Consider the following 72,089-nt stretch of genomic DNA (forward strand, 5'->3'; position numbering starts at 1 on the left):
ACGGCAGTAAATGGCGAGCAAGCGACGGAGATAAATGTAACTTAATTTACAGTATTTTGCGAACTTCAATCTAACAAAGAAGGCAGATTTTCTGCAGAGATCTCTCTCTAGTCGATTGGTGTGTTTAAAATAAACTGTAAATCTCAGATAAGTTATAGTCAAAAGAATCTGTGTAACGGTAATCTTGTTGGAATAGATGCAAACTTTTCATAAATCTTTGATGGGTGGGTAGCGAGAGCCGGACTTGGAAGCCCGTTTTTTGTAAAATATAGTGTTTAATGGTAAGGTTTGTTTGTACGGTATTGGAATATCGTGTGTGTGTTTGTGTAAAATTCGGTGAGGTTGTGTTTATGTGTTGGAGTGTGGGTGGACTCGGTAGTCTGTTTTATATTGTAGCAGTGGAGAACATGTGAGGCTCTTTTGTCTATTTGATAGACGCCATTTTTATGAGGGTGTTGCAGTGTACTGTCGGCGGAGTTTAGACGCCATTTGCATTTAGACGCCATTTGCAGTGTGTCAGAGAGTCCATTCGTAGACGCCATTTTTCTTTGTCCTTGGGGAAGGACACGCACAGAGGCCATCTTTGTGAGGGAAGCGTGAACGTAGAATATTTGAATGAGATAAATAGTGGTTTAACTGGATTGAAAGATATTGCTGTGTCGTGAAAAGTAGTTGTGTTAAAGAGATATAGTGAATTGATCTCGGGGTATTTTAAATAGTTTAGAGTTACGGTTAAAACATTCATAGCCTTGGCTAAGAGTTGGCGCATGCGCAATCGATGCGCGTTAGCCGGAGCACAGCTCCATCTGCTGGTCGAAATACGACAATACATTTTAAAACACTGAATCCTCAGGGAGATACAGCGGAGGTCGATGAAACAGTCCGATACATTAATAAATAGATGGTTAAATGATTGTTCTATATTAAATTACTTTAATTAATTTAATTAATTACTTATCAGTTGAATTAATTATTCAGATCATTCATTTTCTGTTTCCCAAAACAATTGATTGATTCCATAAGTTTTAAATCAATGTATATGATGATATAGTGAATAATTCTAACTAATCATTCATTCCTTTCACTTAACAAGTCGATTTCTGTACAGAGTGTAATTAATAATTAATCATTCATTCTTTTCCAAATAACAAGTCGATTTCTCTACAGGTTATAATTAATATTTGTAATTTACATCTTTTATTTTAGTTAGGTCATTTCCACAGTGTTTGATTAAGGAATAGCAGAATAGTACATATTTGATAATTAAGCAGTAAAAGGGTTTTTGTAAATCAGTGAATACTTAGGTGTTGACCAATCTTTGTGATTTAATAATTGTGTTGACCAGAACTGTAATTAGGATTGAATGAGTAATTAAGTGACACATTCATAAACAATTAGGAAACACATTTAAGTATAAAGTACTTACACAGAGATTAGATTTAAGTTAATACTGCACTGACATACACAAGAGGCAAGTCTGTTATTCTGGAGTTGCAGGGTTTTTGTGGGGATGGTTAATACAGTTATATTGGACTAGCATTTGTTTAGCAAACAAGACAGAATAAGGTGGGTTGTAAGAAGCGTACACCTTATCTAATATAGAATATTGTCAGCATATTGAACAAGTAGAATGGGGTCGAATTCCACGAAGTTGTTAAAAGATATTAGTGAACATCGTGGAATGTTGGCTACGTTATCCCCTATGGCTGTAGTGGAAAAAATGAATCCTCTTGTTAGGGAAATTAGCAAAATGTCTACGAAATGGAATAGCCGTTGGGCATACATTGAACAGCCGTGGCCGAAAGAGGGCAGCATTAATTTACAATTAATTGCAACATTGGAAATACTTATCAATGGGCACAAAGCACATCAAAGAGGAAAGATTAGATCAGAGAAACGCAAGTTAGAGTTAGCTATTTTAGATCTATTTAAGGTAGAGGGACAGAAAATAGCTCAGTGTCCTGCCCCCAGTCCCCCTCCCTATGCTAAGGCACTGGAGGATCATTCCCAGAAGAAGAAGAAGGAGCCAAGGGGAAAAGGGGACGACAGGAGTGACGAGGAAGATGACAGCGAAGATGGCAGTGCAGACTCAAGTGATGACGACAATGCAGATGGAGGCTACAACGCGCAGGTCAGGAAGATGATAGCCACAGCCGAAAGGAAAGGTGGGAGAAGACGCCCGGAGAAAGAGGGAGATTGTCACCGAATGTCATCAAATACATTAAAGAACTGTCCAGTGCTGATTCGGGGTAACAAGATGGAATATCATCCGTGGCATCATACAGATTTGTCTGAAGTGATCGAGAAACTCCCAGTTCTTCAAGAGGGAGGACATTCGTGGACGCGACAGGTCGACGTGATACTGATAGGAACGCAGGTCGCGATGGGAGACCTGAAAAGACTCTTAGCTTTTATTGCAGGATTGGATACAATGCAGGAAATATTGATGAAGGCAGGACTTCATAGATATATCAATACATCAGTTTATGATCCAGAGCTTTTCGCAGCAAACAGAGGCAAACTGTGGAAAGCAATCAGGGAGATCTACCCTACTCACATTCACCCAGACAATATCATTGTGAAGCCACTGGGGGGGGATGAGAATCCCAGGGGTTATATTGCCCGTATGCACTCTCAATGGAGAAGTGTGACAGGGAAAGACGCTGAAGATAACCCCTTAGAAAAATCCATAATCAGGGAAAAAATACAAGAAGGGCTTCCTACCCCAGTTAAGGATAAGCTAGCAGAAGTGGTGGGGCTACGACACATGAACAAAGCTGTTTATATGGACCACGTAGCCCATCAAGTTGAGTTATATCGAAAGAACATTCAGATACAGAAGGCACGAGACGAAGAATCCCTCAGAATATTGACTCATTTGCAATTGACTGAAAGCGAGAGGAACATAGAGGGAGTGCAGGCTTTAGCCCCACAGCAACAGCCACCTGGAGTGCAGACTGCTACTTACCAGTCCTACTCACAGGGGCCACAAGGGGGGTATCCTGCTACTTACCAGTCCTACCCACAGGGGCCACAAGGGGGGTATCCATACCCACAAGGGCCACCAGGGGTGCAAGCGGTTCCATACCAGATGTACACACAGCCTGGCCAAGGACCACCACCAGGGGGATGGACAGCAGCAGGGAAGGAGATGCTAGACCCATGCCAATGCGACCAGAATGGACATCTAGCCTGTGCCTGCTGCAACAGGCCCCAGGGGGGCGCAGGGGGGAGCCAAGGAGGAGGATATTGGCCCCCTACTACACCTGCTCCAGGAGTGATGAACCCTTACGGAGGCCCAGCAGCTGGCCTATAGGGGTGCCCGGAAGATCCGAGTGGGAGGTGCCAGCTGGTGGTGACACAGAAGCCTGAAGGCGCCACGCACCTCCCTATGTCTAGAGAATATGTGAAGACAATCGGATTTGAGGGAATTAAACAGCTGATTCCTACAACTGAGCTTGTAGACTTAGAGTACAAGGGACAGAGAGCAACTCTGTCAACACTTGTGTCAGAACACACGCCAACAGGGCTGCTAGGGAGAGATGCTCTATGCCAATTGAACTGTACAGTAAAATGCACACCTGACAGCGGTGCTCAGGTTCCATCGACAGCCAAAGTGATTAAGCATAGAACAGACCTACAAGCCTTGCCTTTAAAGGGAGCTGATATAGAATATTGGGTTGATGGGTCTTGTTACGGGGTAGGAGAAACGTTGTGCGCTGGGTATTCCTTAGTTAAAGCACAGAATTCAAAGTTTATTGTAGAACAGGCTGAGGCAGTTCCTCAGCCTTGCTCGGCTCAGTTGGCTGAATTGATTGCCCTCACGGAAGCATGCAACTTGGGAACCGGACGGAGAGTGACAGTGTACACCGACTCTGCCTATGCACATAATGTTTGTCATTTTAATGGAGCTGTATGGAGGGGGCGGGGTTTTAAGAGAACTGATGGTACGCCTATACAGCATCACGCACAGATCATGAAGCTGTTACAAGCCATGATGAAGCCAAAGGAATTAGCTATAGTGAAGTGTGCCACACACAGGTCTGACTCATCACATGTCACACAAGGTAACAGGGCTGCAGAAGATGCAGCCAAAGCCATTACAGGAGCAGACAAGGCAGGTAAAGGTCTTCTGGTCACACATGAAAAGCAATTACAGGGCATGGTCACACTTGAGGATTTATTGATGTTACAGAGTAGAGTAACTACGTTAGACAAGAGCGTTTGGATAGCAAGGGGGGCAAGTCAGGATGACACAGGTCTATGGAGGAATCATGAGGGGTTGGTTGTAGCACCCTCAGATTTATTAGGCATGTTAATACAGGAAGCCCATGGATTAGCACATGTGGCTAGGGGGGAGGTAAGACGCAAGATCACCAAGAAATATGGGTTTTGGAGTCCATATTTGATGGAACAGATTGACCATGCTTTAGGTCAATGTGGGGTCTGTTGGAGAAACAACATCAGAGTGGGTACACCAGTGGTGTCTGGGCATATCCCTACCCCAATAGGGCCACGGGTGGTGGACAGGGGGGTGGATGTACAGAGTAGGCAGGATGTTGTGCCAACAGGTGCCGAGGTCCCCAGAGAACCTGAGAAGGAGGAGCTACGAGGAGATGCTGTGGTGTTGCCAGAGCCAGTGGCAATGCCAGTGTTACAGCCAGTGACATTACCGGCAGTGCCTGAAACCGAGGGGACAGTGGAAAGCTGTCCAGATGCCAATGAACCAGAAACCAACGAAGCAGAGAGTGCTGACAGTCTGGAGGTCCAGCCTGGGAGTGTCCAAAGCCTGGACACCTGTGCTACTGGGGATGCTGGCGAGTGCCTGCACCATGCTTCAGATGATGCTGAGGGCGACTCCCCAGACCTTGATCAGCGTGGGAGGGGACCAGGCGGCTGCCTTAACCTCAATGACACTGACGGACGACGACCAGTTAGGAAAAGATTAAAGACTATGAATAGGGTAGTGAAGCAGCAGATCAAAGGGAACGACGGGAATGGACAGCAGATGATAGCATGGCTGGAAACGGTCTTAGGGGCATGGGAAACTTATTTTGCCAAGATAGGAGCACCTATTATAGCAGACATGATTTTTGACTTTCTTAGGAGGCAGGGCCTCATTGACTGTTTTTGGAAAATCAGTCACTCAGTCCACGTTAATGAACTTTTCAGAAGACTAGTCCTCACCTGAGGTGAAGATCTATGCATTAATGCATTCCCTTTGTCCTATGCTTACTGTTGGAGAATTATGTGTTATGATAACTGAATGTCATTATTTGTGTATTGTTTGTTTGTTTCTATATCGTGTGATTGAGGTCAGTTGAGAAGTGATGTGGTGGTTATACAAAGCTAGGAGAGAGGTTCTGTTCCTAGCGCAACGAAAATGGAAAGCTCCTGACTATGGAAGTGTTATCAATATGAGACAGCGGTAAAGGCTGTTCTCCAACTGGGTACAAGTGCTAGTAACCTCTGACCCCGACGCTTCAAGGACAAAGAAAACATCGGTCGTTGGAAGTTTCTGTATTGATTTGTGCATGATAAACTGTGTTTAGTTTAATTGTGATTGTTATTTTCAAAATTCTTTTTATTATTGGTTGTTTTCTATTTTTTGTTTATGATATCTTTGGTTCCTAATACTGGTCCTGGGTTGGTCTGTGTTATTGTGCTTCTTGTGTTGTGTGTTGGTGTAGTTTTTCTGTCTGTTGTTGTTTATTTTTTAATTTTTAATTTTATTTAAAAAAAAAAAAAAAAAAAAAAAAAAAAAAATTTGGGATGTTTTGTGGGGTTTTGTGTTTTTGTTTTTGTTTTATGGTAGTTTAGTTTCGGAACACCCTCTGGGTGGTCCGAGGGGGGATGTGTAGTATATTTCTGTAGTATGTATGATCTATGTATGAATATGTGGTATGTTTTAGACACACACACATGCCAGGGCATGCAGGGACACAGATGACCAGCAGGGACCTTTGGGGGTTGGGGAGGGACACACATGCACGCTGGCCCCTCCCCTCTGGAGGGGAAGGGGGAGAGAGACAGGACAAGCGCTCTCTTGCAGCCCAGGATCCACGGGGAACAGATGTAATGTATAAACCTGCCTGTAACTAATTAAATTATCTTAAACTAACTGTTCTTTGATTCATAATCAATAAGAATACACGGCAAAAAAAAAACGTTTTACTTTCACTTTCGCCGTCTGTCTGCCTGCCCGTTTCTGTCTGTCTGTCTGTCTGTCTGTCTGTCTGTCTGTCTGTCAATTAAGTTGTACGGTGGTTTAAGTTTTTGAATACAGGAATGAGAAATTTAATGTTAGCCAGCCAACTTCACGTGTCAGTGAAATTGGCCTCAATTTCGTCCAGAATTCATTTGAAACCACCAGAACTGCCACCATTTAGCAGCTGTCTCCCACCCCCCACCACCGAAGCCTGAGGCAGGCAACACTCTTGCTTTGGGATGTGTGTGTGTGTGTGTGTGTGTGTGTGTGTGTGTGTGTGTGTGTGTGTGTGTGTGTGTGTGTGTGTGTGTGTGTATGTGTGTATGTGTGTGTGTGTGTGTGTGTGTGTGTGTGCGTGTGTGTGTGTGTGTGCGTGTGTGTGTGTGTGTGTGTGTGTGTGTGCGCGTGCGTGCGTGCGTGTGTGTGTGTGTGTGTGTGTCTGTCTGTCTGTCTGACTGACTGTCTGTCTGTCTGTGTCTACTTCTCAATGAATGAGTTGATTATCAATCAGAATCAGAATCAGAATCAGAATGACTTTATTCGCCAAGTAGTTTTCACATACAAGGAATTTGCTGTGGTTGTTGGTGCATACAGACAACATAAGAATAATAAGAATAAGAATTAAAAAGCATGTAGTACAAAATATGTCAAGAAGCATAGATATAAAATAAAGTAAGATATAAATATGAATGATAAATCAATGACATCACATGTACTTCTTTTAGCAGGCGAGCTCAAGAAGGCTCGGTGTAAGTTTGTGGAGAGCGTGTCAAAGGTCATGATCCAGCAGCTCGTGGACCACATGCGGGAGGAAAAGGTGCTGAACGAGGAAGAGGCGGACATGGTTGCTGAGGAGAACAGCAGTCGGGCGGAACGGGCGCGGTGCCTCATTGCCATGGTGGTGAGGAAAGGAGACAAAGCCAGTGGAAAGCTGATTGGTTTTTTTGATTCAGAACTTCTCTCCGAACTGGGACTGTCCCCCGGGCAGCCTGACCACACAGGTGAGTGAAGCGGATACATCATTGTGTGATTAAAACGTAGAACATGAGGACCACTCCTTTGACTTATTATTATAATATATTTTTTTATCCACAATGATTTTGAATGTGTGTGTGTGTGTGTGTGTGTGTGTGTGTGTGTGTGTGTGTGTGTGTGTGTGTGTGTGTGTGTGTGTTGTTGTTGATCTCACCCTTGTGGAGCAACTTTATACTGTATGTATTTCAAGATTGTCAAATACAATCAATTAATTAATTCATTCATTCATTCAACAGTCTCAAAAGCTCCTTATCACTATTGACAATTCTGCACATCAACAGATTTAGTCTTGATCATAATACGGTTACTTGTAAATAATTCAAGTGAGAACACACTGACACCTAGTTTGGTTCACCACCACTAGTGTGGCCTTTAGTAAGGTAATTTAGTAATTTAGCCCTAAATTACTCCAGGGAGACTGTCCCCGTAATCTCTAATTTAGATAAAAACGTCTGCTAAATTGTTAAAATGTACAAATAAAATGTATTGTAAAACATTTTAAAACAATAATGCTTGGGTATTGACATGTTTATTTATTTTGTTCCACACAGAACTCCAAAAATGGACTGGACACAATTATTATATATTCAAATTCATCTTTAATTTGTATTTAAACTCACCCGTGGCAAGTTGGTTAACTTGCAACCAGTTATGTAAAATGGAGAAAAGTTGACTCAACCTTTGTGTTGTGTGTCTGTGTGTACCACACTGAGCATGGAGAAAAGGAAGAAGAGCAAAGAACTGTCTGACGATTTGACAACCAAAATTGTGGAAAAGCATGCAGAATGCAGTACAATATTTTTGTCCATACAGTATATAATCTGCAGGCCTCTTGAGTTACTGTAGGCAGTGAAAATCATTCCTCTTTGTGGTGGAGACTGGCAGATTTCTCCTGATGTATTTGAAACAGGTCACACAGCATTTCTGTTTTTCATGCAGGTCTTGGGTCGCTTTGAGGAGAATTTCAGTGCCCGCCTAAGACAGATGCCGACCAAAGACAGAGCTTCTCTGGACCTCTACCTCTTCCCAGGCCTCTGAATGGGAGCATCTTGACTTACAAATTAAGAATTAAAAAAAGGGACTTTTTCTACAGAAATTGTAGAATTGAACATTGAGCTAGAGGGAATGTGGGAACATTTTTTTAATTTTAATTTTAAATTTCTATGATAATTTGTTTAGCGCAATATAGATAACACTATGAAACATGATCATTTTAGAGTGTCTGGTATACTGTAAGCTCAAGTTATTAATGCATGTGGAGTTCCTTGGATTCATGGAAACTTGGATCTCCACTATCTAAATTGTCATACCTTTCTGTACTTTATCATATCAATCATTTTCTTACTTTCTATTTTACAATATACTTCATAATAAAATTGAGAACTAATTTTTGTGCGGATCTTTGCACCCTGTTTCCATTTGAAAGATAAGAACGAGATTGTGGGTATGTGGTTGACCATGCATTAACCTTGCTGAATGCCCTATTTGACTCATTTCCACCTAAGAACCAAACCCAAACTAAACTGCTTCTAACATTACAAATAATGATCAGATGCAAAAGCAGGATGCATTGCCATTTGATGGTTAACACCTTGGTATTTTGTGTGCATATGCTCAGATCATAGTTCAGAACATACATTCGTAACATACATGACAAGGAGATAAAGTAATCAATAATAAAATCAATAATCAAATTAAACCAGAATTTGGGACCAATTATCAGCCCGTCTGGTTTAAGAGGTTTGTGCATAATACGGCCAGTCGCTAAAGGAAAATCCAGGTTTATTTTCCCATTATCAAAATAAACCTGGATTTTTTTTAAAATTATAAATCTTGTGGTCTCTGTTAACCTGATATAGGCCATATGTGTAGCCTACTTAGCTATTGTTTCATTATAATTATTCAATGTTTAATTTGAGTAATTGTTTGTTCAGCATTAACGGCAGCCTTACAAGCACACCTCTACATATCCCGCACTTGGAAAATAAAATCCTCACCGCACTAATCTGTGGCTCGTCCTAGCTATGCTGGCGTCAACAATAATATACATGAAATAGCCTAAATGTGGTCTAAAATTATTTTTTTTTAAACTTTATTTGCAACATAGTATTATCGAAAACAATTAGTTTTAGCAACAACAAAACATTGTCAGTGTTTGATTGATTGATTGATTGATACGTTTATTTCAAATATGTGCAAAACAAGATAAAGCAACAATAATTAATATAACGGGGGGGTGGGGGGGAAGTGTTTTAAATGTCAAAGTGGAGTCACGAGCCAAAAAAGGATGGGAACCACTGAGAACCTCTACTTTAGCAACCAAGGACTTTCTGTGATGGACAAGTCTCTGCATTACATCAACATTCATGAGTCATGACACTTTCTCCTGACGGCAAAGAATGACGTGAGCGGAACGTCTCTCTGCGGAACTCAGCTCATCGTTGTATGTTTCTCACCGTGCAATTTCGATTTGAACACTGGATGCTCACGTGGATGTTTAGATGTAAACAACATCTGTGTCCAGTAATATACTCTTTTAAAGCCTCGTATGTTGAAATGGACATCTTCGGAAGCACCTTTGATGATTCGATGTTCGGAGAGGCAAGAGATAAGGTTCATGTTTCTCTTTCGTCTTACAACGCCAAACGTTGTGAATCAGAGGTGAGTGATTCCTGGAAGCTAGCTACCACAACTGAAGTTCAAAACATTGACGATTTGGACCAAGCTAGTTAACATGTAGTTAAAGGTGTAATCCAAATGGGTGACCTACCACTTGTTTTGGTACGAAATCGAGAAATGGGGCTCTGGAAATGACCTCTCAAAGTCCCAGCTCTCTGAATACAAGCACTAGCCTATTATTAATAGCATTCCATGAAATTGAAATGGTTGTCTCAAACCTATTTCAAAGCAATTGTTTAGAAACAAAGACACTGTTTTTCTAAACCTTATATTTGGGGTAATGATATGACTGCTAATTTGTAATTTATAAGACATTATTTGAGAATCAATGGGTGTATATGTATATGTATATCATAAGTTGCATTGAACTGTGACATTGACTCTTAACAGTGGTTTTGTGAGAGCACCGACACAGAGGATTCTTTGGAGAAGCAAAAAATCTTCAAATTCCAAGCTGATTTGGCCTACAGGCAAAATAACTATCAGGTAGTCTCTTCACTTGGATTCTGTGCTGTTGTTGCAAACTACTGTGCTGCATGGAAGCTGGTGCGTTGTCATATGATCCCATATTATGTCTCTTTCTCATTTAGGCTAATACTATCTAATCACATTTTTCAGAAATCTCTCAATGCATACACTAGCTGCCTGGCACTGGTACCTGATAGTAACCTGACCATGAAACGGGATATACTAGAGGGGATGGCTCGATGCTGTTGCCGCCTGGGAAAAGAGGAGCAGGCCCTGGAAATCACAGAAATACTTGTAAGATCATATAGTTTAGGAACTAAGGTTTTATGCTGGCTTTGAGAGAGAGATGAAGCATAATTTAGGTGTTATGAATGGCTTCATATGAACCTTACCAGGGTGGTATTCCATCAACGTCACTAAAGGAAAATCAAGGCTTATTTTTGATAAATCTTGCGAGACTCATCAGATCAGAATAAGCCTAGACTTTCCTTTAGTGACGTTGATGGAATACCCCCCAGGAAAGTTGTTTTGTTTAAGATTTGCAATGAAATGTTATGACCATGTCATGGGCAATCTTTCACTTGACAGAGGAAGGAAGCCTCCAACACCTGTCACCTCACCGGTCTGCTTCACCTCATGGTAAACATTCACGAGCACTTTGGAGATCTCAGAAGCAAGATCACGTTCCTGCAGCAGCTTTGCTCTCTTCATCCTTACAACCACTGGCATTGGATGAAGCTGGCAGAGAGCTACATGAGCTTACTGGAGGTTCTCTCAGCACCCTCAAATTCCACTTCACCTAAACAGAAACATACGGCAGGACAGCAGCCCGTGACTCAAACTGAAGAGCAACTAAAGAAAGAGAAGGACTGCGTTTGTCTGAAGGCCTCCATGTGTTTTGTCAGGGCCAGGTGAATATTTAAAAAGAAAACATTTTAGACACACTGACTTTTATTATCGCATTAGATATTATTCTTGAAGGAAAACACTATAGTCAATCTAAAGGTCAGTCTTCATCTTCTGATAAGATATATCCTGTGTGTTGTCTTCCTAGGCTCCTCTTCGGTATGTTGAAGAACCAGCAGTCGTCCTTTGTGCTTCAGAACAGTGAGAGAGCCATGCAGAGGACAGATGAGGCACTGCAGTGCTTGGGGCCCAATGAGAGGACAGTACAACTCATCTCTGAGGTGAGGCTGGGCGTCAGGACCACGCTTGTCATCCGAGGACAAAATAAATCAGTCAACAGAAATTGATCTCTGTGCCACCATGTTAAGATGTCATAGTTTGGTTCGGTATACGCTCAGGGGTTTACATGTTTTAAAGCCCATTACATCAGCTCCACAAACTGGAGAGCCTAGTTTTACTGTCTGAAACCCCTCATATCCGTCTGTGATTGTCCGTTGGTTATAATAGACGATAATAAAGAAAGTACTCCTGAGCGAAAGACTGACTGTTTTTATGACATGTCTACAGGTGATGGGAGAGGATCTATTCGCAGAGAAGATGAGAGAGGACAACCAGGATGGTGAGAGCTTAGCAGGACTGTGTGTAAAGGACTTTGAGGACAGATGGTGGAACAGACTGATACTCACTGGATTACTGGAGGAGTCAACAGACTTAAAATGCTCCCCAAATGTTAAATGAATGTATCTATTTATATCACATTGCATATCTCATCCTTCTGCTGCCAACTATTTGAAACAAATGTATCCATGGCTCTACAGTTTTGTTTGGTCATTTTCATCCTCTGTGATTCTCTGTGTTGGTGTGGGGAGAATTTATTTGTTTATTAGGATCCCCATTAGTTAATGCCATGACATTAGCTAGTCTTCCTGGGGTCCGACACAGAATTCATCTGTAATGCAGAGACAAAGACATATGAGACTGTTCAGTTCAGCAAAGCTTTATTGTTCTACACTTGCACAATTGTTCTTGCAACTGTATAACATACATTGCACATACCGGTACACATTATAGAAATCCTACATAAAAACACACAATAAATTGATTCACAGTAAAACAGAGAGATTGTGGTTGAATTACTCACTGGGTAATAGCTCAAGCACATTGACTTCATGATATGATACAGATGAACTTGCTCATTTATAGTCTTTTTTTTATTTATTATTATTATTATTATTTTTTACATTTGAGTTGTCACAGAACATTATTTTCCTTAGTCTCACCAAGTCAGACATGAGTCTCAATATTTTAAAATGTAAATAAAATAAACTATATAATGTTTTTACTTTTAGCATAATTAATAAGCAACTATGGCCACTGTGGTATGACAGTTCACTTATTTAGGAACTGTAAACCCCTCTCCAACAAGCCCCATGTCCCTAGAAAAGGGGGCACATTGCTGGTGAAGGGACGCCGATTCAGGTTTCCTGCACAAAACTCATTGTTGAAGGACCTCTGGAGCACGGTAGGCCTGCTGGTAGTGTGCCTCTGGGAGAGCCAGTGTAACCTTTGATTCCCTGTGTAGTTCAGCTGGTTCGCTGTCCCTTGGGTGGTTGGTTGAACATTGGTCTGTGTGTTGTGGTATCTGGGCTGGGCTGTGGGTTCGTTGCAGGGAGGGTCAGGGTTCGTTTGTGGGGTGAACAGTCCTGCTGGACGGGAGGTGAGCCAGTCCGGGAGGTGTGGCAGATGGAGGTTAAGTGGAGCTGTCACTGTGAGAAAAGCTGGCACAGGCTTGGAGCTGGCGTAAAGCTTGCGAAACTCCAGGTCGAAAGGCTTGACTGCACTGCCTTTGAAATGCGCAGCCAGGCTTCGGTGTACCTGCCAGGATAGCCATGTGAAACTAAGGAACGGGACACAACATAAGAAGAGATTACGCAGCTGCACAACAAACAACAACATACTCTAGCTCTCCTTTCAAACAAGGAATGTTATCAAAGTGAATGTTTTTTGTGACCAGAACATGACGAAGGTACCTGTATGATCCAGCAATTACATCAGTGCAGTCAAAGATGATGAACCTCTCTTTGATCTCTCCGGTAAATTTCCTTCCAGACTTTGCACAGTATGTCTCTCCTTCTACACTGCGAATTGACATTTTCTTCAGAAAGAACACAATGCATTTTGAGTGAAGTAGAAAAAATGTCAAAATAACAGGTGAGGATGTAGGATTTGTCACCATGAAATGTCTATGCTGATGATGATAAATACTGTTTTGAATGTACTCACAGTGAGATGTTTGCTGCTGACCTGAAGATCCTCACACATTTTGACAAAGACATGCAGGTTTACATGATCGAGCAGAAGGTAGACAGACACGTTGCGCTTCCTTGTCGCCTCCAGTATGTCACAGAAAATCTCCACATCACTGAAGGTGTCCATAACAATTGCCAGAACCTGCAGATATGACATTCAATTATAGCTGCTCTGTTTAACTCAAGTCTTCATGTTTTCCACAATTATCAGTTGATGAACTATCAATAGATTATTGTATGTCGAATAGATGCTTTACTTATGTTTGCGTATACAGTACTTACTGTTGTTGCCTTTTTAATATGCTCTCTCAGTAGGTCTCTCATGCATGCTGTTTTGCCTAATTGGAAGTACAGTTCCACACTGGGGGTCCCCAGCAGGTGGTAAGCCCAGGCATCCACCGGCCAGCCATGTTCCAGTCCCGGTGCCTCACTCTCAGACACAACAGGGTATAACTCCGACTCATCAGATGACTTTTGAGAGGTCGCCCCTTCGTCCTGCTCTCCATCATCCTCACATAGGCTGTCGCTGCTGCTGCTCAGGTCTCTGACGTTCTCCAGGATGTAACCTTTCTCTTCCCGGGACAAGAAGTCCACCTCTCCCTCCTGAGCCAGAACCTCCTGGTAGGCCTCTAGCCCCTGGTCCAGCAGTGCGTCCGTGGCCAGCCGGGCACTCTCGTTGTGGCTGAGGTCGATTTCGGACACCTGGATGAAGGTGTTTTTTCTCAACTGTTCCATACGTCGCTTCACCTTCCCGATAGGCTTGGACTTCATGTACCACAACACAGACAGACCGCTGCTTTCCATGTCGATGATAGGAAGAAAGAAGAACTAGGACGCTCTGCTCCGCATGTCACTTGTAAAGCTCTCTGTCTCTCTTGCAGTGAGCCCAGTCCTCTCAGTATATCCCACCTGTGTGGACAGGCAGGTGTTCTGTTCTGGGACAGAGTGTGACAAGAACATGTGGTTCCAGCACTCCTTCCCCTAGAGGGACAAGGAGAGGGTTGAGTGACAGCTGTGAGCATGGGTGTCAGATCAGCTCAGCGGAGGCTAATAACATATGGCTGCACACTTCACAAGCTGTCACAGCAGTGTGCGGCTTTCCAATCCACCTTTTGTCAAACTGACTGATGGATGCATAACGGATCCATGATGAGATTACCTATCTCTACTGAGGTGATCAACAAAAGCATGTGTGCATGCTAAATAAATAACATAGGTGAGATCAAATAAAGTGGTAGACCTTTCATGACTCAACAATGTTTTTATTAAAAGTATTAAATAAAATGTAAAAAAAAACACATTACAATGTAAATTATAACCCTGCAGTGCATAAAAAAGATATCTGATTCAACATCAGCATTTTCATTTGTCTCTCGCTACCCCAGGGCTGCAAGAGGACACAGCTGCTCAGAATGTTCCAGCACGATCACTGGCGTCATCTTTCAAACTGACAGACAGGTAGATAACCACAACCGCTTTCAGTCTCACTTTCAAGTTTAGCGATGCCAAATTGCACAGCCACAGTCAACCACACAGAGGTGGCGGAGGGGGGTCATCGCTGGGAGCCGGGGGAGAGTGAGGCAGAGTTGCCGATGGAGTTGGAGTTCTTGGCACGGGCTGCCAGTTTCTGACGGAGCTCTCTGATGTCCTGCATCAACTCCCTCTCTCTACAGTCCAGCTCGCCACGACCCCGGTCCAATGAAACTGAGGACACAAGAAACCCACAAGGGGCTCATTAGGAACAGTCAGGGGGGGGGGAAACAAACCGAGACCTTCACGGTAAATGCAGGAGGAACAGCCATACGTACAGTTCGTGGAGTCGTCTGAGGTGGACTGGTTGTTAAGGCACACGTTGTTGTTTTCTGTCTGAGCTGGAGCGGTAGTAGCAGCAGGCTTGTGCAGAAGTCCTCTGTTGGAGCACGGTGACCTCGCCTGTATCTCCCACTGTCGATCTGCCAAAAATGCCACCGTGGTTAACATTTGGAATGGGGAAATCATATGAATATATCGTTGCATGGTCTGGGTGCTGGTCTGGACTCACTGAGAGACTCGTCCTGGCTCCTCCTCAGCGTGTCCAGGTGCTGCTCTGCCTCCTCGGCCTCCTGGGTGAGGAAGACTCTCTTGTGGGCCTCCGACGTGGCGGCCGCCTGCCTCTCCTCCTCCAGCTGGGCTCTCTTCCCCACCACGTCCTCCCACTGTCGACCCACAACACAACATCACTTACGGGACAGATAGGGGCAGATATGGATATGGGTTTAACAGCGTGTGTAATGCTGTATGACTGTTTAACGTAAAAAATAAAAAAAATGTGTTTCTGTCAAGTATGTTGCAGAACAGGAACCTGCTGAAAACCAGTTTTAACTCAGGTCAGGCCAGTCTAACTGTAACAGTTTTCCTGTATAATAATAAATTAAATCGTATGTCTACCCTGTTGTGTATCGATTTAAATGTGACCAAGAATGTGTTAATTACAAGCAGCAGACATACAGTAGGGTCCTCAAAAAGCACTTGATGGTAACCATATTTACTACTCTTAAGCACCATGCCATCTCTCTCACCCTCTCCCTCCCCCTCTCTCTCTCTCTCTCTCTCTCTCTCTCTCTCTCTCTCTCTCTCTCTCTCTCTCACCCTCTTGCCCTCCATCTCCTGCATGGTGTTGACGAGCTGCTCCTCCTTGTCACGGGTCTCTCTGTGCAGACGGGCCAGTTGTTGGAAGTGTCTCTCCTGCTCCTCGTCGGCCCTTTGCAGCCGCTTCATCACCTCGGCCTGCCAGTCTGTGTCCACACCCAGCTGCCCTGCCTCCGCCAGAGACTCCTCCAACACCTGGGGGCCGGGAGGGAGGGAGGGAGAGAGATCCTCACACATTTTGACAAAGACATGCAGGTTTACACGGTCGAGCAGAAGGTAGACAGACACGTTGCGCTTCCTTGTCGCCTCCAGTATGTCAGAGAAAACCTCCACATCACTCCATCCATTACAATTTCCAGGCAGCGCAGATACTGCCATGCCAACCCTGGAGGGCATTGGGACGAAGCCTCTGGCCTCCAGTCTCTGACACACTCATTTGCTGTTCATTTTTATACAGGTCTCAGAGAGTGGGCTAGAACAAAGAGGAAATTCATTTACATTTTCTGGCATTTAGCAGACGCCTTATTCCAAAGCGACTTACAATCAATACATTTGACTAAGCAAGTGAATCACCAATTCACCAGTCGTAGCAGGAAGAGTCATCTAGCTCAGGCCAGGGGCCATTGGCAGTCGTCGTGATTTTGATTGGTACCGCTATATTAGGTAGATAGTGTTTTACAGTGCTCACTTTCTTGGTTCCCAGGCTCAGGTCAGTGTCGTTGTGGAGGAGTTGCTGATAGCTGGACTCCGCTATCTCTGCTCTGTGCCTCCGGGCGTCCACTTCTGCTCTCACTTCCTGGGTCACGCGCTCCTGCTCTTTGGCCAGTTGCTAGAACGTGAGAAAGTTACACGACACTATCATAAGAACAGAATCAGATATCGTGAGGTAAGTAGAGAGGACAGTGACGAGGGGCGGCACTCACCTGTTCAAACAGTCGCCTCTGAGCGTCCAGCTCCATCTGTCTCACTTCTACGTCCTGCACAGCGGTGGACGTCTCCTGGTCCCTTATATTCATCTGAGGGCAACATTGGGGAACCATAACATACTTATATAAGAGGGGTGGCCTAGGAGATTACAAGGGTAAGATTCCTCTATAAGGTAACACAAATGGACACAGACTGAAGTCATGGTTTAGCAGCACACCTTCCTCTGGATCTCGTCGTCCAGCCTGTGGAGCTCGGCCACCCTCTGGTCCTGCTGGTGCTTCAGGAAGCGCCTCCGGGCCGCGTCGATCAGGTGCAGCTCCTTCACCTTCAGCTCTCTCTTCATAGCAGCCAGCCTGGTGGGCGCAGGCCAGACAAGAGGCTATTATCAGCTCAACTAGTGGCGATTAAAAGCATTTAAGGGCATGTTGAATGGCCTCCATGGAGATATCACACTGTGTCGTTTATAACGTTAAGTGTCTAATGAGGGCTAATGAGGGTGAAATCGCCTTAGAGGAGGAAAGCTGTAAGTGCTATATTACACATTATATAAAACGTATAACTGACAAGTCTTACTGTCGGTTACATTTGATGTTTGTTGGACTCCCTCCGCCTGTCCCTGTGTGTGTGTGTGTGTGTCTGACCTAGTTCTCTGCTCGGCCAGCTTGGTCTCCTCCTCCTTCAGGATCGTCCTGCGCTGCTCCTCTGCCTGCTGCAGCAGGTCCTGCTGGGTGTACCACGCCTCGTCCTCCGCCTGCCTCTTCACCGCCTCGGAACGCAGCGTCTGGACCGCCTGCCTGCACACGCAGACACACACACACACACACACACACACACACACACACACACACAGATGTCAACTTCAATCGTTCTAGTAATCAAATAATCAAGAAGGTATTCAGTCATTCAGCTCCCCTCACATTACACTGTAGGGCGTAGTCAAACGTGCCACAATATAAATCTAAACATTCCCAAGAACTCACGAGATTTCCATCGAATTTCTCACCTCTCTCGGAGGTATTCCACCTCCTGCTGGCGGATCCTCTCCCGCTCCTGGGACTGGTACTCTACGATGAAGGTGGGATACTTGTTGAACACGGGGTACTGACCCCGGGTCAGGGGCTCGAAGTCGCTGAGCATGGCGCGTGGGTGGATGTCGGCCGGGGTGCTCTCCATCAGCCTGTACGTCTCCTTGATCATGGCGCCGATGTCCAAGTTGTTGCGGTGATGGAAGAAATACTTGACAGGAAAAAGAGAGAGAGAGAGAGGACGACGCTCAGAGAAAAGTGAGCATTATGAACGAGGCAGATAAAGTGACCATATGAACCGAAGAGCAATGCAGCGCAAACAACACTCTTCTTAAACCCTCTGTTCCTATGGACTCTGTTCCTATGGACTGTCGTCACTGTATACGATTCAATTTGATGGCAGCTACTAGATTGTAATCAAGTGCAATACTGAAACACAACTGTGAACATTTCAAACCTGCAAACTGCGACACTTTAAATGAATGTGCAATAACACTATGTGCAATATGACAACCCTCGGGTACATAAGGTTCAGAGATAGGAAATGTTAGAATAGGTATAGCATAGCATAGAGTACAGCACAGTGTTTTATTTGTATAGTATAGTATAGTGGATAGTGTACATAGCCTTTATTTATGTAAACCAGCTCTTTTCCCTTCTTGTTTTTAGTTTTTTTCCTAGCACCAGGGGAGCCCCCCCTCCCAAATTTCGTTGTTTGGTACCTGTACTATATCAATGACAATAAAGACCATTCATTCATTCATTCATTCATTCATTCATATAGTGGTTTTGGCATGACAACAAAGGCCTGACCTCTGGCAGTGTCCCTACCCCTTGGTTAAGAAAAGAAGGTTCTACCTCAAAGTCTTCTTTGTGGTTACAGAGGAGAAGGGGAGCGCGGCAGCAGGTGACATAGGACACCGCCGCCACCAGCAGGAACGCCGGGTGGTTGGAGAAGACGTTGTCAAAGAGCTTCAGCCACTCGTCCCGCGTCAGCACCTCTGAGAACAGGGTCTCCAGTAAGGGCCAGACGTACAGCTGGGGGAGGGGGTGACAAGAGAGAGAGAGAGAGAGACAAAGCAGGAGAAAATTAGTAGGACTGCTTTAGTAGTCTGTGAAGAACTAACTACTAACGCACAACAGTATAAAAACACAGTGCCTCATTCAGTCCTCTCACCTGGGAGGTAACACCACAGTCTACGAGGTGCTGCAGCAGTCCCTTGTCGTGATGGGCCAGGACGTTCTCTGCCATGCTCAGAACGTTGAGCGGGGGATTGGGGAAGTACTCAAACCAGTGCTGGCACCAGTTCACTGTAAGACAGTAAAAGTGGGTGATATGAGGACAACTTGAATCAGGACAACAACCGTATATGTGTCAGTGTCATGCATATAACTGTACCGATGAATGTGGCGACCACTTCAAAACAGATGAGTGGATTGTTCTGGAAGAGCTTGACAAAGGGAAAGGCCACCAGAGGCAGGTAGTCGGCCTCTCCAAAGATGGCTGACCAATGAGCCAGTGCAGATAATGCCCTGTGTTGACAGGCAAGGAATGGATATGATAATCACTCATCATTATCTATTTGACTTTTCTCTAAATATCAATGTCTTATATCAAGTCAGATACTAGGTGTTACCTCTGCAGGCCCCGCTGTAGTTTGTGGCTCTTGATGGGGTAGCGCTCGTGTATACTTAGGTAGGCAGAATGCAGGCCTTTGTCAGTCAAGCTGCTGAAAGCAGCGTGGTTCTCTGGTAGTCGCAGGAGTGACCTCCACACAAACATCCTGAGGAGGCAAAAAGACAAGTTACACATTTGCTGCCCCTCCTAAAATGTTGACCGTGGTCTTGTTTTGTGATTCATTACCTGTATTTAGCTGGATATTCTCCAAACGCCTTCAGCAATGCTACAAGCCTCTTTTTGTTCAGACCATCAGGTAATTCATTCTGTAAAGCAAACCACCATCTATAAGAAAAACTACTATAGGCGTATTCAACGTATCTCAACGTATCTCAACACAGAAATGAACTGCAGAAGAAATCTGACAGCACAGTTCCACAGAAAGACAAGACCATGTATGCCACTATCAGATTACAATAAGATGATACCACAGCCTCTCTGTGACATACCTCTTTGTCATCCGCCATAGGGACAGCTGGAGGCCTCAGGACTTTGGTCTGGACTCGACGACCGGATGTTTTGGCAGGCCTCTGGACTGCCTCTGACTTCACCTTCACCCTCACAGCAGACCGGTCTCCACTGTCCCCACTGGGGACCACTTTCACCAGGGGTGCAGGGGGCTAGGAGAGGCAGAGAGAGAGGCATGTAGAGTACAATCAAACAACAACAATGTGAACACTCAATTACCCTTTGCCGTTTACAAATGCTACCGTTGCACATACCATGTTTTTGCTCATTGCACATACCTCTCTTTATACATCCATACATACCATACTGTACATAGCTACCTTAACTGTACATAGTTCATAACTGTATATACCTCTAACTACTGTACTTGCCATATTGTACCTATCACTGTCATGTTTTATATCAGATGGTCTGTCAGATGAGTTAACTTAGTAATCATTTTGAATAGTGCTACCTTGTTGATGTCCTGAGTCAGACTTTGCACACTGTAGATGTTCAGGCCTCCATTGTCCATTATCGTCACAACATGGCGGCCGTTGGGACCGACAGTAGCTGAGGTGATTGCATCATCATGGGATCCGATGTCAAAGAGAAGCTTGCAGGTCTGAATGTTTATGAAGCGCATGATACCGTCCTGGCTCAACACCCCGAGTGTCTAAAGAGGAACATGTCTACATTAGTTATAACTGTAACTGGTTGGAAGGCCAACCATAGAAACTGCTTTTTTTTTTCTTTTCTAAAGTGGCTCCATATCAACCAGTTTGCTCACAGATTACACATACCTGGCTGGACCCACCATCAAAGCTGTCTGGTAGGAAGTCCAGCTGCCGCACAGTCCGAACCTTAGGGGGCATCTGGACAACTCTGAGGAGCTTCTTGCTGTCCAGACACCACAGATGAAGCAGGTTGGACCTCCCTCCAGCAGCCAGCGTTTTTCCATCACTGCAGCCACAACAACAAAAATAGTGTAAGGACACAACAACTAACTTACTGTTCAGTTCAGGATGTATCTGTAAATGTCACAGTCCCACACCGTGTAACAGCAAAGGCCTTGTAGTGGATCCTGGGCCCCTCATCTGGAACTGGCAGCTGGTATTTGCAGAACAACGTCTCACTCTCCCAGGCGAAGATGGAATCATCATTGAAGCAGCTGAGGATGGTGTTACTCAGAGGAAGGAAGAAGACCTAGGGAACACACCACACACCAACAGTTGAAATCAAGTTCAAGTTCAGTCAAATCATTTACAGTTTGTGTGCCCCGCGGTGGTGTAGCGGTCTAAGCACTAACCACTAGTGCAAGCTGCCCACCGGGGACTGGGATCGAATCCCAGCTCGCCAGATCCGGATATGGCCGAGGCACACACAGGGAGCGGCATATTGAGCGTCCGCTCCCGAGGGCGGTAAAGGAATAGTTCCGGACAAGGATCCGTCGCGCAACACCACCCCCGGGGTGCCGGAATAACGGTGCTGGGCTCGAGGAGCCAGTCAGCTAGTCTGCCTGGCGATCTCCTCTGGGGCTGCCGGCCACGGGGTCGTGCGGCGGATCCTACGCAATAGGCAGGGGATAATTGGATGCTAGGTTGGGTTCAATTGGCTACCAAATTGGGTGAAAAAGGGGATAAAATCTGAAAAACAAATTAAAACCAAAAAAACCAAAAACATTTACAGTTCATAGAGACGACAAAAAGGATGTCGGTAAATTAAACGACCTTACCCTCTGTATACCCACTGACTGGCGAACGTTGAGCCTCCTCTTCCGTTGGAAGGTGTCGAGGTCCCAGAGCTGAGCGGTGTCAGCTGACGTCGTGATGGCATACCTGCCAGAGCCATGGACTGAAATTGAGGATATGGCACCCTCATGGCCTCGCATCCAGCTAACTAGCTGCTTGGTGTCTGACAAAAAAAGAAAAGAAAAGAACCAACAGTAAAATTGGGTACGGTTCAGTATACAGTATAATCCTGCACCTGATAATCCTCAAGCAGCTATTAATGAACAACAAATCTGTTGCCAAATAGGTAGGCTGAAATACATGGAGAAGGACCTGTCATACCTTTGTCAAAGCACTTGATGGAGTAGTCTGCAAGAGCAACCAAAAACTCTGTCGTTCTGCGCAAGTTGAACGCCAAAGCAGTGCATGCTTGACCTGTTCTCTGAACAAGTCTAAACCTGGTAAGAGACAACACAAGGAATAAAAGAGCACTGCATCATTGGGGATGGTCGAGAATAAGAGCACAATGCAAAATTGGGTTGTTTTCCCCCATAATAAACCTTAAAAAGTGTCATCATAAGTAACTCACCTGTTTCTGCTGATGTCAAAGACATATATATTCCCATGGTGATCACCAGCCAGAAAAGACTCCCCCGTAGTGTCGAAGGTGACATGGAGAAATCGTATCGTTTTTGATTGACGGGCGGCTGCACTGTGGATCACGCTGACCAGGACCCTGTGAGAAGCATCGCCTGGCGTTATAATAAATCTCTCACACACACTCACACACTCACACACTCACACACTCACACACTCACACACTCACACACTCACACACACACACACACACACACACACACACACGACTCAGAGAGATCAGATGAGACAGACATGAGAGAAGCGATCTTGCTGGACCTACCCACTACTCGGTGTTGGTTTTCGATGCCATATTTTCCCCTCCTCTTTGTTTCCTATATCTGTCACCTGCATTTTAAAAGCAGATTTGCGGCGTTGGGGTTTCTCTCGCTAGTTAGCTAGCTAATTGTAGTCAAGCCTATCCGTTGCTCTGGCGGTGCGTACAGCGCGAAATTTGAAAGCAATAAACACGCCTAGCTACGAAATGCACTAAGTACCCTGGCCACGAGGATATTATGAAACAGTAAACATTACTAAGCTTTAGGTTTAAACATGTAAAGTGGCTGGTTTGCGTGTAGCTAACGGGCAACGTAACGCTTTTAGATGGAAATGTAACAGCGGTTAAGTTTGTCGCTTCGAGGACGTAACACGCAGGTAAATAGATGAGTGCATTGTGGGTATTGTAGTCCCTTTATGAACAGGCGTGGCGAGAGAGAGGAGAGTTTCCTGAGAGATTTCTGATTCAGAAAGGAGTTACTAACAACGTCTTCTTCACTGTTGTCTCGAGCTAACTATAAGTCACTGTTGTCTGATAGCTAAGATACGAAAGTAGCAAGTTGTGAGTGAGACCGTGCGAATGTATTGTATTGATCATGCGGAATACACTGGCCATAACCTGCACTTAGGCCAGAACGAAAAGTTGGTGATGTTTGGTGTGACACATGTTTTGGCAGTGGATGGCTATAGCTCCAAGATTGTTGGCCATGCAACCATGCCTGTCAAAAACAATCTTATCATCTATGAAGATGTTTACAGGTAAACACCTACATTTCTGTATAGTAGGCTACTAAAATGCATTTTATTTTAGGCAAAAACAAAAAATGAAACAGAAATACAGTATTCATAGCTTTCAGTCACGTGGTTTCTTCCCTAGCAACCACCAACCTGACGGGCAAAAAGTATCATAGCAACATCGCGAGTGGACGCAAACGGTTAATAAAATACAAAGGTTCCATCTCACAAAACATAATGGAATGTAAAAACTTTGACGCTCAATATCTCTGAACTGCCCTAAACGGAGATAGAACCTTCTCATTCTAAACGGAGATAGAACCTTCTCATTCTAAACAGAGATAGAACCTTATCATTCTAAACGGAGATAGAACCTTATCATTCTAAACGGAGATAGAACCTTATCATTCTAAACGGAGATAGAACCTTATCATTCTAAACGGAGATAGAACCTTATCATTCTAAACTCACGAGTTATCTTCAGTTGATGGATTTGACTTAGGGGGCATTCATTTGAAGTAACGTAATGAACATACAAGTAACAACAACAGGTTAATGCAGCCAGCCAGCCAAGCAAAGACCATGACTATGCCCAGTTTAAGCATGGCGAAAAAGCAGCGTGCGTCTGGGTCGCTATGTATCGTGAGCTTAGAATGATAAGGTTCTATCTCTGTTTAGAATGAGAAGGTTCTATCTCCGTTTAGAATGATAAGGTTCTATCTCCGTTTAGAGCTTGTTAATTACACACAACACAAAAAAAAACACTTGAGTAAAACGCATAGACGTTGAATAAGTGTAAGCTTCGATGTCGATAATAAATAATATAATAATAACGTTTATTTGTATAGCACTTTTCCTGCAAACGTCGCAGCTAACAGGCACTTGGAATAATGTGTAGGCATGCATATTCAAGTGAAATGTTATTGACTCAAACCCTTACACGATGGTCAACATAAATGAGAACAGACTAATTAATCATTGGTTCGAGTAGTGCAATATATTTGTAATCTCACGTACATTGCACACACATCTAATACTGAATGCATAATTAGCTACAACAAAAACAGAGAGACAACATCGAATGACAATCCATACATTAATTGTGTCAATAATCATTTAAACCAGTTTAATATCAACCAGTCAGTCATGTTCAATCATATTTTCGTTTCATTGATTTAAAGTACTACTTGGGCTTGATGAGTCCTGACACGTGAGGGTGCGACACAGTTTTTCAACCATCACGAGAAACCACCACCACCACATTCGAAAATATTTATTGTTTTGTTTGATACACGTTTTGGTTTGATACAAGTTATTTTGTTTGATAACTTTGCTTTTGAATTCCGATCGGGGATAGGCCCGACCCAGAAGTGACACACATACAAACAAACATTTACATACGCGTACATACCACACAGCGGCAACATAATATATTATATTACTTTCGTTTTTGATAATTTGACAGACATGATAGTGATCACATTAAGTTGAAAAACTCTCGCAAGTTGAGGAACTCGCGCAAATTGGAAACACTGGGAAACGTTCGCCAAGTTGGACATACCTTACATGTTGTGTTTGAGACAAGCAAGACTGCTCGTTTGGAAGGACATTGGATGCGTATGTAATGTATAGTCACTCATTAGTTACGTCCACAAGAGCACATACCACAACACAACACACATCTCACACTTATCATGGCCAAGCATGGATCTCTGGTGAGTCTCTGCCTATCTCCTCGCCGGTTTGTACACCCGATTGCACAGCAACTATCTGGCATGATTGTTTTCTAACCAATGCTACTGTGTTTCCTAACTTCACGGGCAGTGCCTTTTGCCCGTCAGGTGGGCGTTTCCACTATGCTGTGACGTCACATGAAAGCTATGAATAGTGCTGTGTTTGGTGTTATGTAATCCTTTATACATGCAACTCTAGTGATTCATGGTGTTTTACAGGCAGGCTGTTGTCACTGAGGGAATGTGGGACACCGTAAGAGTAGACCATGGCAAAGAGTTCTACTTAACCTTGTATATGCAAGAAAAGCTATGCCAACACCGCCACAACACCGAAAGGCCACCATACCTCCAAACCCAGTCCACAAAAGTATGTTTATTTTCATGTTCCGCACATACTTTTCTGATTTCTCTTGTATTTGGTATACTTGTTTCATCAAACAAGTACATGTACAGCATAGATCTTCCTAGACATATATAGAATACTTTATCCCCTGGCTGTGCCCAGTCCATAGTCTATCAACAAGTATATCATCAATAAGTATACCGTGATTCATAATCCTTGTTGTTTTAAGTATACCACATGTGATATACTGTAAAGCGGTTCTTAAACCTTTTTGCTTACTTTGTTTTGTCCAATTAATTAATTTTTTTCTTTTGAATTGAATTGTGTAAAAATATGAAATGTATGTGAAACAATGTTTTCTTTCAGAATCCCACAGTAGAAAGGATGTGGCCAGAGGTCAACAAGCGGGTTAATTACCCATTGAAACAGGCTCTGGTCTACATGGTGAATGAGGACATCATTGACATGGACGATTCTCTGGTCCAATACGGCATCTCGAACCTCACCTGTCAAGTCAGCAAAATAGGCCTGGATAGATTTGTCCAGTCATGGAATGCGCATCCAATTCCAGGTGCATTATATTCACACATCACATCAGCATGAGTAACATGTACAGTATAGATCTTCCTAGACATCTATAGAATACTGTATCCCCTAGTTGTGCCCAGTCCATAGTCTATGGAAAAATGAATAGAGTGAATGTTTGGAATGCGATATTATCCTAATCAGTACATACGGTATTGCTCTGCAGGCAAGGGTGTTCCAAATCAGTTGGCAGAAGGAGGATGCCAGAAAAGGATCAATCCTGACCTGCTGCCAAATGGAGAAGGTGCTGCCCAGATGTACCAGCAAGATGTGGGCTCAATACTGAAGCGAGCATCAGTGTTTGGGGCAGAGCCTTTCTCCACAGACGACCAGAGACTGCATGCTGAGGAAGAATTCAGAGAACAGTTTCCCGACATCTCTCTGCTTTTTAACCATACTGTTAATGGAGATAATGCTCCATTTCAGGAGGCTGTACTTAAGCTTATAAGTAGTACAAGGAGATGGGCTTGAAGGGGGAGTGTGTGTGTTTGTGTGTGTGTGTGTGTGTGCATGCACAAAACATGACCATGAAACCTGATTGGCTGCCAGGCCTGTGTGAACCAGGCCATGGAAACGAGCCCGCACTGCATGAAATGCAGGTCTGCCATAATCAGAGACAAAATTGTTACAGTTACTGGGCTATCAGAGGTGCTGGAGGTCATCCACCTACTGAATAAATAAAATACATTACTCTGTAAAAAAAAAAGTGGATTTATTATACATTTACATACATTACTACACACTACTTAGCGTAAGAGTGCACTAGCCATAGCCTACTGTAGCAGGTTGTCTGAAAAACTGCAGCCTACAAGCTTAAATCAGAATCAGTTTATTGCCATGGTAGTTTATACATACTCTGAATTCCTTTATCTCAATGGTGGAGAATCAAAGAGATTGTGACCAAGGTGAGGGGTCCCATGTAATGTGAATTAAACATGAACTACATTTCCCACACTACAACAGATGAAATTGCAATAAATAAGATTGCAAACAAAATATATTCAAGTAAATGCTGAGTTCAAATGAAAAATGATGTATGAATGCTTTTGTGGTGAGTAATAGTCAAATAAAAGTAATCTGGTGTGAGATGTGTTGGCCACATGTAGTTACCAGTCATACCCAGGGCTTGGCCTTATGAGTAACAATAACATGGAGAAGTACAGCTCGATGGAAATTCTTAATATTACATGGTTTGCCCTGTGGGATGTGAACTTCATGATTACTTTCAAAGGCGTTAGACTTATTGAGAATAAGAGTAGCCATTCTGCTCTGCTCTGCGAGAGATGGAGGAAGAAGAAGGCTCTCCCTTGGCTGCTGCTGATGATCTACAGCTCTGCTTGTGACTGTTCTTCACCTGAATCCAGCTGAAGGTGTGGTGGTTCACAGACCCTGCCTCTGCACCACATGACCTGCTATTGGGAGCTGTCAGACAAGCAGAGGAGAGAAGCATTGATGATGATTCCCTCCTCAGACTCTTATCTTCATGGAATAGACATTAGTGCTTTACAAATGTAAACATTGTGTATGCAATCATGTGAGAGTGAGAGTGTGTGTGTGTGTGTGTGTGTTTGCCTGTGTGTGTCCATGCCTTTCTCCATGTCTCACCTTTACACAGGACCTTCAGAGTCCACTTGCAGACAGGGTTAGGAGTCTAACCCCTATGATAGATGGGGCCTCAGACAGTGTAGTGAGGAGAGATTGGTGGTTGTCTGAAAATATAGACCACACAGAGGCAGACGTTAAGACATTAGAAGGTTCAGCTGGAATGTTATTGACTTGGCATGTAGCACAGATGATATTCATGATGAATTAGTGAGACCGGTTCACTCTGGTAGAATCAGGATTGAGGAAACTAATATATAGCTACTGTGAAATCTGGCAGGATCCAGGCTGCCCATTAGACAGCTCCATAACATATAACACTATAGCAGCGGTTCCCAACCTGTGGAATAAAACCTGTGAATAACATCACATATTTAAACGGGATAACTTCAGTAAAGTCGTATTTCTGTGACACCTGTCATCGCAGCACACGCCTCTTTCTTGTGGCTGTTCCTCAGTGGCTGTGCACACTAGCAGGAAGTGAGCGGGTTCGAGCCACGTCACGAAAACATAGGCTGTGTTTCTTAACTCGCTCTGGAAATCTGATAGCACTCATGGAATGCCTCTCGTCCAATCAAATTACTCGGTCGCTCTATGACGTTGAACCTAGTGTGCGCTCCGGCGCTCTCAGAGCGAATTTACGAACGCACCCATAGCTAAGGAAACACAAACGCTGGTTCTGTTGTCACCGTGAGAGAACTCTACATAAGGCCGGGGACACCATCCAACGGAATTATTGTTTTTGTTTTGAAGGAACAAACTACTTGACAACTATTGTTTTTGGCTAAGATCATATGGAAAGATGTCAGACATCGGGGACTGGTTCAAAAGCATCCCGTTCATTACCCGGTATTGGTTTGCTGGGTCGATTGTTGTTCCCTTGATAGGCAAACTGGGACTAATCAGTCCCATGTACCTGGTATTATGGCCAGAATATTTCTTCCACAAATTCCAGGTAATGTTATGGACGTGGCGTTTATTTCTGTGGGTTTACCGTTAGCTTGTGTAACTGTTGTGTATTTACCTAGCATCGCCTAGCAGTTAGCAAGGCTTCTCGCAGGCCTTGTAGCATCATTGAGTGGCATGAAGTGCGTCCAATCAGAAAACAAGGACTTGATGTTGGTCTTCCGGGATGTAATGAAGCTACTGTCGTTATCTCAAATAACAGTAGGATAGCTGCGATTTGTCTAGCCATGAATTAGAATTGCCTTGAGCAATTTGGTCGTTTGAGTCATTTGAGTTTCTCAATGTAGTAGTGGTCTTGTGTTTTTGCTCTCCTAGCCCATGTTTCTTAGCAGAGGATTCCACCAGGTGGCGCTGTTCTTGCCTCGTCATGCTGTTTCTTCACTCTACTGTACAGTCCTAGAGACATGTCTGTGTCTGTGCACTGGTAGATGTGACTCAACAGTACTGGCTTCCTTTCACTCTCACTCATTGTGTTACTATTCATTTCGTGTGAGTCAGTGATCTGCTCAAAGTCCAAGTTCAGTTATCATTCATATGGATCTTTCATTGTTATGAGATAACTCTGAAACCATGACAACTTTGGTATCTGATGGCCCTTTGGAGTGCATGTCTTACCTGTTTTTCTGTTGACAGTTGTAGAGATCTTTCTTGTTGTCCCCCTGTGGGTGTGTAGGCTTTGCTCTGGCTCTGAGCCATGTTGGTGGAACCGCTGTTGCTTTCTTCTTTTGTTAACTGGACCCCCATGCTCCGCGGCCCTCTGGCATGGTTCTGCACACTGGGCCAGTACAGTAGTACCAACACTCAACCCTGACAGCCCAGCAGAATAATGGCCGTTATCTGGTGAGAGCAGGTTCCCATTGGTGAGTGCACAGCTGGGAGCTGGCACACACACGTGACCTGTCCTGTTTTTCATTAGGTTTGTGTGGAGATTACAGTGCACTGCCTGGGATATGGTTAATGGCATATTCTATGGCACATTCATAGCCTGTAGACACACACTCTGAATCCCTCTGAATTTAAATATTCTAGTAGTTTGAGAGGTACAGTAGGCCTAACTTAAATGATTGGCTAGTTGTTGCTCTTCACATTGTATTTTAGGCTATATGTTTCTTATTCTAATGTCTATCCTTCAGTCGACATACTGAACTAATGTCAAGCTTGTCAGTCTAGCACAATAAGCTTTTCCAGCGGCATTTTGTTACAGTGTGAACTCGTTCTGAGGTCACAGTGCATTTGACATGTGAATAAATCATTTAGCTGTTGAGGGGCTGCCAAGCTCGCACTCTTCCGCCCACCAGTCTCACCATGCTTTCACCCTGCCAATGTCTAACTCTAACCCACTTTCCCCAGCTAACCTCCAGAAGGTCACCTGACTATGCATACATATAATAGGCATGCACAGTAGGCTAGCTGCAGCTATATGGTGGTAGTGCACTTGAAGGGCACACTCAGGCGACTCAGTTACTGACCGGCAGTTTTGCAATATATCTCAGTCCGGAAGATTGTGAGCGGGGTTAGAAAGCGCTGACCCAGAAGCAAATATAGATGACAGAGATAAAACTCCCATTTTTCTTGCACATATTGTCTGAAACTGCTACTGTGCCTGTGCTGCAGTCAGGCACATTGAGAAAAGCTCTTGCTGTGGCAGGTTGTGAGGGGGATCAGATTTGGCCTGCTGGGTTAGCTACCGGGTGACATCACTCAGGACGTATTCTGTTTCCTCACGGCCTTGCGTCTTTGACAGAGAAATGAGTTGTAGGCATATTGTATCTGTCACAACAGCTCATTCCTTGGCTGCCTGGCACGATCAGAAAAACAAACTATTATCTCCCGCGCATTCATCCTCACTGTGTATGACATTTGGACAGCCTTTTGTCACCTCTGAATAGGTTTTTGAAATATTAATTGCCACAGCACTAGGCTACGTGCCCTACATAGGAGATTGGGGATAAAGCAGTAGCCATAAAAAAACGTAGGATTCATACGTTTGCCTCTGAGAGACGCTGTTCTATGCTTTTATTCACAGATATGGAGACCGGTGTCCTCGACTCTCTACTTCCCCGTAGGCCCTGGAACAGGATTTCTGTACTTAGTCAATCTGTATTTCCTGTACCAGTACTCCACCAGGCTTGAAACAGGTGGGTTCACACAGTTCATACAAGGTCACCTTCCAGCTGACAAATTGCCAGTTCCCATTTGTTGTGTCTGGGGTTAAATAATACATGCTGAGCCTGCTGGCTAGAAAGGCCCTGCTATCATGTACTAAATGCTAAGAGCTTAGAGTCAGGGTCAGTGGCTCTTAGAGAGCTCTGTTACACAACATAGGCATGACAACGTTGTTGAAGACAGGAAAAGGCAAAATACCCATTCGGGACACATTGTGCTGATTTGAATCTTTCATGTAGGGTTTCAAATCAAATATTAGTGATTTTGTTCTGTGACATTGACCATGTAGGCTATAGATTGCACGATTTAAAAATGAATGAATTTAGTGAGACAAGAAATCAGTGTTTTTGTCGAGGCTTTTCTTGAATAACATGTTTTTCTATTCTTGAATAATACTACTTGTTTTATATTTTACAGGAGCCTTTGACGGGAGGCCGGCAGACTACATATTCATGCTGTTTTTCAACTGGCTTTGCATCGTTGTATCCTTCACCTGTTGAATAACCATATTACACATGTTTTTACCACATCAACATGCATTATGGATGCTGCTGAGAGGTGTATAGTACAGTATAACAAAGTAATGATGGTGTGAATACATCACACGTTGAGCCTATGGTGTTTTGTCACCTGTGTTTAGGTAAATGTTTTTGAATGATTGATTCCCATTATGTTTTGCTTCCTCTCAGCCAAGCCTTTGTACCACATTAGAGTGGCACCGTGCCAGTGGCATACAGTTTCTACAGTCAAGCAGCTAATCTAGGTCACATGAAGCACATCTCACAGGAGTTCCCAGTCCTTTCTCAGTTAGCCTTGGTGTTTTTGTTTTTGTTGAATACTCAAATACTATGAATGTGTCATACTTTGTGGCGGATTTTTTTTTTCTGTTGTAAAGTGTCTTACACTGTGTTGAGAATTGCAGGTCTCCTTGACATTGTTTGCATAGATAACTGGCTTAATGATGGATATGCAGGTAACTGTCTTCCACTTTTCCCTCTGGGTCAACTTTTATTTGTGTGAAGACGACAAGATGAGAGGGGATATTATGATCTGTTGATAATATAGGTTACCAATACAGTACTTAGTTCCACCACAAACAGCCATGACATACATTAGACTAAAGGGCTTTATACTGTATATTTTACATTTGTCAGCCCTCTCCTACCTGGAAATATTAGGCCCTGTTTTATCACATATTATTATCTTGTGAAGCTCATGTTAATACTAGGTAAATAATGTTGGATAGTTCATTAAAAAGGTCAGATCAGACTGTTCTCATTTGACATGAGGGTGAGTTATGGTTAGCTGTATCTTATTTCACTGGGGCCGAAAGCTCTCCATCAGCAGTGTCTGACAGCTGTGGGAGGCGTTTTGCCCCGGCTCTAAGCTTTATCCCCATAAATCTATCACAGCTTTTATTGCAATCTTCAGTAAATCACAAGAAGTATAATTAAGTTTAAACAAACGTGTAACTCTTATGGTTGCTAGTATTTGTTGTGTGGATGTTGGACCGTGTCTTGTTATGAATGAACTGGCCACAGTAGAGAGAGAAGAGATCAAAGAGAAGTTATATTTAAAGATGGCGCACATGTTGTGTTTTCCAGCTCCTGATGATCCCTCTGATAATGTCAGTGCTGTATGTGTGGGCCCAGCTGAACCGAGAGATGATTGTGTCCTTCTGGTTTGGAACCCGATTTAAGGTAAAAATTGTTATATCATTCCCTTAACTGTTATTATTCTTACAAGAATAAAAATATCATCCTGCTTACATGTTATTTCTATTGCCCCCTCAGGCATGTTACCTACCATGGGTCATTCTTGGATTCAACTACATTATTGGTGGCTCGTAAGTATCTCCTTTTGTTGACAATTCATAAAATGGTAGCTAAGTAATGGTCTACTGTAAAATGGTAGCTAAGTTTTCTTTGTCTGCTCTCCTCTCATCACCAGTGTCATCAATGAACTGATTGGGAACTTGGTGGGCCACCTGTACTTCTTCCTCATGTTCAAATACCCCATGGATTTGGGTGGCAGGTCCTTCCTCTCCACCCCAGAGTTCCTGTGAGTATGAACGACTTACCAAACATGTACTGTACATCAACCCTTTGCTTTGATCATGAAACAACATCCACTATCTGTCTCTCAAATAAGCGATACTGTAATTCCCCTGCTGGTTCATGTTTGTAACAGCCAGTTTTGACTACTGCTTGTCAAGGGCCTATTTTACCCTTTCACCTCCAGTCACTAACAAGTTTCCAGTCAGTAACTGTTATTTTCTGTGTACAGGTACCGTTCCTTCCCCAACAGAAGAGGTGGGGTGTCAGGTTTTGGGGCCCCGCCCAGCAGGAGACCCGCAGCTCAGGAGCCAGCGGCGGGAGGTGGTGGCGGCGGCGGCGGTGGTGGTGGAGGAGGAGGTGGACGTCACAACTGGGGTGCAGGGTTCCGGCTCGGGGACGACTGAGGAGGTCCTCACGACGTCGAGTAGCCAGGACAGAGACTCTTCTGATGTTGTCCTCAAGACTACTGCTGATGCCGAAATGATGCAGAACATGGATTTATACTATTTCCCCTCCCTACGGACTGTTAAGAAAAGAGATGTTGCAGCTGCAGATCAGCATGTTTTTTTCCGTTTTTTTCCCCCTGTGCTCTCACAAGATGCCATATCAGATTACACTGTAATTATTGGGTTCCTCTCAGTGTGTGGTGGAGCCACAGTCAGCCTCTTCAGAACACTAGTCAGGCTATTTGAAAAGCATTGTTCTGGGAGAGATGAGCAATATGGACTGAATTTTCTTGCCCGTCTCTCCCTAAATATAACACATGGCAACCAGCAGTGTAAAAAGGCTCCTATACAACACAACTATCTTCATGTTCATTATTCACTTGTGCTGTTGCAGTGTTTGTTTTACAGAGGTACAGCACTGAATGTTTTTTTCTGTTTTGAATTGGCAGTTGGGTTGAAGCTGTACAATTCTTAAACCTAGCATTCAAATTCTCTAACACCAATAACGATGCCACAATGTTGTGTGTTTGGAGATGAAAAGAAGCAAGCCAAGCAAAAGCTTTTTGGTGGTAAATGAGATGCCTGTAATGCTCAGTGTCTCAGTGCAGTAGATGTGCTTTGTAAAGCTGGTATGGTTCCATACTCCATGGAACTGCAGTCTTCTGGCTCGGTTTCTCCCTTTTGAGGTTTTGCAAAAGGGCAACGTCATGAGGAACTCAAATTAAAGTGCAAGATTTCATGGATACCCTGTGTTGTATGTGTGATGATTACACTAAAATGTGAGACAGAATCAAATTCTTGAAGATGAGTAATTGCTCGCTAATTTGAATATAAAACCGAAGATAAAAAAATAATCTGTTACACAGCTATACTATTGTAACCACACTTGTATTGACTCTTGAGGATGTTACACACATGTACAGTGACATTATACCAGAGGATGTATTTCAGTAGTATTGTCTTTTTTGATTGGATCTGCTTGTTTCTCTGTTAACTTGTTTTGTACAATGACATTTTGTACCGGAGTAAACAGAATGAAACAAAACGTTTATTTTTTCTTTCTTTCATTTAAACAATGCAGAAAATGCATTGTACTGAAGTAATCTTAAGATAGAGGATTTTGCTCAGTCAGCCTTTAACACACATACTCAATATTCTTTATGGACATAGGAAGGAAACATTTAAAGATTTACAATTGAATTACATTATACCAAGAGAGTTTTCAGTTGGTTGTGTTTTATTGAGTTACAGCAGACTGTTTAAAAAAAGAGCAAGCAATAATCTTGGTAGCAGTACAGTATTCCAGATACATGTATGAACATGACACTACAGCAGCAGCAGGAAAAATGTATGAGCTGTCTCAAATCTGCCGGTTTGAAAAATAACACCTAGGATATCTAGAAAGCCAACACAAGAAAGACCAGTACTGATGCAGCAGCTGCATTGAAAGATGAGACTATGACTACAAAAACATGTAGAGTGCATTTTCTCTTTTGATTGATATCCATTCTGTGGCCGCCTTCTCAGCATTGACTAAGTATGAGAGAGGATAGGTGATTCTATGGTCTAATAGTTCCAATACAAATCCTCATGGTTATCAGAAGCGCATGACTTGTCCATGTGAAATAAGTGCCATCTATGACCAGCTGGTAGTCACTTGACTTTTTCGAAATAACAAATTACCAACTGATTGACTGGTTTACCATGATCTCAAAAAAGCTAAACATTCCTCATTCAAGGGGTTATGGGGGGGGACTCCTATTATAAATGTAACAAAACCTTCCCCCAAAAATGTTTACAAAGCTTTTTGCAATACAGAAAAATATTTACAAGGGCCCTTTTAAGTGTAATAATAATGTAAGTCCAGCTTTGGCACTCAATGGTCACACCACGGCCAGTGCTTGGAGTGGACTCCCAGTCCACTGTACTGTCTAATGTCACAGGCCAGGTGTGAAATCATTGGTTCCAGATTCAACAATCTTGAGAATCTTTTGACTAACTCAGCAGTCTACTTCCTTCTGAAACAAAGTAAAACATATACAACAGCCTCATTAAAGCATCATTCTGCAGCTTTCATTTTGCAGACAAAAAGCAATGAGATTATAAGAGACTTTTAGATGTGCTGGTTGTCAGGGAAATGCCCAAAATGATAAGACAACGTGCAATCCCAATTCGAATTGGCTGGTGAACCCTCTGCCAAGATGATGAAGGCACAATCAGGCTAAATTACAGGATCCTAACATCCTGAGTGCTTAAAAGCTGCAGCTGCTAAATTAACAGACAAAAATGTTGTTAATCATTTTGATATTCAAGGGGAAACCATCACGATATAACATGAACTCTATTGAAGCTATTTTGACTACTGAGAGTTGTCTACGAGGGGGATGGTTGATCTTGATCTTATTATTCATTTGACAAAAATCCTTGTCAAAAGTGAAACCCATAATTAACACAGCGCAGAATTCAGATGTTATTTGACTTCTGACTTACCATGCTCTTTTCAACCTGTCACTCGACCAGGCTGGTCTACCGCCAGCACGTCTGCATCTGGCCCGAGCCTCTGGGTCTCCAGACTTTTACTCTCATCACCAACCGCCATGGTCACCTTCACCCATCTGCCGTGGTCCGCGCTCGCCGGTCCATGTTGGTCCCTGCTTCTGCTGATGTCAGACATACTCTGGCCCAGCTTGTTGGTGAACCATTGGACGATATCCTGGTTAGTGAGTTTTGGCCGCTCCGGTAGCCTCTCCGGTACATCCTCCCCCTTCAGTGCCTTGCCCTCTTGGAAGTGCTGCGGGAGAACGCTCTGGGGACGCTCTGCGGTCGATGAAGAGCTTTGACCGTTCTGCCCTTTGCTGTTCACATTCTGGAACTTTTCCATCCACTCCAAGGTTCCGTTTTTTAAGGCTGATCGGTTGTCCTTGAACCAGCGGACTATCTCTGTGCGAGCCAGACCCGTCTGAATCTCCAGCTGATTGTACTCCTCTGGGTTTGGCCACTGGGTCTGGGTAAAGACCTCTTTGAGAAGTCCCAGTGATTTTCTGTCGATGGGCTCAGGGCTTGTGGAAGCTGAGACAATGGGAAGGGGTGAGGTCCTGACTTTGCCGTCCTGCTCATGAACACCATTCAATATGCCTCGTTGCACATGCTCCTCTGGGTTCTTGGGGCCCATGGAGTTAAACAGGGCTTGCTCCATGTTATCCCGGAGTGCTCTGCGCTCTGAAAACCAGCAGTCGATTTCAGTTTTAGAGAGCTTTGTGCCCTCAACAAGGTGGTCAACTTCAGCTTCTGTGGGGGAACTGGTCCTCTGAAAACTCTCCTCTAACATTTTGAGTTGCTCTGAGGATTTGCCTTTGACTCTCTCCAGGAGAGGAAACTGGGTGGGGACTGCCTTTTTTGTCTGACTGTCTTTTGACGAGAGTTCACTCTTTACCTGTGGGGCACCTTTGAGATTATGAAGGCGTTGCTCACTGAACCACTTTTTGATTTCACCCCTGGAGAGGCCGGTGGACTCAATGAGACGGTACACTTCCTCCTCCTCTGGGAACTGGCACTGGGTGTAGCTGGCTTTGAGGACAGCAATCTGATCTGGGGTTTTATTGCAGTCCACAGTGAAGGTGAGTTTCGGGGAGGACATCTTCGGTGCAGTCTGAACTGTCTGGATTATGGAGGGTCGTTTAATCTCTGTGGCGACCATAGGGGCTACCAAGGGTCGCTTGATGGACTGTACCACCTGATTTGCCAAAGTTAATGCAATAGGAGCATAACTCACGGTTGAACCGTTTGTAACTGGTGTCAACACAAAACTGTTCTGTCCAAAGACATTGCAAGGGACGGTCTGAAGAAGGGACTGTGAGGCTTTGGTGGACTGAGTCAGCTGGGCAGGCAACACCGTGAATGTCTGTGGAACTGACTGAATGGTGCCATTGAACATCTTCTTCCGAGCCTCCTCCACCTCTTCTGGGGACCAGCTGATACCCTGCTTCAGCCTCTGGGTGGTGAACCACACTTTAATCTGTTCTTCTGGGTGTTTCGAGGCAGCAGTCAGCCAAGAAAGCTCTGCTTGAGTTGGGTAGGGGAACTTGTTGAAGGAGGTGATGAGTGTCAGGTTACCATCCAGTGAGGGGTTGTATTTGGAGGTGTTCAAAGGGACAGCAATTTTTGGTACTAAATTAAAATTAGGTGGGCGCTGAAGGAAAGGCATGATATGAGAGAAACCATCCTTGACCGTTGCTTCTGGGATGATCACAGTCCCATTCACATTCACCGCAGTGAACTGCTTTTTAGCAAGCTCAGGGTTGAGTTTGTCCAATAGATTTTCTGTCAATGTCCGGTTGTTGTCTGTTTTTGGCTTACTGATCTTTACCGTAGTGGATTTGCTCAGAGGGAAAGTGGCAAAATTTTCGCCAGCTAGAGTGCTAGTTGCATCACAGACAACTGCATTGTTTGCTCCTTCTATAGTCTGCTCGAGGATGGTCTGATTGTTGAGTTTGATTCTCTTAAACTTGAAATTGGTCTCCCCTGGATGGCACCTCTCGTTGTGCTCTGTTAAGGTGTCAAACTTTTTTGTGTTGAAATTGCAAACCGCACATAGGTAAAGTGGGTTGAGAATGACATTGGGGTGATTGGAGTCAACATGCTCTTTAAACTCGTTCAGGTTCTGAGTGGAGAATGGACAGTATTTGCATTCATAGCCTCCCTGCTGCTTCCTTTGGGTCTGTGACTCTGACCCAGGCTTCTCGGGTGCTGGGGACTCCTGGCGTGGGTCGCTAGTTTCACTCCCCGAGGCCCAGTCCTCCCTGGGCATCGCCTGTGTGGATCCATTTTCCTCTGTGCTGTTTACCGAGACCTCCATCTCATCTGGATCCTCCTGTTCCATCATGTCATCAGGTCTGATCATGCAGGGGGTTGTGGACTTCCTTCTACTGGCCATGGCTGGAGACAGCAGTAGATGGACTTTGCTGAGGGAATGACAACAGGGTGTGGTATGTTTTTGTCTTGTGGAGAATCTGCACTTGCTGGCTCTGCTGACTGTTAATGTCAGCTCCAATGGGGGACTTCATGGGACTTCATCACAAGTCACCCAATCTAGAAGGGAAAGGACATAAGACAAAATATGAGAACATCTTCCAGTAGTACTCTGCAACACCTTATATTATATATTCAAAATTCTAGTCTATAACCAATAGTCATCATATTTTTCTAGTCTGTTTTATACCAGATAGCCATGGGAATAATTTGGGAGGGCTGAAATGTTTTTCTACATAATATAGTGGTCTATATTCAACTGCATTTTTCTCCATCCAAAGTCATGGGGGCTGGTTTGTGCCTTGGGTGCCCAAAACATTTTAAAACTGTAACTGACTAATCCTGGAAGCAGTCACACCAGTTGAAGATTAAACAGTGCATCCCATTTTATATATGCCTAAAACCAAAGCATTCAAAGCCAACACCAGCTGAGATATACTACAACTGTATTGGTGTGAGAAAGCTCAGAGAAACCTTACATGCAAAATAATATGTGGCTTTTAATTTCCCTGGGTACTTGTTTAATGAAGGGAGAGAAGAGCTAATTCAACAGAGAGTGAAAAAAGTAATTGATATTCCAGTTGCCTCATGCAGCTCAAATTTCCATGAAACGAAATGAAAAATGAGTAAGACAGTGCAGCGGACGGTGTCCTCTTATCATAGACTTTCGGTTCAGCAAATTCACAATCCAAATTCTGATCCTACAGTGACTGAATTACTAGAAACTGTCAGGCTGTAAAATCAGCTTCCAAATCTTAAAGTAAGCCTCTAAACTGAGATTAAATTATTTTTTTCAGTAGACTGCTGCGACTAGGGTAATTTATCAGTGCACTCAAGAACATACCACTGAGTATCACCTTCCAATACCTGCCAAGAGGGATTGCTATAAAATGGAAAAACACCATGGAAAACCCCTACTCTGCAATAAGGGTAAAACCCCCCCCCAAAAAGTGCTTGGGATGATTTTAAAATACCTTATTAAACACCAGAAAAATCACCAGTGGTATTTGGCTGGAGAAGATCAGTGCTCTGGTCGTACTAACAAGGTGAGAGGGGTGTGTTTAGCAGAACATCAATGACTGTATCAGCACTTAGGGTATTACCCCCATGGTTACACTTGATAATACACTGCAGAGGTGCCATATTAAAATTCAGACGAGCCTCATTTCCATGAGGTAGTTATGGCAACTGCAGCCATTGAATTGCCCTTGTGTTGCATTATTGCTGTATCTTAAAAAACAGCTTCTCACAGGTATTAATTAGACGAGACGTGGAGGGCTGAGTGGAGCCAGGCCAACTGGGGGGCTAAGAGGTTGTCTGCCAGACCTAGTGGGTCCTCCTGTTAAGCAGCCATTCTCAGCCTGTGCTGTGCTGTATGTCTGAGACGGGGCGGAGGCGTAGTGCGCCATACTGGAGCCTAATTAAACTTGCATGAGGTTCCTGCCGTCTCATATCATGTCCTCAGCTCACTCTCAGAGCGCCAGTCTAGGGAGACCCACTCCTCGCCCTGATATAGAACCGCTAACCCTGCGCACCAAAATAACTCCACCATAAATATGGCAGGTTGCTGGACAACAGTGGACAGTGCCCTATATACCTGGTACTTATTCAAATAACGAAAGTAAGACTGCTATTGCGCTATCCAGAGAGACGTTAACATTCGGCCTCAAAACAGCTAATGGTTGAGAAAACAACACGCTCATTTATACAATCGATCCTGGCGGTTACCAGAGACGTCAAAAGCAGTTACAGGACATTTCACATCTGTAGGATGACTCGTCACTAATAGAATTACAGTTTACACAGTGACAACAAAGCACAGGGCAAGAAGACGGCAATGTATTAATATTGGGTGTCGAGGAATAGCAGGCAAATGCAAATTGAAATGAATCCCCAGATGCGTGATGCTGCTGACTCAGACACACTCCGCCCTGTGATATTTGTGATGAACTCAATCTGGCCCATCAGAGAGACTGGCACTAAGAGCGCATCACACCGACATGCAAGTGCAGCCGAGCCCTGTATGGAAAACAACAGAACCTGAGCTGACACTGGGTAAACAACGACACATGTCCTGCTGTTATATTAGCCTACACCTGCTCATATGCCTTTTATCTAACGTTCAGGCCTAAATTAAAAGTGACAATAAAAATCATGTGATGAGGCATGGGGAACAAGGCAGAGGGGGGGGGGGGGGACACAAGGCAGAGACTGTGTTGCTAGGATAACAGTGCGGGAGGTAGGCATTCCATCCCAACTCGCAGGCTGTTCCGCGGATCAGCCACATTTTTCCGGTGGAGGATGATGGTGGAGAGCCGCTGAGTGGGCGGAGTCACTGCTCCACTAATACGGCGTGCCCCAGCAGGGGGGCTGGTTTTAGAAATGTCGCAGAATTAATTTAAATCTCATCAAATGGGCTCTAAAAACCACCGTAGCTCTGCGTGGAAACTGGCAATCACTCTGCCCTCGCTTTGGTGTTTTTTGAGATGAGCTTAAGCTGTAAACCTATAAAAATAGTATCTGACTGGAGGCCTCATAACTGAATTTGTTGGTGCTGTTTCTAATATTCAATGAGGGAAGGCTTCACTCATGAATACCAGCCAACTAACCATACTTTTTTTTGCTACAGCTTCAGAGCCTTAAAATGCCTAGTCTTGACATGCACAGCAGAGCAGAACACCCCTACATACGCTACCTATTCCTGGGCAGGGAAGGAAGTCCTCAGAGGGGAAGCTAACTCCACATTGCTTGACCAGGATACTTAAACGACAAAAGTTTCTGAGTAGGCCTATGTCTTCATAGTCAAACTCTGCTTGGCTTAAGGGTTGCCATGGAAACAGGCTAACAGCAGGTGGAGGGATTTTGGATTTTCTCCACAGAAATCCGGCATGAAATGTTCATCATGCCTATTTCTGGCTCAAACTATGCTGTCAGGTTAACGTTGCCATCACCCATTGACTACCTACAGTACAAGTCTAGTTTGTGCTGTGTTCACAAGTATTGCACTGATTTAATAAAATCTCAAAAAGTAATGGAACACAGGATAGCAGATACATTCCAGACAATATGTGCTGGCCAAAAACTGACCTGCTGCTCTGGCAGTCAACGTGAACCAGGGTAGGGGATAATCCCTTTTCATTTCAGTCAATTCAGAGAGCGGACTGAAAAAAATGGTCACAGTTTATTATAATAAGGAATGTTCCCTGTTCCACCTTTCAACTCAATATAACACACAATTACCAAATGACTATGTAGTAATATTACAATGCTGTTTCTAGAGTGAATTTCAGTGTTACTTCACAGGTGCAGTGTCCACTATCCAAATGCAAAAGTCTAACACAGTTATCAAAAGTGACAGTGCTTGAACACTGTCCTGCTCAGACATATTTTCTTAAGGAAACTGGAGACTTCACGCCAGGGACTCTGGACATGAGTTGAGTGGTATCTGTTAAAGCCATCTGTGGAAGACCCAGGCACTGGGCTACGTTACGTATGGGTTTTCCAGTAGAAACCAAATCTCCTTAGCCTTCCTCTTCCATGGCTGCCTTCCCAGTCAGTTATGAAATACTGGATGGAAGAGGTTAGGCCACTCGGGCCAGTGTCAACTTTAAAAAGTGGCGTCACCGCTTCTGAGCTTAACTAATTACACAAAAGGTTCTGAATATTGTGTGCAATAGGCTAATACCCATTCAACATGTTGTAATTAAGAATGATGATACCCAGTAGTATTTAATTTCAACACAATGATCACACAGTCCATAATATGATGCGGGAGTACCCTCAAACCAGTAAATATAAAGGTTATGCTTAATACAAAACCCCTACACCTGGTATAACATGTCCCTGGAATGATGTTACATTATCTTAGTGTTAATGGTGTTACTGGATTCCCACCTATCAGAGACAGCCGCCGCGCCAGTGGAGCCAGTGCTGGGGGCCCAGTGTTGGGTGGAGTGTCTCAGCCCACTGCCCTCCTCTGATGTGGGTCTCTGCAGCTCTGAGAACAGGCTCCCTCTTCTCCCAACTCTGAAAGAAAATGGACAATCTAAAAGCCTGCACATTGAACACAATACACCCCTTTACATTTGTAAATGAAGAAAAACGAAAAACAGATGGAGGGTTACCTAGGAAATCCAAGAGAAAACGCAAGAGTTAGGTGGTTTCAGGAGGTGGCTTCAGGATATTATTTACAATTAGGTTAACATCTTGAATCATGCTCACTGTCGTAGCTTAAAACGTGTCCCAATCTCTACATATCTAGGCTAGAAATCTACTTTACATTGAGCAAATGAGCAGTGCTCTGCCATTTCCAGGTCCAAACTGAGTTGGCAACGTTGGCACAACATGCTGTACGTTTTTGACTCGTTGGGAAAAAATGACTACCATTGAATTTATGATGAACACATGTGCACATTCATCTTGACTCTCCCTGAGCCCGACCACAGAAGATTAACTACTTTTTAGGGACTGCTAATAAATAACAAGGCTTGAGTGTAAGGCCATGGCCCGCCACAAAGAGGCTCTCCACTGAATGAAGTCATCATGGCTGCTACCGACAGAGAAAACAGAGCTTTCAAAGAAGCCCTGCCCACAAGTATGACATCATTGCCCAGACCATCGTAGTCACCTAGCTAACAGCCGTCTGAAGCTGAGGAGGCAGCAACAACATCCCCCTGAAAGAGGTGAGTACCCCATGAGTCACACAGAGGCGGCCATTTTTAATCAAACCATTGGCTGGGTTAGAACACAAACAAGGCCACCAAGGAGAAGGGGGAGGCCAAATGGAAGCCGGCCTACAATATCTTCAGCAACCTGAGTCGACCAAGTGGACACTAGTCTTCATGGGTTAAAGCTAAAAGTGCATTATTCACTTGCCCCATTTTGATGTCTAGGCCCGTCTGAAAATGTTAGTGTGTGTACTGTACACCAATCAAATTTAATTTCAAGACAAAAGACGGTCACCCACATTTAAGTACAATGCAATCAAGAAATTGGATCTTTGACTTAGGATGCTTTTAGCAGTATCATCCGTAGAGCCTAGATATTACTTCAGAATTCCTTGATCTCAATAAATGCCACTAGTCAGGTATTAACTGATGTTCTTGCCACTTCACCTGACATGATTGGATTAGACCAGTGAGGTCACTAATGTTGATATCCCCCTGGCCTGGCTTATATTCTGAGACAGGGTTCACTCTGATGATTCTCTGCAAAAATAATAAGCATCAGTATAAATGGACCCAAAAGAGTACCATGATTTTCGGTCAAAACATCCTGAGGCATTTCCTAGTAAGTAATTTCAACATGTGTGTGTACAATCCAGAGCTGAACAGAAAACACAATAGACCTAATCTGTGCATTAAACAGTATCCTACTAGAGAGAGACAGTGCCAGTGGACAGACACTCAACACAGAAGGGAAAAAAAGCAGGCAATAGTTGAGGGCTGCTTCTCCCACATACAGACAGACTTATTATTTCCTCAACATATGACATGACAATAACCAGAGGGATTGGGGGCAACCGAGGGAGTTTGTAAAGTTATATTCGGTGCCTTCTTTGGTAAGTGAACTTGATGATCTGATGGTCACGTCTTAAAAGGCACTATAGTCCCTGGTTGTGGTGATAGATTCAGCAGTGTGATATTGATCAGTGACTACCGCAACGAGACGCTGTGTGCTGAGCTCCGGTTCACGTCGCCACGGCGCAGTACGGTGGAAGGCGGCACCGCTGACTGCATCACATCACACGGCTAAACCCCAAATCAAAGTAACCCGCTAAACTACACAACTAACTACCATGTGATCAATAATACAACATGCATGGGGAGGGAGGGAGGGGGGAATCTGAGACAACGATGATGCCAAAACAACATACCGGATGGCAGACGTGGTGGGCGAAATAAACGCCTTTATGTCGACGTAACGCCATGTCGACATGGACACGGAGGCCATATTATTTCTCTGGTTATGTCGACATGGGAGGGAAAGTAGACATCTTCGCTCCCGTCATTTCGACTAATGTTAGGTTTAGGAGCGCTAACTAACATTTCACCTAAACTTCTATGAGTGCGTTCCCATAAAATGCGTTTTGCTGTGGTTAGCTTGGCTACATTCATACTATTATGAATACTATTCAACGTGTTTTAGTCGGGTGTATTCCACGCCGGGACGACCAAAGTTCAGTGGCTAAGACAAGTTATAACGTTTCTATATCCGTGGCCGTGTGCAGAGTCAGACAGACGTATGTGTACAGGGGTGGAGAAGCTATCCAGCTAGCCTCCATACAGGCTATAACTTTGGGACTTGTTTAACCCGATCATGTCGCTACAAATGGAGAAATCGGGGGTTTGGCTAAGATTCTTACCTGCCCACCGCGTGTGATGTGATGTGATGCCGGGGCGACGGTATAAACAGGGTCCAAAAACGGGGTGCTTTTCCAAGATGAAAACCCGAACACGGAGAGTAAAATTGTAGAGATCCGAGCCGTATCCTACACAGACAACAGCCGGGGAAAAAATCCGCGATCACAGGGGGATCTACGGCGAAACCCACATGATCCACTACGTCAGCGCACGTATCTGCATACGATACAACCAGAGGCTCTTCCATCCTTGAGTTGAGGTCTTATAAATTGTTCCAGAAAGTTTCAACATTGATGATCAGCATCGGTAGAATAATGCCTCGGGAAATGACAGAGGTGCTGGAAGCATACATACATGCTTCCGATTTTGAAACGAATGAACTGTTGTTTGTCTTGTAATGTTGTTGTACGTCCTCTGCGCCAGCTCCACGTTAGGTCATTGAATATTCAGTGACTGGATGATGGGCGTTTCAAAGGTACCTCCTCCTAGTGTTGTTGACGGGACTTGCTGCAGTGCCTCAGGTGAACGTTACCTTGCGGTGCTGCTGCTGACCCGTCTCTTCCACTCCACCTCCCTCCTTGCCTCCTTCCCTCCCTCTCTCTCTCTCTCTCTCTCTCTCTCTCTCTCTCTCCTCTCTCTCTCTCTCTCTCTATTTCTCTACCCCCCCCCTCTCTCTCTATTTCTCTACCCCCCCCCCTCTCTCTCTCTCTCTCTATTTCTCTACCCCCCCCCTCTCTCTCTCTCTATTTCTCTACCCCCCCTCTCTCTCTCTCTCTCTATTTCTCTACCCCCCCTCTCTCTCTCTCTATTTCTCTACCCCCCCCCTCTCTCTCTCTCTCTCTATTTCTCTACCCCCCCCTCTCTCTCTCTATTTCTCTACCCCCCCTCTCTCTCTCTCTCTCTCTATTTCTCTACCCCCCCTCTCTCTCTCTCTATTTCTCTACCCCCCCGTCCCTCTCTATTTCTCTACCCCCCCTCTCTCTCTCTCTATTTCTCTACCCCCCCTCTCTCTCTCTCTCTCTATTTCTCTACCCCCCCTCTCTCTCTCTCTCTCTCTCTATTTCTCTACCCCCCCCTCTCTCTCTCTCTATTTCTCTACCCCCCCTCTCTCTCTCTCTCTATTTCTCTACCCCCCCTCTCTCTCTCTCTATTTCTCTACCCCCCCCCTCTCTCTCTCTATTTCTCTACCCCCCTACCCCCCGTCCCTCTCTATTTCTCTACCCCCCCACCCATCTCTCTATTTCTCTACCCCCCCCCTCTCTCTCTCTATTTCTCTACCCCCCCCCCATCTCTCTATTTCTCTACCCCCCCCCCATCTCTCTATTTCTTTACCCCCCCCTCTCTCTCTCTCTTTCTCTATTTCTCTACCCCCCCTCTCTCTCTCTCTATTTCTCTACCCCCCCCTCTCTCTCTCTATTTCTCTACCCCCCCCCCCCCCCCCCATCTCTCTTTGGTCATGAGTAAACATGAATATTACCTCTACACTGCCTAATGTGTCAGGGGCCAGGGGCATTATTACATAATTAAACCGTAAGAATAATAAACAAACCCTAATCAAAAGATTCTCAAAATTCCATCACCTCAAGATATCAAAACCTGATGCAATTTGTAGTATGTTTATTACTGTCCATTACAATAATCTGGCCTACCACATACTGTATTTAGGTTTGTTTGCAATGCCTGTAGAGAAATTATGAAATCATACCGAAAGATACTTTATTTTTAAAAATACTTAGTAACCGCATTGATAAAACTGTATCTCAAGAGTCATAAGTAACCTATTAGCCAACAGTGACACCATCTGCTTTTGTATCAGAATAGCACATTCTTATGTTGGCACATGTTTGCTGCAGTTGTTGAAATACTATGAGCACTATGCATCATAGTCAGTAAATGTTGTATATATGTTACTATTATATCGGAGCACTTTGAGCTGCAACATTTGCAGGAAAAGCCCTATACAAATACAAGGTATTATTATTATTATTATTATTATTACTATTGAACTGTCTTTTACTGAATTGCACAATACGTATATGTATGAATATTGTGAGTTCAGAAAAAAGGCCTAGACAGTACATGGGGAGGTGTGACGTTGTCAAAGCAGCATGCAGTACTCTGCTCTGCTGCAGTGGAGGCTCAATGATGCATTATTCATGACTCAGAGCTGGGCTGCTATGGTGTGTGGACACATTTACATACAAATGAGTAGTTAATACAATATTAATATTATCATTGCTATCTTTGTATTGCAGTCATTGAACAGACACCTTTAGTTACAACTGACAACATAAACACCTACACATAAGATATTACAAGGACAAATAGACTGAAGCTCAGCTTCTACCCCAGGGCCATTCAGGCCCTGAACACAGCAAAGACCTAGGTTCTAGGCCCTGGACAATCTAGAAAATGTGATGGCAGCTACTAGATTGTAATCAAGTGCAATACTGAAACACAACTGTGAACATTTCAAACCTGCAAACTGCGACACTTTAAATGAATGTGCAATAACACTATGTGCAATATGACAACCCTCGGGTACATAAGGTTCAGAGATAGGAAATGTTAGGATATTTATAGCATAGCATAGAGTACAGCACAGTGTTTTATTTGTATAGTATAGTATAGTGGATAGTGTACATAGCCTTTATTGATGTAAACCAGCTCTTTTCCCTTCTTGTTTTTAGTATTTTTTTCCTAGCACCAGGGGAGCCCCCCCTCCCAAATTTCGTTGTATGGTACCTGTATATCAATGACAATAAAGACCATTCATTCATTCATTCATTCATTCATTCATTCATTCATTCATTAATTCATTCAAATAACTGAACATGTGTGGTGGTTTGATAAAAGTACAAAATAAACGATCATTACTACTGTTATTCATAATGTCTATGTGCAGTATGTGTAATGTGTGTTTTATTGAAAATCAGTGGGATGAAATAAGCAATAAGTAATGTAACAGATGTGTAAAACTTATTATAAGTACTATACAATCTATAATGAGTTTTAAGTATTTTATCCAGTAGATGGTGCCAAAGGACATGTATTACCTCACGTCAAAAATAAATTCAAACAGCTGGACTGCAAAGCACAGAAGGTACGGAAAAGCTAATTTGGGTGTTGACAGATCGCAAATTTGTTTTCAGATATAAAAAAATGACACCTTCAATGTTTTCTGCAGTGATAGGAAGTAGGCTTAATGGTTTGAATAAAAAAGACTGATTTGCACCTTTTAGTTTTTTCCTCTTTACTATCGAGTAAAGATACAAATGGATTTAAGTGATTATGAGTTTGAGAAAGCAGATGGTGGAGAATCATTACACAATGGTCTTATTGAGAGGAAATGTCAGCTTGGACGGAAGTAATATGCATATTGGCATTCACTGAAACTGACCAGGTCACTGGAAAACCCCCATGATGGCCAATAAGATGGCAGATGGAGGAATCTCTGAAGAGTCTCCCTTTTTCCACTATGATGCCTCCCACCGCTTTCAGTTAGCCTACTCCTCTATCAATTGCTCCATTGGTACTCCTGCAATCCTACTTGTGCCTACTTGGAGAGTATTTGGTGGCTGAGGTTGAGGTAATTCCATTAGTGGGGCAGATGGGCAGAAAGAGGCCTGTGTGTTTTAAGCTGTGTCATGATGGACAGGGCCCAGGTTCAGGGTCTTCCCTAACTGATGCCTGGTTAACCAGTGGGTGACACCAACCCATGACACACAGGGCGTGAATGGAGCCACTGCCTGACACCACAGTTTCCTAAGCATTGAGATTGGGCCTCCATTGGCACTGTAATGACTTGAGTAGTATACATTCAACAACATTTGATTACTGTCCTCACATAACCCTTACTGTATAGCAAAACTGATCGATGGAAACATCACTTATGATTAATCTATGAGAGTGGAAGTCTGAAAAGGAGGTGTTATACATCAACTGTCCAGTAGAGAGAGATAGCACTGAAAGCTTGCTCACATCAGTTGTTCATTTTGGCAACAAACCGTCTGTGTCATTGGCAAGCAGCACTGGCACCGGAGACAGTAGACTGATGGAAGTGGTTCAAGACAACATTTGGAAAGGATGGATTCAAAGGTTTCTCCAGAGGCCTGTAAATCGTGTTATCGGAGCACCCCACATTTGACTTCCCACACTTAAGATGGTCAATGGAATGATTGTTTATAAATCGGTTACAGTTTTATACATAGCTCCTCAATACTGCATGTGGAGGTGGCGGCTTTAGATAGTAGTAACGACAGCATCCTCATGTAATGAAATGAGAATTAAATGAGATATGAGTTGAAAAAAGAAGAAGAAAAGGAATAAGACCAATAGAGCCACAAAATATGCTGCAATTTTACCACCGTTTCCTTAACAGTAACTCAAGGCAGCCCTCTCTCTCTCTCTCTCTCTCTCTCTCTCTCTCTCTCTCTCTCTCTCTCTCTCTCTCTCTCTCTCTCTCTCTCTCTCTCTCTCTCTCTCTCTCTCTCTCTCTCTCTCTCTCTCTCTCTCTCTCTATGACTGAGTCATCCAGAGGTGTGCGTCAGCAAGCAGAAGTCATGATGATAGAGATTACCGTAAGAGCATTGTTAGGGCTTGTGGCCTGGGGTGGTCCAGCACCGCAGTCTACAGTGCACACATTAGCCCATGTCGGCATGGGTTCGAATCCGGCCCATGCCCTGCTGACATGCCCTTACTTTCATGTCTACCTTCACCATCTCTGTCCAATGAAGTGAAAATTAAAAGTATTAGTAAAAGTATATTAAAAAATTAAGGCCTACCACCCCCTGCAGGGAAAGAGAGGGTGCACTCACAGTCAGAAATCTGGAGGAAGATGTTGTGGCTTTCAATTCCTAAACTGAATATTCTGATTCTGAACGATCAGAATGGTCTTTCGAAAATTGTAGTTATGATCTATTTACTTTGATAGGGTATGCATCACATTGACACCATATGTTTTATTTCTTTAGGGATTCTTGTATTTTGCCAAATTTTACGCTTTTCATGCCAACTCGTAACCATCGGTTTCGTGTCCCATTGGGGTACGACAGATGATTTAGAATAGTACTTTGTCCAAGGAAACCATTAAACATAACATACGTAGGCCATTTTGAGTGTGATTGAATGATTAGCCCTGGAGCCCTAGTTCTTTTCAGAAACAGTTTGCTATCTTTTCAAATGGACAAAGCCAGAGGGTGTAATCCCATTGTAACTGGACTCAAATAAGACCAGGCAACATTAATGAGGCTTGTCACATGTGCGCAAGCCGTTATGCAAGGGTCTCATTTAAATAGGTTCAGATGTAAAACAACTAATTATGACCACTACAGGCAGAGATTCCTCCTCACCAGACAATGTGATTATGACAGCACAGAGGGCTGCATAAAAACCCTACATTCCAACTGAAAAGAGACAAGTCAGGTCTTATGCCAAGGTCCATGAGTAAAGATATTGAACACAAGCTAATAAAAGCTTGTGTGAAAAGCTGATAAAAGCTTAGTGGTAGCTCAACAAAAAGTTGCTCAAAGCAGTTAAAACAGAGGAGCAGTTTTGCATGGCAACACAAAAAGCCTTTCTGTCATAGGTTTCAATGCTAAACAAGTGTTTCACAGAAAATTATGAATTGTTCTGGAAATTGCACTCTTACCTAGTTCTTAGACTGCTCTTCAGGGCAAAAAGCATCCAACTGATGCTTACAAGATATTGAACACAAGTCTGACTTACCCTCTCTCCCACTATCAATATGCATATACATATATTGCGGTTGGATATGTAGTGATTAAGCTAACCCTAAAACCAGCCCTTTCCCTAGCTCCAACACTAACCAAAGCTCCAACCCTAATCCTAGCCCTAATCCTAGCTCCAACCATATGTTAGCGCCAACCCTAACCACATTCCCAACCACAACACTAACTCCAGCCCTAACTCTAGCTCCAACATTAACACTAGCCCCAACCCTAACTCTAGCTCCAACCTTAACACTAGCCCCAACCCTAACTCTAGCTTCAACTCTGACTCAACAGTTCAACTGCTGTTATATTAATGTTAATTAAAGTGCATCAATCTTTCAGTGTATATGCTCCCAGCGGGAATCGAACACACAACCTAAGCGTTGTTAGCGCCATGCTCTACCAAATGAGCCACAGAGAACCACATATTACACTATAAGGGAATGCAAAATGCATTTTGGGAACAGATAACCTGTCATCGTTGCATTGTTTTTACACTTTGATGATACACATTGTGGACCACTATACCAAAGTACACAAAGATTATATTTCGGACAGTTTGGCCAATTGCTAATTTGTGACAAATTCATGGGTTGAATATTTGTTTCAAACTGCTTCTACTATAACTCTATGCCTCTAATGTAACTCAAATCGTATGGGAAAACCAATTCACAGCAAAGCCACTCAATATCCTATAGAGAAGGAGATATTTGCATTGGTTTTACTACTTTCAATGAAAATACTTTTACCAAAGAGATATAATCCTCAGGAGTAGTGTATTGACTATACAAATGTTTAGATTATCTTATAATCACATTTCCCCAAAAAATATTTTTCTTTATGAGATCCCAGTTGTGGAGACAGCTCTGTCTACAGTGCCTTACTCAAAGTAGCCACCACGCTGTCTCAGTGAATAAAAAACTAAGCTCTTTAAAAACAACAACTAATTTTCCACTTAATAATGTTTGATTTTTTCTTTCCAAATGTCCTTAATCAACCTAACTACCAAAACCTGACAAACTGACAGAAACATCCCTCGTCACCACCAACAGTCAAGCCAGTAGCCCATTGGCAACACTCCAGGCTTAGGAGTGCCAAGGAGTGCTTGGACAGTTGTGCTAAATTAAGTACAATATTGGCTGACAGTCACACCGAGACAGCAGAATAAGTTCTGTATGTGGCATCCTTCAGGAAAAGCAATAAAACCGGTAGACCCACTGAAAGATACACAGAGTTTGAGAACAAACCTCTTCTCACCTAACTATCTAAAAGATAAGGAAAATGTTGAGTCTTACATTCATTGTTGACTCCTGAGTCTACTAAACAATAACTATGTAGGATATATAAGTCTGCCTGAATGTTGTGAATAAACTACCTGAGAATCTTGCTCCACTTTTACTCTGGCCATAATGGTCTAATTACAAACACATGTGGCTTTGATAAAAGCTTAGTGGTAGTTCAACAGAACGTTGCTCAAAGCAGCTAAAACAGAGGAGCAGTTTTGCATGGCAAAACAAAACGTCTTTCTGTCATAGGTCTCAAACCGGGAAACAGACCGGGATAAAAGACAACAGAAATAGGAAGAATTAAGAGTTCTTAACACATGGTTGTGGTAATATGAACGTAATTGTGAGACTATGGGTCATGGAACCATGCTCGACCACAAGTTAAGTGTTTCACAGAAAATGATGAATTGTTCTGGAAATTGCACTCTTCCCTTGTTAGACTGCCCTTCGGGGTAAAATGTATCCAACTGTTGTCCATTGTGCTGTTACATTGGTTGACTGTGACTAACTGTACAGAATCTGCATCGCTAAACATCAAGATCTAAAACCAGGCCAAGTTGGAAAATAGCTTTCATCCAATATACTAAGTTGGCTCTGTAGTAGACTTGGTGTGGGCCCAGGTGTGGCCAGTCGTTTACATAAATGATGTGCCTGGTCTATAATTGAGGTTTACCAGAGCTACACATAATCTTCTGCAATGTGTTGGCTACAATTCCCTTTCATTAAGTATATCAAGTTTCGGAATGTCTTTCTTTTCTGGTCTAGGAGATGCTTTACGTGCATAGAATTGCACAGTTAGCACACAACTTTAAACAGCAGGGCATACAGTTTGTAAATAAGGACTCCCACATTATGATGGGTTTCATTGTAAGACTTGGCAGTATATTCACCTGAGTTTTATGTACTATCTGACAATGTGTTGTGTTAGGCTAATCTCATTAAGCTCTTGGTCCATAATAACACCATGGGTATCCAGACTCACACTCTGCTTTTGAATATCCATTTAGCTATCATCGGCCACTTTCTGTCAGTTGAAAAAAGGATTATATACAGAGATAGCATATAATGATAGATTATGAAGACATTATAAATGCATCATACTGTACATGCCTATAATGACTTAAAATGCTTAATATGAGGGTGCCTCATATGAGTGTTACCCTGGACCCAGTTGTTCAAAATGTTTAATCACAATGATCCTGATTCTTTTTTGCTATCCAGGATCAGACCTATCTGGCTGATTTTGAGTCGCATAGGGGAAATCAGACAGCTCGATCTGATCCTGGATAGCACAAAAAAAAAAATCAGGATCATTCTGATCCAGATTAAAAGTTTGGAACAACTGGGCCTGGGTTGATTTAACTGCTACAGCTGGAGTGTATACCCACTGTCTGCCTTACAGAGAATGCAGGAATGCTAGCATTGTTCCGTCTCTAACTAGGCTGATTTATGACTTTAAGCCTTTTATTGTACTCTATTAGGCACTGTTGAAAGACTATTGTTTGTCACAACGTTTTTTCTTTCAAGGTTCGATGCAATCCCACAAAGATTCAACAGTTTGTATGTAAACATTGATTCTCTGTTGTATTATCTTAAATTATAGTTAATGACCCTGGCTTAATGACTGCCTGTCTACAGTGCATTGCTGTTTGTGGGAGACAACTTGGAGAGACTGTAGAGAGTTGGAACACTTGTACGGTCCAAGATCAACGGCTATACAATGCCTCTCTGTTATACTGATGAGGGAAATACTGTAGCAACATTTCCTCATCTAGATTTACAAAAAGAAAAGCGTCTTCAGTATATGGGGTTGCAATGGACATTGCTGGTTAACATTAACAATCATACTGTACTGTGAATCGCAGATAATCAGGCCTTTATGTTTGATGATAACAGCTTCATGAATTGGATCTCCAATGTAGATTGTAGTTGTAGTTCATTGTGTCTCCCTCCCATGTTTCACAGTGGCATTAAAAATCATACCTGTGAATCCGAAAAGCTGCTTGAGCTAACGAAAAGCTACTCACAGCTGCACTGTCTGATGCTCTGTGCAGCATCACTTAAAGCCACGCAGTCATGCAGGCTTCCACAATAGCCAGGGGGCTCAGCTCCTGAGAGTGTTCAGGACCCTGACAGACAGTCGGACACCACCTGTTGGGATAATATCACAACCCGGTCTCTGCTACAATAAAACCCGTCAAACAACAAGCAGTCCCAAGACACCCTGAGCAGACACAAAGCAATGAGATTGGGTGTCTTCAGTTCAGTCAGGGCCTTCAGTCGTCCACCACTTCTCCTCTTGGCCTCCTCTTTGGCCAACACGTGACATTCGTTTGAAGTTCTTGGCCATTTAGCTACCATCTGAGCATCTAATCAGGCTTGTGAGAGGCAGTACAGCTTAATTGCAGATTAGGCTGTATTCCTTCTCTTTCTCTCTGTTTGGGAAAGACAAACAGGAACCCACTGACGCATTTGGTGCGTGTAAAGCATGATAATTGGGCTACGCACTTTAACAAGTTTACGGCATGTGTCTGAAAAAGGAGGCAGGACACCGCTGTGACTACAGCAGCCTCAGTCAGATCAGATTTGTTTCAAATGGGACACATTTTAAGGCATCACTGAATAGTCACTGAGAGGAAATAGTTTGGACTCTTTGCCAAACCCCAAACAGTCTTTAGCGGGTTAGGAGTGAGAGGACTTTGCAGTGGGGTTTCCTCAGCAAATGTGACCACAGCCTGCTCCTCAGTGTTCTTTTAGTGGTCTGCCTACCAGCACTGTGTCTGTGTGGTTGAGCTAGAGGAAGTGGCCGCCCCAAGTGCAGAGCATTTTGGTTTCCTTTACACAGACCTATAAATTCAAGGGACCATTTGCTAACTAGCCTCGTTAGACACTGTCCCCCACGAGACCGTAGCGAAACCAGCCATCTGCACGGATGTAAACCGGAGAGTTCCCACCGATCATCACCACTGTCTGTTTTATATACAAAGATGATATTGAAAACTTTTCTTGGAATTTTCATTTAATCCTTTCAATGGTCAGACAGTTGAATGTCTGATGTGTGGTAATGAAATCAGGACATGCGATTAGACCTGAATGAATTTCATTAGCTTCCTGTTGGGACAGGGGGTTTGAGTGGGCCAGCTCAATACCGCCATCCAAACGTCCTCCACAGATGTGCTGATGCAAATGGGGCCAACAGAAAACAAACAATGGCCAAAATGCAGTGCTGTCTAAATGTGACCAATAACCACCAGAACTAAACAATGACCCAAATGACAATGACTCAAAACACTGTACCATATGTCACTCTCTACAACCATCAAAGAGAAACTAGATTATGGATATGTGTACACAGTCAGGACCATAGTAGTTATCGGATAGGGGAACATGCCATTGCAACATGCAGGGCGAGACGACCAGTTCCTGAGAACATGCACTCTGATCCCTTATCAAAGTGGAGGGATCACTAGAAGGGGAAGCAGTGTTTTCCCTGGGACTCACATGCATCTGACTGGTGCTGTCAGATGAAGCTATTGATCAGAGAGGTATAAAAGCAGGGAGGAAGACTAAGGGGGAGATAAGGAGGATCATCTGAAACACATCTGTCAGGTGGATCGCCGGCCTGGCATTCCTCCATCCCTACTGGCAGCCACACAGTGTCTCTGCTGTTCCCATGCAGTTCCCCGCCTCTGTCTGCACTGCAGCCCAACACAGCTTGCATAAATGGATTAGATAGATCTGAGATCATTAAGAGGATGGATGGATGAATCATTTTTGGAAAAATAACCCTGCTGCTTCATGTTTATTATGTGTCCGGCATAAAATCCTTCCTCTCTTTTATTGAGTGCACTACACAACGTCAGTTTGTGACTGTTTAGGGCCCGGAGGTTCTGTGTTGCCTGGTGCTGACTGTGTTTAGGACAGGGCAACGCATTGTGGATTAGCATGTGATAAACCAGGGTTGGCAGAGAAGGATGTTCTTGGGTAACTGGCTTACAGATTCAAAGCCTTCCTCGTGCCGCTTTTCAAAGCGCTATCACTTGTCTACGGCCCTGATGCAGCATCTGTTTTCTTTTCATCTCTCCCTTTACAGCAGGGCAGAGTCCAACCCCCCTGCTGTGGTTGACCCCTTCCACGACTCTCTCTGTAGATAAAGGATGGACGACTCCTCTCCAACAGATGCATATCAAAAGTGTCCCTCAGACGGCCTGGTTGAGTGAGAGAGGCCAGTGGCTTCTAATAGGGCTGAAAAGGCCAGTGATTACTACTCAGTTCACTACGGATATCACAGCTCTGCTGTGAGTCAGAGCACTTTAACCCCGTAGCGCACACGAGAGACCCTTCCCGTGGTTTTTAAATCCCATTCTGCTGCGATGTTGACATCAGAGAGCCAGAGCATGACTCAGCCTGAGGGAGACATTATTACACAACAGTGCATCCAAAGTAGACGGTGTAGTAGGGATACTGACGCATCTCCATATAGGCAAGCGTAGCCTGTCTCGACGGAGAGGAGATCATCATGATGAACGCTGGGGTCTGAGAAAGTGAAGTCTAGGTTTAGACAAATGATTCACCATGTTACCACAGTCTTTGTAGGACTGTGATTGTACCCATGTCTTCCTGCCTGGGTCTGGGTGGCCTCTTAAGACAGGACCTCAGAAAAAAATGGAAAATGACAAAATGAGAGATTATCCAGTGAGGACTTCTACCCCATCATGGTTTGTGTAAACGTCAGGGACTTGGGGAGACCTGAACTCCATAACTGAATCCAGGAGCCCTGGATTCCAAACATCTCACTGCTGAGTGATCTCACCACGGGTCACAGCGGTTAGAACAACCAACTGACGCATCTAGCCAGGAGTCAGGCATTGTCCCCTGGTCTCTGTCCCCCCTGGACCCCCACAGAACGTCCCCTCCCCCTCCCTTAGTAATTACCTGTGGATTAGAAGTGGAAACCTCTACCATGTTGTTGAGACTGCAATCAAGTGAAATCATGTGTAATATCAGCATTATGATTTTGAGCTAACTGATAGAGTACACAGTATATAAACGGATGCCCTCTTTTACCCCAAGTTCTCTGAGGTTCTCAAAGCCTTACTCTGCAACTTCCTAACAATCCCACAAATCTGTAATCATTTATGTGGGACATCCCCAATGCCTCCTGATTGAATGAAAGTGTTTTTTTTCATTATTGGTTTTATGTTTATGGGGTCTTGTTGGCAGTTTGTTATTAAGAGAGAGGGCTGCAGGAGGTAGCATAAAGGCGATGTCAAAGGAGATGTGTGGTGGAGGGAGCAGGAGGAAGTTGGCACTTGGGGGTCTGTTAATTGGAGCCAAATGCTGCACAGATGAGGTAAAGCTTGTGGAGTCTGGAACACACTCACTCCTTGGTGAATGGGATTGGCACTGCTCCATACAGGTACAGTACAGTAGGCACCGGTAGTCTATCCTCAGACAAGAAATCAGTCACAAGGGGTCTCTCACCAGGGGCATCATTTGGGTATGGAAGGGTATGGTAGTTACCAATGTTCAAATGCTGAAAACCAAAGATAATAACACTCTTACTCCACTATGTACATGTAATCTTCATTTAGACATCATAGTCATAGTCTAGTCATCACAGTCCCCTGTACCTAGGCTATGGTCGGCTAAAACAATCTAATAGCCTATTGGATCAGCGCAACAATCTCATTCGGCACATTGCATGCGCTGAGCAACAGTGGTAAACTATAACTGGTGAAGTTTACCAGGACACAGCGGTTACCTACCCATAAATACATGGATCAAGGATTAGAGAGAATTATAAAAGACATTGAAACAGTTTAGTCATGTGTCGCTGTGTTGTGGTTAAACTACCTAGTCTACTACATTCACCCCAACTGTATTCAACATTGTTCTGGAAAATCCCTGTAACCATCGGTTCTGTAGCCCATCAGGCCAACTTCTTTTACCATAATTCCTTGCATGGAATAGCCTATGCAGCGTGTTATTGTTCCAAAGCAAAATAATCAAAAGATCAATTATTTATCTTCAAATATCTTTACAAATGTTAATTTCATGAGAACAACAGTGGCTATATGCTGTTTAATGAGGCACATCGAAACACATGGTTGATGTGGATCTTGTGCGTGTGACAGTTGACTGCCTACAAAGTGAAACTGTGCGACTTTTTAAATTAAGATTTGAAGTTGTGTCCCATTAGTTGCCATCTAGTTTCACTAAGGGACTAATCGCTATTCATGATGGGGGTACATGGAGGGATTTGGGGGAGGGTCGTGCATTTCTACCATGGGAAAAGAATTTAATAAAGAAATACATTTACAACGTTAATTTTATGTGCGCAACATGTGCTTGCTCAATGAGGCCCATTAAACCAATGAAACATTTGGTTGATCTGAATCTTGTGGTTCTCCCTCCAAGTTAAATATGTGCCCATGATACATAAGCACTAAGGTCTCGTCCACATGTACATGGGTATTTCTGAAGACATAGCTTTCCCTCCTTTGTTATTTTCCCCCCCCAATAATCCCGTCCACACAAACAATGTTATTATAGAAAATAACGATTTAAAATGCTCACATTAGCATGCCAGGCCAGTAGGTGGAGATAAAATGTTATGTCAAACACCACAGAAGAACATTAGGAGCATGCGCATTGATGGGCTTCTTCTTGAGCGGCGAATAAATATCACCTCTGGATGATGTAAACAAAGGAGATAACGGCGCACACAGTTTTACCTTTACTTTTCCAATGTTGTGGCTCGGTATGAAGCGAACTAAAAATGTCGCTGCAGAATTGCATTGAACTTACAAACGAGCACATTTTCTGGGAAAAGACTGCCAGACCCTCTACTCAAATGAGTATTATGATGTTTGTTTAGAAGGACAATTTCTATTTCAGGACCTTTGAGCCCTTCAGGTCAACCTTTCTCTCGCGCTCGCTTTGCGTCCCACCTGTCTGGACCTGAAGACTGGACTAGCGACTATAGGTTGTCTTGTTGTAGGACTGAGGCTGATCTACTTCATGTTTTAATCGGTATTTTTTGTAGGGGGAGGATCACAATTTTTTTAACAGTTCGAGGAAGAGTTGCAAGAAAATGTAATTAGTTTGAGGGAGTGTTATCAATTTCCACATTTTAGATGTCTGATTTACTCCATGTACCCCCCATCATAATAACGATCAGTCCCTTAAGTAACGGCATGGCTACACAACGTCGATATGCGACAGAGCCGATCTGATCTCTGGCCACACTAGTGTTTTCACACCGTTGCGCAAACATTCTCCAGCCACACAGAATCGCGTATCACAGGATCATTCAAGTACACTGGGCATGCGCGTGCTGGTAGACCCAGGAAATGCTCCAGCGTGTGCCAGTGTGACTTGTGGGGCTTTTCCACTAGAGGGCTGGCCTGCTTCTTTGGCGCTTTTCCATTTGTCAGCCTGGGTCGGGTCGGGTCGCGGAAGCATGTCACTACATCACACAGGGCATGTCACTACATCACACAGGGCTATTTGCAATAATAGCTTGCCTCCTGCAAAGGTAGTGAGTAGTAACACTATGCAATGTAGAATTTAACTGCACTGCAGCTGCTATGGTAAGCAACAAGTTCACAAACGCCTGTAATTCCATGTCCATGTTGAATAAACCACTGTTTGTTTTCATCCAGTTTTCCCGGAAAGGTGTCACGCCAAGGTGGGTGTCTGTGTCATCATTATCAACACGCTCCCGTGTGGCGGCGGAATCCAAAGAAAATACGAATACGGAAACTCCCTTGCAGAGTTTGCAGAGTTGGTTCTTGAAATCGCCCGAGTCGTGTAGCCACGAAGTGCAAACGTTATCAAAGCATTGCGGATTCAGACGTAGCCCATGCCTAAGTCTCTTAATTTAAATGGTCTCTTTCATTTCAGGCAACAGATAGTAATTCGTTTGTAAACAAGAGCACGGGCAGAAGAGGAGGGTTATCGAAAGTGAGGGGAGTGTGGACTTGCTGCTAACTTCCGTCCCCACTTTTTACTTCCTTACAATCGAGAGATGAGATTCTGGGATCTGAGATTAGTTGGCCTCTTTGGATAGGTAGTTGTAGTAGTTGTAGTAGTTCTTAGACAGGGTCATAATTAACTGTTAATATGCAACTGAAAAGTGGAACATAAGATAATAACTGGCAATGCAGTTTAAAATTGTTTACAATTTGTCAAAAACTGTGCACAGAATCATCACTCACCTTGAATACACATGCAAGTCATTGCAAAATGACAGTGTTGTAATGACGTAACCCTTTGGAAAGTTTACATTTATGTTGGGATTTCTCTTGGGATTTCAATAGCCCTGCTAATTCCCAAAATAAAAACAGAGGTTGTAGAAAAGTAAGGGTATTGAAAATTCAGTTGAGAACAGAAAGGTAATGACAGGGTTTCCTGTTATGAAACTCAAGTGAAAGTATATGGTCCCCTCTGTCAACAGAGCACTTACAGACTCTTTATTTTAACTCCCTGCTTGCACAATGTATGATATTACTACTGGTTTTACTGACCATAACCTAGACCCATTGTATGCTGGCCAATAATGACATTTAAGTCAGAAATGTTGACCAAATAAGAATAATATCAACTCAGTGTGGAGGGGCAACTAGGCCAATCTACCAAGGTAAAAAGCAACATGAAACTTTGGAAGAATGTGAGCAATTATCTTGATCCAATTATTGAGGGGCATTACATGTCAGGAGTCATTACAATAAGGTGCTGGTCTTCATTAGGGAAGCTGAAAGCCAACCATTAGTTTGCCTGCTGACGGTCGTATTAACAAAGTTGTGAGCCAGTAATTGACTATGTGATTTCTGTGAAACACGCACACCTGAAAATCCATTCCTTTGGAATTAGATGAAAAGCAATATGTCAAAATATCATATAATGAATGAAAGATGGAAAACACGGGACGAATCTTTTGTTAAAGTGGAATTACTGACAAGTTGTTCATGGTTTAAAATAAGTAAGTCTTTAGTAGCCTCAGGATTGTAGCCAATATGAGCAATGATTAATGAACAAAAAACCTCTTTCAGCTCTTAAAAAAAGTCATTCATACAAAGGAATATGAAATAATACACAAAGTTGAACTGTAAACTTAAAAAAAAAAAAATAGAAAGAAAGAAAGCTGACAATCTTGGCTGTGATCTACCTTACTGAACAGAAGAAAACATTCTCCAATAATTGTTATTGCTTTCCACCTAGTAACATACAGTATCTTATGATGAATACAGGTTTTGGCATGATATTATAACACTGTTGAACTTTCTGGCACTGATATTTATCTCTTGGGTTTATCTTTTTTTAGGAGTAACAAGTTGATCCAGTTCTTGATGGATTGTTGATGAAGAGTGAGCCAATGTGGGGTGGGGGTTTGTTTTGCAACACTTCTGGACGAATGTCAGAATCAGGACAAGAGAGAAAGTCAGTGTTTTCAGTCTTAACAACTTGTTCGCCTCATTGCATATATTCTAAGGTAATCATCCTTTTCTAATGTTATGCTTTTGGAAAGCTCAAAAGCCATTTGTATGGCCCACATCGTTTATTCTTTAGCCTAATCATTCCACCATAGGTATCATCTGAGGAATTCAGACCTACCTCTGGGAAACATATTATTTTTGTGTTACACCGCATTATTAACTGTTGTCAATTGCTCTGACATTTCCCATTTTTGATAAGGGTTTTGATAATGTATCAATTCATTTGGCATTCAACCTATTGGTCTTAATAAACTTATTCAAATCCCAGCAAATAGGTCAGTTAATATTTCCCAATTTTAGAAATAAAATGAAGCAACAAACGACTCCTGCATTAGACTTCTACATTAGACTCCTACATTAGACTCCTACATTATACTTCTACATTTGACTCCTACATTAGACTCCTACATTAGACTCCTACATTTGACTCCTACATTAGACTCCTACATTAGACTCCTACATTAGACTTCTACATTTGACTCCTACATTAGACTCCTACATTAGACTCCTACATTAGACTCCTACATTAGACTCCTACATTTGACTCCTACATTAGACTCCTACATTAGACTCCTACATTTGACTCCTACATTTGACTCCTACATTAGACTCCTGCATTTGACTCCTACATTAGACTCCTACATTTGACTCCTACATTAGACTCCTACATTAGACTCCTACATTTGACTCCTACATTAGACTCCTGCATTTGACTCCTACATTAGACTCCTACATTTGACTCCTACATTAGACTCCTACATTAGACTCCTACATTTGACTCCTACATTAGACTCCTGCATTTGACTCCTACATTAGACTCCTACATTTGACTCCTAAATTGGGCTTCGCTATAATAACTAGGAGTGAAAAAAGACAGAAAAAGCTAAGAGAAAGTGATGCTTGAACACACATGGAAATAAGGATGCCTGAGTCCAGCACTTCTGAACACTTCTTGTCTACTACAACAAAGAAATGTCCACAACAAAGTTTTGGTCTCCGCCCATAGAACCCTCTGTAAAATACAGAGAAATCAGTAATCTGGCTGCTTCACGGCAGTTAAACCTGAGTCCTGTTCAGTGATAATAGAATGGACCAAACAATGAAACAATGAAACCCAGACCTAAGCTCAAAACACAGTGAAGAGTGATGTTCTCTCTTCACGCATCCATCATGTAGATACTGTACTTAAAGTGTGATAAACTCTCCCAGTACACAGATATGTTTGCCTCTTTGTTTGAAAAGTAAGCAATCAATCATGTGCATCACTTCGAGAATTAACCAAACAGTCACTAAACAGTTGATGCATTCATGTGGTATTGCTTTAACTTCAAGACTTTGGCAACTTCAGTTCATTCTACTGCCATGAAACCCATTAGGATTTAGAGAGAAAGTACTGTTGTACCCCTGATTGTAGAGGGGCCATGAAAGACAGAGATTCATAGATAGATTGATCTTTAGATACTGTTATTTATAATTATTTTGTGTTTCTTTTAAAATTATATCCTGTGAAATAAGGGTAAAACAATTGTAAAATTGTGAAATAATTTCAAAGGCAATGTGTTTTTCAATTTCTAAATGTTGGTTTAAGAAGTAGTATTCAGTGTGAGAGATGTTTACTGAAGGTGCATGTGAATGTTCACCTTACAATATATGTGACATGGTCTGGTGAAAAGTGCCGCATGTCGGCAATTCTCAACTCAATTGTCAAACAAATGAGCAAAAAGCTTCTTTAAAAAAAAAAATGTTTTCCGTTATTTTGCATATGACGAAAGTTGAAGTGTTGAAGAGCCCACTTGATATAACAAACAACAATTTTAGGATCTCCAAATACTTGTGAATTGGATTCACTGTGTCATCTGCTGTAGGCTACTGGTAAGTGATACATGGCATGTAAACAAATGTACGTTTTAGGACGTGTTCAAAAGCAAGGACTGTGATAATCTAATGATGTGTAGTTATGTGTTTTTAGCATGTTGATGTTCCATCAGCATGTTGTGATGTGTTAAACAAGCAGTTAGATGTTCGTAGCGAAGTTCCGTTTTAGTGCTAGCTACTAGCAGCTGTTTTACCTGTGTTTTGAACGCGTTTTTCTCCGCTATTTGGTTTGAGATGGACCAACATTTAAATATGCATATCTTCTACAACTATCTTCAGATTTCAATGAATGACACATCATTTGAGTGGAAGCTTACAATCTGCAGAAATGACCATGCCTACTTGAAGACTTTTTAACCAGACCCTGTCACATGTTATATTTAACACAGTTAAGATGGTCATGATTCACATATGACATTTGTTCATATTGATGTGTTCCTAAATTGATGACTACATACCCAGCTGCAACTTGTGTTATCTGCTCAGGCTTACATAGGGTATCAATTACTGTTAGGATAGTCCAGCACTTAGCAGTAATGATAATACCGTCTCTGTCCAGTGTCTCCTCCTTTATCGAAACATGACAAGTTTTTCTCCCAGGAGTGGAAAAGAAAACATCCAGGACACTTAAGCAAATTACACACTGGTCTGTTTTGTGACAATGAAAATGACATTGTGGATTATGAACAAATCTTGTTAGATGATGAGATACTCCATGCCTGGTCAAGGCTTTGATTCTGGCCAAAAGTGAACAAGAGTGAAGCGTTTCTAAGCAATAAAGTCAACAATATAATTAATACTGCATTACAATTTACTCCCAAAGTTACAAGATGTTCTTTGTGTCTCTTAGCATCTCAAGGTCGACACACCCGGGACAAATCCGTACTGCATCTCCTTGGCAACAGAACTATTTCAGTAATAAAGCCAAAACTAGATCTTGGAACTATAGCCATCTAACCTTGTGGAATTTACCCACCTACTGTATATTCAATGTTCTCTAAAGCCCAATGCACACAGCGTGCGATTTCTGTTGCACGACAACTTCCATTGTTGTCATGAATGGAATCGAATTTTCGCCGTGCGATTAAAATCGGGGCCGTGTGCATTGGGATGCGATTTTCTCATAGACTTCCATTCAAACTTCAAAATGGAATGTTGACGTGCAACAGAAATCGCATGCTGTGTGCATTGGGCTTTAGTTCCCATTGAGCCATTTCAACTTCACGTGTAGTGGTGCAGTGGTCGCCATGGCGTCCACCATCTGTGTCCCATGCCAGATAATAACTAACAGGGTCCAAATTAAATCATGTTGGCTATGTGAACAACATGATAACGGTTAATACAACAAATCCGATAACATGACACTGAAGTTCTTATGTACAAACAAACTAGACTGAGCTTGCAAACAGTTTGAGTGACTTGGGAATAATTCCTTGTTTCAGTAATTGCCAGTCTACAACAAAACATCCCCTTATGAGGCAACAAGGCGTAATGTGGGTAACAGGGATAAGGGCACATCACTAGTGTTTATATCTCCATAAAATCCATGGCGGGATTAGTCACTTCCTACGGTGTCCGCTGGGGAGGGGTCAGCTGATTAATTTCCAGTCCTCTGACCCCTGGCAAGCAGTCTGTCAAACAAGGCCAAGAGCAAATAAACTTTCACAGAATCCCCGCAAATGAATTTCTATCAAGTGCCGCTGTGTGGCAGAGCCTTCCCAGCCAGCCCTCCACTCTGTCTCCTTAATTCTTCTTGCTCTGCTCTATTTCGGGTCACGATAATTGAGATAAGTGTGCTTCTGGTCGCCTGTGTGCCGGAAGGTGTCAGAGTTTGTTAGAGTTCATAGTCTTTTGAGAATCTAAGAGTCAGGGGACAGTTTTCTCCAGGTAAATCATAAGAATCACTATTCCTCAATAACATGAGGCCCAATGGTACATAGATACAATGTCAAAAATACAAACAACAGCCGCTATGGCTGTGGCCAAAAATGTGAACAGAGGGGATCTCAGGCCCCTCTCTGGGTGGTCTGCTCTGTAGCACACTTAAAGGTCAAAGGGGGTCATTAGTCAAGAAACAGTTGTTTAAAGATAGCTGTGATCACAACGTCCCATTATGTGGCATGTTACCGACTATCATGACTGTATTATGAATACAGTAGACAATGTTGGTTGTAAAGAGCACTTTTTATATGAAAGGAAATTTGCAGACTCAACATGAGCATGTTTGCAGAAAACTGTGGAGCCTGGCATGGTCGTTTGGAATCGTGCCTAATTTTCATCAGATGTAAAGGAACAGCAGTGAGAGTGGTGGTGGGGGGGTTCAAGGTGGTCGAGAATGAGAGATACACCCATCACAACTAACAATTGATTCACTTTTGCTTTCTACAAAAGTATGTTTTTTTTCACTTTAGATAAAAATATTGAAGTAGACTGTAGTGTTTGGAATGATTGATTCACATTGGCTTTGCTGCTCCAAAGCGCCCAATAAACCAAGTAACATAACAGTCCTCATGAAATGGAAACAATAGGAAATAAAATGTACTTTTTGTCTTTATGCCCAACTGGCTATTAGCACTTACCATCTTAACCAAACACGGCTAATGCCATCATGACACTGACTTATTTTTTTAAGATGTTGCATCATTAAATGGGCTGGTGAATAATAACTCCAGTTATTGTTTTGGCAAACGTTTTTGGGTGACTCTGCTGTTAGCCAAGCTCATACTCAGGCTCAGAGAAAGGCTCAGATTTCAGAATCCCACTCCTATGAAAGTGAGTTTTCATCTGTTGAACTACAGGGCACAGAGGAGCTATTTTATTATTGCCAAACAGTGATCTACGTGTGCAATAACACATCGAACTACCCACAGAGGAGTACGAGTTCATAGTAAACAATAGAACTCTCAGAGCATTTCTTGGATTTGATGGCCAGCGAGTCAATGACAACACTATACTGTATGTATACATACAACCACTCAGTGTTACAATAACAGAGCTGAACGACATGCTAGCTCAGATGGCAGTTGCTGTATTGTCTAGAACAAATGCTTTCAAATTAATAGGAAGATCCAAAGGTCCACTTGATCTTAACCGTGTCTGATTGCACCACACGCCTGTGAACGACCTGGGGAATCCCTGCTGTGTCGAACCAGGCTTTCCAAATAGGCCTTTATTGAAGGAGAATACAGTAATCCACGCTCCGCCCCTGTAATTGAATCCTATGATTATGTTGCGCACGGGTGTCTCACAAAACTTTTCCTGTCACCATGGCGATGGTTCCCTGCTACACTGAGACTCTGAGGTTGTATCTAAACTGGGTTAATGACGGGCCGGTCTCGGAGGAGGTCAAGGGGAGTTTACAGTGTTTACAGAGTACAAGTACAACACAGCTGAGAGCCCTTCTCACAATCACGCCCCTGTTTTCCCTCCTGTCTCACATGCCTCTCTTGATATGGTTGATGTGGATATGGAGTGGTTGGTAGGTTCAGGCTAGTAAACCTACAAATTACTGCATGTTACTTTTACTGACGGATTGTTGAAATGCACTTAGCTTTTAATAGCTGACTGCAATGCTAATCTTAGTCGATTTTCTGTGTTATTGTAAAGACCACTATCAGTAAAGTGATGTTGCTCTCTCAGTTTGAATTGTTGTTGAATTGTTGAATTATATTTTGTTTGTACAGATTAATTCCAATGAAGGCCATGGTAAGAAAAATCTTATCACGATGATCATTTTTGAATAAACAGCTTATAAATGCATTTCAACAATCTTGTGCGGCGGCTGTGGCTCAGGAGGTATAGCCGGCGTCTAATGATCGCAAGGTCGGTGGTTCGATCCCCGGCTCCACGTGTCAGGGTGTCCTTGGGCAAGACAGTGAACCCCAAATTGCTCCCAATGAGCGGGCTAGTGCCTTGCATGGTAGCTTGGTGTGTGAATGTGTGTGTGAATAGGTGAATGAGTGGCCATTGTAAAGCGTTTTGGAATAAGGTGCTATAAGTGCAGTCCATTGAATAAAAGATACCACCTTAAATCTACACCAAAAAGGCTGACTAATGAATCCAGTAAGATAGACAAAACAGACTCATGTGTGCTCAATAGAAATTAATCATTAAGTGCTCTTCAGAGTTATGACTAAGAACACAGTAACAGAATCTCTAGTCGTCTGTGGTGGATACAATATCAGGCTGATTAATTCTATTACATATCAAGGTATTGGCTCATAGTTGAGAGAACACACACCCAGACATCTGTGTCTTGACTGAAAACCACTTCACACACATTGCAGGCCAGTCATCAAAGTAACTATTCGCCTCCCCATTCAACACAAGCAAAGACATACTATACTGTCAAACCGCAGCCACCAAATACGGACAGATCTGCATTCCAATCTGCCTTCTAGGCAAACGTATCCAATCTTCTCAGAATATTTCCCATGGAATGAAACTATTCCCTGATGGGTTTCTTACAGTGCACACTACTGTACATTTCCCATTTGAGACAGCTTGTGGGTTTTTATTTCATATCTTAAGAATGATTTGCATGTGCGTGTACAGACAGACAGACAGACAGACAGACACAAAACACACACAGAAGCACACACAGACAGACAGACACACACACACACACACACACACACAGTACATGATTGGACACACAGACACACAGAAGCACTCACGCATGCACAGACAGACAGACACACACACACACACACTCACACACACACACACACACACACACACACACACACACACACACACACACACACACACACACACACACACACACACGCACACACACACACACACATGATTGGAGGAGCACCACCTACAATTACAGCCATGATCCAATAAGTAGCTGTTCTTCGAATTCAGAAACAGTTCTTTCTATGTAACAAAAGTTTGTGCTGCCATGTGAATCTACCTCCTACAGCTTGTGCTTGTGCATATGAGCTCAGCATTTCTGGCAGGCCTCTCGCCCCTCTCTGAATGAGAGCCAGTCTGCACTGCTGTTCTCATTATCCACCAGAACCACCGTGACTCTCTCCAGTTCAACATGTAATGTCATCATAACACTCTCTCCCAGGCCCTGGAAACTAGAGCACTGGAAAGCCCCGTTTTTTTTAATGACTTTTTTTCAAATGCTTCATTTAAGATAATGGCTAATTCATTTCACAACTGCAATCATATCAAGCCGCTAGAATGAAAGAGCTGCTTGTACGATGTTATCGTTTGCAGAGAGTGTGGCTTTGGCTCAAGAGAATGGGCTATAGTAACAGCAGAGTTACAACAGATGTACTACAATGTAAACATTGATGCAGAAAATATCTGTTTCACATTGGCTTTCTTTTGCAGAAATAAAACACCACTTGTTGATGAATGCAGGATGACAAAACAATAGCCACCACCCCTCTGTCAATTACCATCCTACTGTAGCATTGTGACATGTAGCCTTACATGGGCCTCCTCCTGGGTCAGTGGGGTGGTTGCTGGATGTTATAAAAAGCGAACACTATTAACTCCATGTGGACGGGAACCAACCCACCCCATCCATACATTGTGGGTGCTGAATGGATATGCGGAACAGACACACCATGGCAAGCATGTGTATTAGCCCTGATACCAATCAAGGCACATCTACAACACCTCCCACATGGTGACTTCTGATAAAGCCGGAGCATAACAGAGCAACACCATTTAGATAACGGTGCCTAGAGATGAGGTTAACATCCGACTGGAAGACCTTCTTGTAATTTAAAAGGTTCAAGATGGAGAAAGAGAGAGTGAAATGATGCTTGCTCCTTTATTTTCCCTCCACAGCAAGTATTAGTTAGTATTATGTGGAGTTGTCAAAAACAGACATATTGAAGAACTCAGATTTGGCCAATCGTTAAAACACACTTCAAGCCTCATAGAGTAAACACACCAATTAGTCATTCAGCAGGTCTGTGCATTCTCAGATAGGGTCCTCTTTGTAAAACCTGCCATTCCTTGTCTGCACTACTACTTCTATGATTCACAGATGTGCATTTCCTGGCAAGTGTGCACCCAGCAATGAGTCAGCCTTGGAGGGGGGCACAGCAGGATACATCTTCATCACATACAGAAGGTCCCACTGTAGAGTATAATAGAAGATGGATGGATAGTGACACCAAAGTTCAGCCAATAGGAATTGGCGGTTGTAATTAGCATGAGCAACACGTCCCACATGAGTAAAACACTGACAAAGAGAACACAGACGAGCCAAAGTAAACATAGTATGAGGCTGATATAAGTTCCAGGATATTTCATGTATACTGTCAATTACTATAAGGGCGCGTAATGCATTTGTAATGCTGAAACTTTTACTGTTTGTTGAATTTAATATTTTCTTGTCAGTCAGTGTAATTCGTTAATGCAGTGTGCGATTTTATGTGTAACTGTATCAGAAACCCTGTCAATCTGATGCTACTGTATAAGTCAATTAAAGCTCTCTATAAAACCAAATCAACATATAGGCTACTACACATATAGACATTCGATTTCATATGTAAGCATTTGATTTGATATGTAAGTAAGCAATTGTATGCACAGTACTGTGCATACCCCTGTTTGGTTTTCACAATGGGTTATTGTTTGGGGAACTGTGTGGATATTTGAATAAGCAAGGGGATATTTCTGCAAATAAGTTCTCTAACGTTCCAGTGCCAGCTGACATCTTTTCATTTATTATTTCTTCATTTTCCAACACAACTCTCTACATTCTCCCCAGAATGCTGCACTCTGCTCCATTCCCAGGCATGTGTTTTGAGTAATGACTTCAGGTTTACAGGGACACTCTGCTCGTATTGTACAGTTTTATTACCTTTATGTGAAAGCAAATGACAATTAACATGACACACAACCCCTTGGTTTTCTTCAATAATTCTCCTGTTTGCTCTGGAGCCCCTAATAATTTCCACATTGGCTGCAGTTAAAAAGCCTAGTCCATGGTGCCTGGCACCACTGTCATAGTGGTAACTTTCATCTACCCACCAACAGGCAAAATTCTATAGTGAGTAAACACAAACACTCTTTGTCATTAGACTATTTTGCCCATCTCTCTCAGTCTGAGAGGAAGAAAACAAAAAAAAGAGCTAAATATCCAATCAACTGAGACAACAAGACAATTTGGCTGACTGACTGATGCTGTCTAATTTTTGCCAAAAAAGAGACAAATTCTTCAAACCCTTGAACCCTTGAGAATGACATTTGTTAACACATTCTTGTCAAGTGATTGAAAGGTCGGTCAGGGCGAGGTGCTGTTGCTATATTGATTGCCCCCTAGAGATGCTGTGGGCTGTATTGACTGCCACCTAGAGACATGGTGGGCTGAGCTCCCCATGTAGTAGACAGACACTAGTCTAGACATGGTATGGTGAAAAGGTCCCCATGTTGACAATTCTGAAGTTGCGCAAATGACCGAAAAGCTTATTTTTTCTGTGTTTTCAGGTTTTTTTGCATGTTACGAAAGTCTTGTAACGAAGAGCACACTCAATATAACAAACAACAGTTTTAGGATCACTAAATACTTATAATTTGGGTGTTTAGATTCAGAACGAGATTCTCCGGTATTTGGTTTGAGGTGTACTCAAATAAGTAAACAGCTTATTATAAGGTGTATTCAAATAAGCATATCGTCTTCAACTATTTAACGTACATACAACGTATTACACATCATTTGAAAGTTTACAATCTGCACTTTCATAATCATAATTTTTTTTATTGAAAAATGACCCTGCCCCTACTTGAGGACTTTTTCACCAGACCCTGTCACAAATGAATCCTTCGTCTCCCATTTTCAAGGACTGTATTTGTGAATGAGAGGTCACCTCAGAAACATGGGTCACATGACTCGAGTCTCAGGGACATTTAATGTGCTGAAGTGTCCAAACGGAAGCACAAGCTCACCAGATCAGCATATATAATGCAGAAGAATTTCAGGGTCATTTGAGGACCCACATAAGACACACAGTGAAAGGATTTTTTGGCCTCATTGTCCTCCATTTGTTTCATATTTTGGACCTCGCTATTCAAAGTACAGTCAGTTGTGATGCAAAGTGAGAATAGCCTCATACTGTAGGCCTGAGATCAAAGGAACATGTGTTGTACCCTCGGCTATTTGTATTAAACATTGACAGCAGTCACAGACACGAATGTCAATGTTTCCACTGACCACACTAAAGTGATTTAGATGTACTATGTTGGCTATGTGCAATGATTAAAGTGTCTTTAGGGAAATAAATACAAACAGTGATATCCATACATTGTGCATCTCTTACAGTCAAAAAAGTGTTGATACATTTGCTGAAATTGATACTACTGTATGACTAGACTCATGAACAGACTCAATCAATGACTCCACTTGGTAGTGATGTGTTAGTATACACTGCTCGGTATTTAAGCATTTACACACACACACACACACACACACACGCACACACACACACACACACACACACGCGCACACACACGCACACACACACACACACACACGCGCGCACACACACGCACACACACACACACACACACACACACACACACACGCTCGCACACACGCACACACACACACACACACACACACACACACACACACACACACGCACACACACACACACACACACCATCATGGGAATGGTTAAGTTAGAGTTAAAGTCTCCTGGGTGGTTCATGTTCTGGTAGAAACAAGTCAGCACTAAGGAGATT

At 43.1% G+C, this 72,089-nt stretch overlaps 5 protein-coding genes and 1 long non-coding RNA gene across 6 annotated transcripts; 2 read left to right on the plus strand and 4 right to left on the minus strand.

The window, feature by feature from the left end:
* Positions 1-9,799: 9,799 nt before the first annotated feature.
* On the plus strand, positions 9,800-12,369 carry cUnh8orf76 (chromosome Un C8orf76 homolog; the record flags this gene model as incomplete). The annotated part of the gene is made up of 6 exons (XM_080540288.1): positions 9,800-9,904; positions 10,313-10,408; positions 10,541-10,684; positions 10,979-11,301; positions 11,445-11,577; positions 11,864-12,369. 6 exons carry the CDS (start codon positions 9,800-9,802, stop codon positions 12,032-12,034), a joined length of 972 nt encoding a protein of 323 aa, XP_080396414.1. The 3' UTR covers positions 12,035-12,369.
* A 316-nt stretch (positions 12,370-12,685) lies between these two features.
* On the minus strand, positions 12,686-14,409 carry fam83a (family with sequence similarity 83 member A; the record flags this gene model as incomplete). The annotated part of the gene is made up of 4 exons (XM_080541040.1): positions 12,686-13,193; positions 13,327-13,451; positions 13,580-13,747; positions 13,888-14,409. 4 exons carry the CDS (start codon positions 14,407-14,409, stop codon positions 12,686-12,688), a joined length of 1,323 nt encoding a protein of 440 aa, XP_080397166.1.
* A 748-nt stretch (positions 14,410-15,157) lies between these two features.
* On the minus strand, positions 15,158-23,030 carry tbc1d31 (TBC1 domain family, member 31; the record flags this gene model as incomplete). The annotated part of the gene is made up of 22 exons (XM_080541041.1): positions 15,158-15,309; positions 15,414-15,557; positions 15,647-15,800; positions 16,234-16,428; positions 16,922-17,062; positions 17,157-17,249; positions 17,378-17,513; positions 17,802-17,954; positions 18,164-18,396; positions 19,044-19,223; positions 19,363-19,496; positions 19,585-19,718; positions 19,823-19,969; positions 20,050-20,129; positions 20,313-20,483; positions 20,786-20,986; positions 21,114-21,273; positions 21,365-21,516; positions 22,046-22,224; positions 22,383-22,498; positions 22,630-22,776; positions 22,960-23,030. The coding sequence occupies 22 exons, from the start codon at positions 23,028-23,030 to the stop codon at positions 15,158-15,160; spliced, it is 3,273 nt and encodes a 1,090-aa protein (XP_080397167.1).
* A 4,124-nt stretch (positions 23,031-27,154) lies between these two features.
* Positions 27,155-29,709, minus strand: LOC308166122. The gene is made up of 3 exons (XR_013937691.1): positions 29,532-29,709; positions 27,954-28,057; positions 27,155-27,770 (listed from the first exon to the last, which is right to left on the minus strand). It is a non-coding gene; the product is annotated as an uncharacterized lncRNA (long non-coding RNA).
* Positions 28,613-34,605, plus strand: derl1 (derlin 1). The gene is made up of 8 exons (XM_080540379.1): positions 28,613-28,905; positions 30,943-31,054; positions 31,500-31,564; positions 32,029-32,055; positions 32,687-32,782; positions 32,876-32,928; positions 33,033-33,143; positions 33,369-34,605. Exons 1-8 carry the CDS (start codon positions 28,753-28,755, stop codon positions 33,541-33,543), a joined length of 792 nt encoding a protein of 263 aa, XP_080396505.1. The 5' UTR covers positions 28,613-28,752; the 3' UTR covers positions 33,544-34,605.
* A 273-nt stretch (positions 34,606-34,878) lies between these two features.
* zhx2a (zinc fingers and homeoboxes 2a) lies at positions 34,879-42,626 on the minus strand. The gene is made up of 3 exons (XM_080540337.1): positions 42,508-42,626; positions 36,076-38,673; positions 34,879-35,603 (listed from the first exon to the last, which is right to left on the minus strand). The coding sequence occupies exon 2, from the start codon at positions 38,516-38,518 to the stop codon at positions 36,086-36,088; it is 2,433 nt and encodes an 810-aa protein (XP_080396463.1). The 5' UTR covers positions 38,519-38,673; positions 42,508-42,626; the 3' UTR covers positions 34,879-35,603; positions 36,076-36,085.
* Positions 42,627-72,089: the final 29,463 nt, after the last annotated feature.

The sequence above is a fragment of the Nansenia antarctica genome (assembly GCF_963989245.1).
Source record: "Nansenia antarctica genome assembly, chromosome: 10".
Classification (NCBI taxonomy): Eukaryota; Metazoa; Chordata; class Actinopteri; order Argentiniformes; family Microstomatidae; genus Nansenia; species Nansenia antarctica.

Excerpts from the sequence above, each read along its gene's own strand:
- derl1 (XM_080540379.1), top strand. The coding sequence starts at position 28,753 with ATGTCAGACATCGGGGACTGGTTCAAAAGCATCCCGTTCATTACCCGG. Across the intron at positions 28,906-30,942 it reads ATTTCTTCCACAAATTCCAG|ATATGGAGACCGGTGTCCTC; the intron begins GTAATGTTATGG and ends TTTTATTCACAG. Across the intron at positions 32,783-32,875 it reads GGTTTGGAACCCGATTTAAG|GCATGTTACCTACCATGGGT; the intron begins GTAAAAATTGTT and ends TTGCCCCCTCAG.
- zhx2a (XM_080540337.1), bottom strand. The coding sequence starts at position 38,518 with ATGGCCAGTAGAAGGAAGTCCACAACCCCCTGCATGATCAGACCTGAT.